This window comes from Lepeophtheirus salmonis, chromosome 4 (assembly GCF_016086655.4).
Source record: "Lepeophtheirus salmonis chromosome 4, UVic_Lsal_1.4, whole genome shotgun sequence".
NCBI lineage: Eukaryota > Metazoa > Arthropoda > Copepoda > Siphonostomatoida > Caligidae > Lepeophtheirus > Lepeophtheirus salmonis.
This window is the reverse complement of record NC_052134.2, coordinates 32,395,497-32,462,945: the sequence shown is the minus strand read 5'-3', so window position 1 is coordinate 32,462,945 and position 67,449 is coordinate 32,395,497. Positions and strand designations below refer to the sequence as shown.

Here is a 67,449-nt window from a genome sequence, read left to right as displayed (position 1 = left end):
AAAATATCATTATCGCATATGTGCATTAGCAACATTGCAAGAAATGATCTTTGCATGGTTAAACTAGTGACGTTCAAAAATTTGAACGAATATTGGCAGTTGTGGTATGTCCGTAATATCAATAGATCATCGATATAAATTGATAAGTTTTCAGATTTTTTTAGTTTTTCAGCCCGCCCAAATTATTTTTTTTTCAATTGATTGGCTATGTTGTCATCTGCAAACATTGTCTGTGCAGCTATAATCATACATTCTTCCATTACCTTGCAACTGTTGAGAGGCATCTAACTCTTACTTAGAATAGACACAATGCATAAATAAGCTTTTAACCAGTCATTAATGTTGTCATTAGTTTCACTCCGCGATGGAAAACAGACTGGAGATAATCAAATTTGTTCTTTCCCTCCACAACTTGTATCTGTTTCAAATTATCGATTTGGACACTACTAAGTCTTATTGCTTATCACACAAACAGAATTCGCTTCCTTCTTTCTTGCGTAAACAAAAACTATAATTTCCATTTCTTCATAAACTATTGATTTTTGGCATCGAATTTCTGTTGCTTTGGTCTTGTAGCCATGATAGTATTTTCTAGAGAACAGGGTATTTATTACAGACGTGAAAAAGTATTAAAACTAATAAAAAATCGGTTATTGGGAGATTTCTTTCAAATGCAGTGGTGACGTGGAATTGCTTTACCCTCTCGTAAGATTATTGGGTAGTGCATGTCAGCCATAAAACACAATTTAAGCTAATCATACCAACATCGAATACATAACTTCGGGCAATATTGTAAGTTTTTTTATCTTTATTTACAAACTATCATTCCAATTACATCAAGTAAATAGATCAACCCAAAAAATATTTAAATCCTCAAGACAGTCATTGTACGATTGTTTTAATTCAATGGGCCATGTGCGTTGTTTATTTGTATTGATTAATATACAAAGCGACAGGGAGTGGTGTCATATTGCGGCAAAATTATAAAACTCCCTGAATAATTATATTATTTAATATAAAATATAACTATGTTTTGCACAAAGAAGAAAAATTATGGTTAAATGAGTGAATGTCTAGCAAGCACTTCTTTTATTACTTTTACACTACATTTTTTACAATTTATCTAAGCAAAGTTCCCAATGACGTCACCAGGAGTTGAAAGGGAGAGAAAGAGAGTTATTTAATAAATCTGCTGTGTTTACCGCAGGGCTGTGAAGTCGGAGTCAGTGCCTTTTTATTGGTGGAGTCGAATCAGGAGTCAGAAAATTTGTACCTCCTCCGACTACAAAAAATTTGATAATTTATATATATAAACTTATTTATAATCTAAGGGATTACCTTGAGTGTTTGTAAAGGTTTTTTTTTTTTTTATAAATTGTTATAAATTAAAGGTATTAAGTACTACTAATTTATTAAACTTGAAAGTTAATTTATTAGTCTACTTCACAAATTTAAAACGTTCTTTATAGTATATACAAGGGTTCACCAAGCTGAGGCTCGTGGGACAGACCCGGCCCGTCGACGGTACTTGAATTTGCATGATAAAAGGTATGGAGTACAAAGCTTTGTGATAAAATTTAAATTTGAATATTATTTTTAAAATACTAAAAGATCCTGATTGCTAATTACCTTAAATTTACTATTGGTGTAGTATATTTTATGCGTATTATCTTGTAAATAACTATGGAGTACTTTTATCCTATTCCATCCATTTTAAGAAATATATATTGAGTATAAATGTAACACCTCCAGGAGCAACATTCATTTTTTCCATCTACATTAGGGTATCTATTACGTACTTTAATTTTTGGATCCCGTTATTTTCACCCTACATTATGGGTACTAAAATAAAAAAGATAAGTGGACACCGAGTGTGACGTTTTCAATTGATACTAGGAGGTAAAGTATTTCTTTGTGGAAACAAAAGGACAAGAAAGCTAGTTGCGTAATATTTAGCGAAAGTCCTGCAGTTTTGAAAGAGTACAATCTTCGGCATCACTATGAAACAAAACATCTATCAACATATTTAAAGTTTTCTGGAAAATTTCGCTCTGAGAAATATGAGTTCATGAGATGTGGTTTAGACACTCAAATAAACTTTTTGACGAGAAAGTTTGCTGACAATGAATCTTTCAGTGTAACAATTTACAAAACAAAATGATTATGCGGCTAGCCCTCGTCATTTTTTCAGTTATCGGGCCCACACTGAAAAAACTTTGGCGACCCCAGGTCTATACAATCACAATTCCAGAACGTCTCTAAAGTCTAAATTATTATGTTGCCAGAGCATAGCAACTAGCCATGCTTGTTCATTGCTTAGTCTTTTTAATAGGCAATGTCATCAGTCTAAAGTTTAATGTTGCAGTAAGAAGTTGTTTGTATTGTTTTTCATCGGTTCGGAGTGTATAAACTATGTTCAGAAACTTATGAATGCATTATCAATAGATAGATTTTGATCCATTTCATTTGTTGTTCATCGTGTTAAATATATTATATCCCAAATATAATTGTTATACCTTTCACAATTACTTACTACAGTAAACTAATAACTACCTATAGCTATAAATTAGCTCTATACTAATAGTCTCTTGACTCAAATGGACTTCTTTGGCCAAGAAAATATATTATTAAAAAATTATGTCATGGAGTCGGAGTCGGGGATATTCAAAATACTGGAATTTAGTGATGGCAATCATCTGTAAAATGAGCGAGTTAAAAAATAGAAACCAAAAAATCAACCTGGTAACCCTGGCAATTTCAAAAATGTTTTGGAGGAGGAGAGGAAGAATAATTTTCGTGACGTTTCTTTAGATCAGTTACAATGGAGGGAGGAGAGAAGGAAATAAACAATGGCATTTGCTAAAAATACTCGATAGCGGTCCTTAATTCTACTATGAGTCCAAAAGGACTTACAATTATAACTCTGCAACAAATCTGCAGGGTAATAAATTACTTTTAACGGTCTCGATACCCACAAAAGCTATGCATCCAGTACACAACAATCAAAAATAGTAAAGCCTTAAAAAGGCATGAAAAATGAAATGCCTGAAAGCCAGTTCAACTCGCCCAAATCTTGTAATTCTTAATATAATACCCAAATGCCTTAAGGTAGATAAGGCTAAAAAAAAAATTATGTCTCGCTCAAATATTGGCTCTAAAGTGGCCAACCCTCTAGCTGAAATCCTAACACGATAATTAAATCGAATTAATAAATAAATTCTCGATGTAACTAAAGTTAAAGAATGAACCAAAGAAGATATAGGAGTAGGAGCAGCTATCGCCGCGAGGAACCAGGAACTGAAAGACAGTTGGCCCCTTTTAGTACAAGCTACAAATAATAATAAGACACCAACTTCCCGCAAAATTATCATATACCTAATCATAAAATGCCTAGAGTTGACTATTATATAAATTAATAGTAGTAACCCCACATCCCCCAATCGGTTTAACATTAAAGTCAACCCCTTTTGATGTCTTTTATGTGCACACAGAAATATTCAATCACGTTTTGAATATAATTTAATCTATTTAGGAAAGGATGTTCACTACTCAGGGAATAAATAATAATGACTACTGCTAAGGAAAAGAAAATTCATTCTTCAGATTACCAATTCCAAAAAACGGGCCAGCTAAAAAATGATCAGGATTTACATCACTGCATATAATACTAGAAACCTGTATGCGAAGGCTCAAGTGCACCCGCTACAAATAGGGTGGAAGAACTGAGAAATTACTACAATAACATACAAACATTTTTTTATGAAAAAAATACCTATTTATTAGCTTCAAATAATCAAAAAATACACCTTTATCTCATTTATATCTTGATATTAAAATTAAGTAATTTAATAAAAACTGTGATTTATGAACTTTGCAGACCTGATTTTTTATATAGGTAAATGTTTGACTATTTAAATCTAATAAATACTTTTTTTCCATAAAAATATGACAAATCATAGACAAATGGACTTACAAACTTATGTTATGTCATTATAATAATTGATCAGTTCTTCTACCACATTTGTAGTGGGCGCGCTGAAGCATCCGCTTACAGGTTTCTAGTATTATATGTATAGAGTATTCCATGGATTTAGTGTTGAAGTATATATAGAATCCTAGTTTGTTGCGTAAGTAAAAATATTAAAAGTTTTAAGGATTAGTTATTTTTTATTTTCTTGAGGAAAAAAAAACTATATCCAGACATAACACTCCACTAGACAGTCTCTAAAGGCAAATACATCATAATTTAGGTCCTCAGAATGCAAAGCATGAAAGAAGTAATGTCGTATAGAATGGGCAATTGTAAAAATCAGCATAGCCCACATACCTACGTATGTGTATAATCATTAATCACATTCAAATGACGTTTTTCTTACGAAGACTTCTATCACACTTGGATGTAGAAGCAAGGATTATTATTATTGGATCAAAGTTGTACTTTTATGAGAAGAGTATCTAGTCATCTATGTATGTTCTTCATCACCTTACATCAAATAGAGTCGTAGAATTAAAGCAAAAAATACAGAAACAATAATGAAAAGTATTAAGTTCAATTCTATGTAGAAAGTCAAGGCGTTTGACAGGATGTTGCTAAGTCAATCTTCAATGCCATCCCACATATCAAACCCATTTCAAGGAAGGATATTCCTAGTCATAATACAACTTTGTAATGTACATATGTACAGGGAAAAGTACGAGGAGAGGACAAGACCGAGACTAATGGTACTACTGAATTAAGACAAAATACATTTAAATAATTATGTTATTATACTATTTTTTTAAAGTAACATAAAAAGTAGACTGGAATTCATTATTTTAACAGCACGACAATCTTTTAAAGAATGGAACATGGAGAAAAAATAATCCTAGCACTATCTATTTCCCCTTTTTCTAACCTTGAAACTGGTGTTTATATCTACATTTTGCCCATCTCTATTTATGAGTAAGGAAGGGATCCGTGTAAAGAAAAAACTAAGTATAACAATTTAAAAAAGGAAAAACAGTTGATACGTGTGCTCTTTCTTCTTTTTTGTTTATTATTTAATCAGTCTTGGGGGTGTAACATCTCCCTCTTAATTGGTGACCGGATGTTACCCACTATGCAGTTTAGCCTTGGGCAGTTTCGCCCTGCAAAAGTTATGCCCTTATATATATATTATAGCATAAATGTATCTTAAGGTCTTCCTTTACTTAAAGTCCTTTGTAATTAATTATGAAACTATGGCATTTTAATTCAATTTGGATCTAGTAATTCTTTTATTGGTTTTATTGGGGAGTGTGACAAGAATTAATACTCCCTTAAGGGTTTAATGGTTATACCAGGACTATTCCTCATATTAGTATTAGAGTTAGGAGTGAGGTTAGTTCAGAGTTATGTTTTCATATAATTAAGGTCCTTATACGTTTTTAAAACCTACGCTGGTTTTATAAAGTAGTTTAAGAAAAACCTTAAATTGTAAATTTAAAAATATAATTTATCTTAATTATTTTGATGTTGTTTTAATCTTACCTAGGCTTGGGGTTAAGGACAAAGCAAATGAAATACAATTGCAAATAAAACTATTGCAACATTCACGCTTGATATTTTCTATTTTAAAATATATTAAAATTGAATTAAATGCGATCATTTTACACTAACGAATGCAAAAATGTATTAAATATGGCTTCAAGTGGGTGGGGGAGATTCATTTTAAAGCTTAAATTATATGTCGAAGATAAATTTATATTAAAAAATATGTATGAAGGCAAAACTTCCGAGGGTTAAACTGCCTGGGGTGTAACATCCTAGAACCCACTAAATGTCCCTCATTAGTGAAAATTGTTTTAAAAATGCATATTAAAATAAATATATATGTGAATTTAAATATAATTACAATATTTTTTATGCAACAATGCTATTTTAAATGGTGAAGGTTCTCCTCTCTTCACTCAAGTAATTCATTTTCTCCCTCCAAAATCATGTACTACGCAACTGATATTGACATAGGTCTTATTCATAATTCAGTAATATCGTACGTCATGCTCCCGCCTTTCCCTCGCACTCACACACAAATCCCATATCTATATATGAGATACAGGAGTGGAAAAGGGGTCCAAGTACACCCTCCTCTCTGCAAAGTTATAGAGGGTGCCAATTTATATTTAAAAAAATTATGTTCTTTCTTTTTCTACCAAAACAAAAATCTTTTTTTTTTTTTTTTTTTTTTTTAAATGAGACTATCAACAAAAAAAATTACATTAAGATGTATTTAATAGTAGCCGGAGTACTCGTCATTGCTTGAATAATATAAAATCTAAATGTACTCCGCTTCTCTTTTCTTTTTTAATATGACGCGTAGAGCTTTGCTGCCCAGTTTATTTATTATATTGTTTCATCTGATGAACTAAGTTTCGGCTTCACACACTCGTTGTTTTCTTGATGTTTCTTGGATAAAAAATGACTTTAAGAAAAAACAAGACAAACTTTCACGTTAATGAAGATATAAGATTCTCAATTTCTTATCTAAAAAAAACAAGATTAGAAAAAATTGAATTATTCTTTTCAAAAAAAAAAAAAAATTAGTTGTCTAAGCGCGTTTAAACACGAGTATATTCTGTAAGGGGTGCCTAGTCGAAACTAAATTATAAAAATGAAATCATTCATTTAAAAATTCAGTCCCCCAGAGGCTGTTAAATGCGAATATATACAGCGAAACAAGATCTGATATTTATTATTACCTCCTTCATGAAATTCGTGCCATTACAGTATATAATGTGTATTTAGTTATCAGAACTAAGGATGACTATTTAGACTAGAATGGTACTTAAATTTCAAGATTAAGCTGTGACTTCAGACTCGGACGAATAATATAAAAGATTCAAACTTAACTATTAAGACTCAAAGTTTTTGAATTATATTTCATTAACATCCTTTATTTCAAATTAACGCTATTACTTAACGTCAATTAAGTATCTTTTAAGGACTATGACTAAGTGTTTACATTGATGATGACAGAATATGACAGAATCAGAGCCGAAGAGTTCTGAGAACTCATGCAATTTAATTGTGGATTCAAACCTCAAAGTTGAAAGATTCAGACTCGAATAATGAGATTATAAAAATAGCTAATAAGTAATTTATCAAGACCAATTATATGGATGATCATGATGCTATCTCAGTTTGAATTGTTCAAATTCTTGTCTTGTCTCTAGTAAGATGGTGTTCACCACAATATCAACTTAAAGTCCAATAATTGAACTGCAAATTTAGACTCGACTCAGAGTACACAAAATGAAATAATTACGACTCGACTTGGTCAACAAATAAGTATATAAGTTACAAGATTTAAAATAAGAAGACTGAAGGCTTGAGATTCGGACACACCCTTTATTTAAATTCATTATTATGTATTTAACACGGCGTTTCTTCACTAACACGAAATTTACACGGTATTTTGTTGTCAACTGTCAGTTTCTCTGCTTATTTCCTCTAATTCATGTTATGAATGTTGATTGATTGAATTGGAATTCACTCTTGTTAAGCTGTGAAATTATTCCCAGCGGCTATTATGAAACAATAGTTCTATAGTTGGGAAGAATTGGCTAACTACCAATTGATTTTGAGCCTTTATTTCATTTTCTTTTTGGAGAAAATGTTGCAAGATACAAAAGTGGAAACGACGTGTTAAGTGTCTTTAATATTTTTATATATAATAATTCGAATATCCATGATGACAACTAAATTATCCAAGCTATGAAAGGAGGCTTTAAATCTACTTGGGCTCAACTTATTCAAAGCCATGACTCTCGATGTATTTTCCTACAAATATCAAAGCAGATTTTGGATGAACAAGACTGAGTACATTTGTTATCTTGCATATAGAGACATATTATGTATATTTATACCTATGACGATTAGATTTTGCATATTTCTGTCCTTTCAAATCATATTATGCTTCATATATTAAAAGACATATATGCCCATATTTTTTCTACTTCAATTAGTACATAGGTGTGTGAATGAAAATTTTGCTCAAAAGTCATCTCATGTGAAAGCAGGATCCTGAGCTACATAGTTTAAGAGTGCGCTGCTCCTACTTGGGTCGTATTTTTTGTGTGTTTTTTTGGATTGCTAAAAAGATATAGAAAGGCAAAAAATAAATATATATACAATCCTTGTTTTGTCAACATGTAAAGTGTCTAACTCAAAAAATATGAAGAAACTATTCGTTTATTTTGTGATTCTATTTGGATTGGTGTGGAGGAGTGCAGTGTCCGAGTCAGGAGATGAAGTCAACTCTACTGAAGACGACTATGAAATTGACTTTAGAGTTAATCGAATAGACCCACTCGAGTCGGAAGCCTCTCTCCCTATCGATGAAGTAAAAGACTATTATTACTTTGACTACTATGGTGATCCACGAAATGAAATCCCTTATTTAAACTACAAAAAATGGATCAAAGGATGGAGGAAATATCCACTATTTCTCATCATTATAGGAGGGTATGTACCTTTTTTTGCAAATTTTGAATTTAATTACGGAACTTTTACAAATATTAAAAGTTAACTCAACTTCTCACTATTTTGATTAGTTTTCGTTGGGATTTGTTAACTCAGGAGAGATTAAAGTCTCTTAAATCCTTTGCCTATTTAAGTCAACATGGAACCACTATTCCTAAAGTTACTCCAAGTTTTCCAGCAGAAGATTTTTCTGTATGGTCGTCCATTGCTTCAGGTTTCTCACCCAAGCATTTTATAAAAGAAAATATAATCATTATGTATATATATTTTCAGGTCTATATTCTGAGGATCATGGGGTGGTGGGTGATTTTATGTATGATTTAAGTCATCGAAAATTATTTAATCGATCAGATTCTAAATCGATGTCTGATCCACATTGGTGGAAACACTTTAATCCTATTTGGGAAGAAGCGAAGAGGTACGAAAGAAAAGTTGCAATTTTTAATTGGCACCACTGTGATAGATTGGGTAAAACAACCAACGGTACAACAAAGAAATGTTCCCCTTATAAACACCTTAAGGAAGCTAATTCTCAGGAGAAAATGGCTCTGCATTTCAATGAAGCATTTAATAAAATCCATCGCAACAAATACGATCTTTCAATTGTAATTAAATCCTTGAATCCCTCTCATCTTTATCACTCTCATAATCCCTTTAGGTCTACACGGATACAATCAAAAGAGCCATGGAGAAACATGGTGCCCGTTCTCCAGCCTTGGATAAGGCACTAAAAGATGTTGATGATATTTTACAAGCCAAACTTACTGATATTAGATCCAAAACGAAATTGGGGCTTAAAATGAATATGGTTGTCATCTCAGACTATGGAATGACGGATATTCAAGGAACAGAGACGCTTTATCTTGATGAAATTTTCGATTTGAACATAGTTCAATTTATCATCTATTCATCTGGATATGCCACCATAGCCCCATATTCCTTGAAGCAGTCACATGTAAATAAGATAGCTGATTACAAGAATGGGATTTATAAATCTAAAACAACGTTTTATTCAATTAGTTTCAATGATTCCCCATTGTCTTTATTTTCTTTCCTACCTCAGTCACAGTGTTATCTCACACTTAGCAATTATTATTTTTTTTTTTTTTGTGTTTCTCAACCTTTCTTCCTCAAAGTGAGAGCTAGAAAAGGTCCAAAATCAATTGATTGGGTACTAATTATTCTTCTCAACTCTGAAAAGTTTCTTTATTTGATGGAAAACAAACTGTTCAAAGCTTAACAACACCTCATTCGAACTCAACCTATCAACATGCAATAAGGAGCATTAAAGGACTCTAGGCGAAGAGTGTACTACACTCAAGGCAATGACGGTAGGGTTTAGTAGTTCTCAATTCTGATTGCCTTAAAATGAGAAACTGCTACATGATCCTCCAGGCACGCAGCCAGTTTGAACAGGCCGTCTCCCCCTAGTGAAAAGAGAAGAATAAGGGCTACTACGTCACAACAATAACACGATATTATAGGTCGGTGTTAGGTACATAGTCTTCCTTGTTTTTAGATTACATTGTTCCTCTTTCTCTTAACCACTCTTTCCCTAGAGTCCTTAAAGGAGCATACGAAAAAGAAAATCGACAGCTGAAAAATAAAAAATATATAGTAGCATTGATGTTTTGAAGATACCATTATGTTCAAAAAAATTGTTTGTCAACTATTGATTTTTCTATTTCATATACCTCTAATTAGAGTTTAAATATCGATTGGTTGAATACGATGTTACCTTTTGTTAAGGTATATTGTGAATTTGTAAGATGAATTATCGACTGATTTGGATCCCTTTTTTTATTTCACATTTACGAGCAAAGGTTTGAGAGATACAACACAGATAATGTCAGACATGCAGTCTGAAAAGATATTGATGTAGATGGATGATTGTAAAACTATAAAAACAGCAACCCATCGGAAAAAGATGAGCGTATTTTAGGTTTATAACTCCCAGTTCTATTGACTATTGCACTTTACATCATACAAAAAGTAATGTATTTATTGATTGTAGTTACTTGAAGTATGTGAAGGTACTAAAGGCATTCAATGTTATTTGACTGCTCATATTCAGCATCCTCCCGTTCCTTCATCCAAAATCCTACCAGAAAATCTACATTATCGCTTCGGAGAATATGTTCAAGACATTGTCGTCCTCGCAGACTTGGGTTAGCTTACACAACATACCATAACTAGAGTGCTCACTCTGAAACACATATAACTATTATATTTCAGCATATGACTTCAAAGCTCGCAAGGTATCAAATAAATTAATCCCTGTGAATCGCTACGTGCAAGGAAATCGAAAAGCTGGAAGTGGTTGGACAACGAGACCTGTGGAGCCTTACTTCAAAAAACTTCCACGTGGTAAAAAAATGAAAGATGCATCTGAGGAATTTAATATAAGCTACACTCTTCATCAAAACTATATGAAGTATAAAGACGACATGAAAACTATGGCGTTTGCTATGGGGCCAGGTAGAATTGAAAAATCTCAATAAGTTTCAATATATTTGTTTTTCCTCTCTTATAGATTTCAAAGCCAATTATGTGCTTCCTAATCCTATAGAAACGGTTGATATCTATCAAGTCCTTTGCTTCCTCTTACAGATTCCACCAGAGGCACATAGTGGGAATTGGAAAAGAATTGAGTCCATGCTAAGAATCTCTGGAGTCTCATGCACCCTCCCTTCATATTTAATACTAATATTATGCGTCTATTTTCTCTATAAATTCAAGTAGTCATCACATCATTTTTGTTCGTTGCTTATTTTCCAACAAGAGCATTAGAATTGCTTTTTATACGCACATATTTATTTGATATTATAAGTACTCGTATATATAATTTACTAACTGAATCCACGGGCTCCACTTCAATTTTAAATGAATAAATTAAATTTTCAAAAACTTTTTGTTATACCTATATATAAATAGAACTTTTTTTTCTGCCTTCATGCCAGGGTGTCTAAAAATACAGTTATAGCCTTGGCATTCCTGTATAAAATGTCTTTTAATTTAATTCTTGGCCATATCTACCCTTGGATTGTAAAAATCAGGACCTTATGCTGTACGAGATTATAGACTAGACAACATTCATTTGTTGATGGAATCATCTAAGTACCTTGCTTTATTATGTTTAAATATCTGCCCCAAAAAAATGAATACCATATCGATCAGTGCCCCCCCCCCCACGCTAAAAAAAAAGGATTCTTCCCCGTAAATTATGCAGAAGAACCAAAAATTTAATATTGGATTTTTTTTCCAAAAAGTTTAATTTTTGGGAATAGCTGTGGATTTTTGAAAAGTTTTATTAAAATAATTTAATTGTGTTGTTTTATATTAAGCACAATTATAATATTATATTGACAAATCAGAGTTTTAGAAAGGTTTTCTTTGGTTATTTTTTGCACTCGATCAGTATTGCTAGTAATTAAATATACTTAAAGAACAATCAACGTCCACATTAGTAGTTGGAGCAAATTTGAAATTGGCGAGATATTCAGAAGTCCTGTTAGACGGAAACATCTCATTATCACCAAGACTGATTATACGTCAATCATTTTACCTAATTGGAAGATCAGGATTTCTGTGAATGAAGGAAGTTATTTTTCTCTGAAGTATTTTCCCATTTTTTTCCAGAAATTGATTTCAATCTTTTTTTTTTTTGGCTTAGAAAGCCTATTCAGAGAATTATAAATGAGTAGTCCTTCTGTTTTAAGATTTTTAATACTTTCCACTAAAAATTACAAATTAGCTTTGATGGAAAACAAATGGCTTCCAAGGACTGGATGATCAAGAACTTGTAGGAGATTTTCAATGGCGTCTTTTTGATTATATTCATTTTCTTAATCTCTTCAAAATATGTAGTCTAGCATATGGCATCCTTAGCCTATGGCATAACAGATTCAAGTTAAATTGCACAACATCCAATCAGTATGTATTTAGGAGAAATTGGTGCAAAACTATTTTTCCTTTGTTGCAAGATTCATAGGAGATTATTCAACAGTAATTTTGCCTCCGATTTCCCCTTTCTCTCATTAGCTGTTGTCGGAATTTGGCTCCCTCATATATTTTTTTTCTATTGTTTTCCCTCATAATGAAGGAGGTTTTTTGTAGGTGGATTTTTCCTTTTAAAATATTACCAAGGAATCATCAAATAACTTAATTTAATCCAACTAGAATCCAAATTTTATCTGTTGAATTCATACCAAACTAGAAAAATGAGCTATTTTAACGGAAAAAAAGACAAAAGGATTTTTTTTTGTTGGAGCGATTGAGTGATCGCTCATAAATCTTTAGTCTAATAATCATGCTAGATAGCTTAAAACAGATTCAGTCTCATTTTAGAATTTTAATTGATGGAGTTTGTACAAATTGGGTTTTTGGAACCGTATTTATTCTGGTAAAACTAACATTTTGAAGATATCTATGTTTTGAACAAAGGAAATGTGGCCTCTCAGTTTTCCAGAAAGTCTAATAAACGTGCAAATAACAGTGTTGACTCTATTATTGAGGCAGTGGCACATATCAAGGTCTTTGCCAGATTCAGGGCCAAGTTAGAGGCTGTAGTTGAAGCTGGAAGGGGTTGGTTTGAGTAATTGACTTCACTTGGGACCCCGTCATGTAACAGGAAAAGATTTGTGAATTGCTGAATTAATATTGGGAAATAAATTGTTACACACATTATCCTTAAATTTTCTGGATTCAAAATCCCAACCCTGTATATGATTTATTTGGAACATAGATATTTTGAGATTAAACTTGAACTCAAACTGTATGTGTACAAGTTGTAAATTGAAGAAGCAAACTAAACAACTTATCACAACAAAATGAGATAAAGAGTTTTAATTGAATAATTTAGAGTACTTCTGGTTAGGATAATACAAAAATTGACTGTTATATTGATGGTAAATATATGTATTAACTATGGAGTTGATTTTTTTTACTATTTTAATGAAAATTACTAGAGCATAAAGTATAGTATGTCCCACATTATAAAGTTTAAAAGCCCACACTTAAAGCGTCCGACCGTTGTTAAACAACGAATTCTGAGTGGCTACGAACATGCTCAGGTAGGGGGCTGAATTTTATTTTGGCAGCTAGCCAGAAGTATTTGGTGATAATTAAAAACATGGCAACGATCAAGGAAGCATTTATTGCATAATCGTAGGAAAGTGTCCTTGTTTACAATCCCTGCCGGAAGAGACAATGTTGAAATTGAAAACTTCTTTAACATAGACAAGTCCTTTGTCTGGATAGTCAGGAAAGAACTAGACGGATCTGGAGATGACAGCAAGAATGTAATCCATGAAAAGAAAACGAACGTTGACTTGGTTGTGGACATAGTGTTTGGCCTCTAAGGTCACCGGACCTCCCCCCCAAGGATTTGTTTGTGTGGAGTGCAGTTGAGACACAGATCGATAGATCCTCCTGCAGCAGAAAATCTGACGTTCATGATCCGGGATTAATTCTGGAATCTGTCAGTAAAACCTGCTCCCGTTTGGGAGGTCAAATTGAGACCGTTATTGACGCCAAAACACTTTTTTGATATAGCTTTCCTTTAACGTTGGTTTTTATCAAAATTGGATGATTACAAAGGCGATGAAGGCTGGAGGGGCTGTAGCCCCCCTGAATCAAGGAGTTTTTGTCTTGATACTGAAAAAATTAATGGGGAAATCTAGACTAAAAATTTTTGGACCCCCCCTGGATTCGTTTTGGAGAAAATTATTTTTAAAAATATTGTGTTGTTTGTTAAAACCCTATATCTTACTCCTAAACACATTATAAATATGTTATTTTAATCAATCTAAATGAAACGATGGCATAATCATTTAGTAGTTTGTAATTAAAATAACTAATAATAATGGAATTAAATATAACGTAATGAGACTTTGTAAATTGTATAATCCGCATATACCAGTTCTTCGATTTGTATAGAACCTACGTTTTAGTAGACCTGTAAAATTTACCTGCCTAGGAAAATTTATGAAAGGGTGCATTCGAAATTACTGTTTTAAAGTTATTCTCTTAACTCCACTAGTTATACAGAAAGGTCTTACTCACGTCTTTAGCCCTTCAAATGTCCTTGTATTCGTGGTCATTGGGCAAAACAGCTGGGACAGTGGGACAAGTTAACTGTTTATTTCCATTTTTTTCGGAACTTAGCTAAAAGAACTCCAATTTTGACGTAAACCATCTCGTTTCAATGCCTTGCTGGTATTATTTTTGATCAACTAGGAGTTTATTAATTATATTCAACCCACCCTTTCATAAAAATTGTGTTTTGCATATTTTGATCAAAAAATACCTTTTGGATCTTAGTGTCATCGGGGTCAGAGACCAGGGGCTAAAAATGGTGCAATTAGTAGCGTCTGGCAACTTCATTTCTCTACCTAAAGGTTCAGTCATATTTATTCAATTATATGCTCACAGCATGCAATTGAATTTTGAATCCGTTAATAATACAAAATCAACTTCCTCCTGATCTCAAGGCATAATTAATGTGGCATCATTTGAAAAATCTATTTCAGTTCTTTTGAATAATAGGGGCGACCGCAATGGATGGGCTGGAGAGTCTGTAGTCCCCCCCAAGTTGAGGAATTTTTGCTATTTATATTTAATATTTGAGATTAAATCTAATTTTTCAAAAAAAATTCCAAAATTTTTATTTTCTGTGACCAAGTATGGAATTTTGAAATTTTTCTCCCTAAAATTTAATTTTTTCAATTTTTTTTTCCAAATAATTTAATTTTTTGAGAATAACTATGGATTTTTTGTAGTGTTGTGCAGAAAAAATTAACATTTGAATTTTTTTGCAAAATTTAATTGCTCAGAAAAGCTGTGTAATTTTTTAAAAAAAATCCAAAAAAGTTACTTTTTTTGTAAATAGCTGGTGGTTTTTGAATTTTTTTCAAAAAATTTAATATTTTTATGAATTTTTTTAAGAATAACTTTGGATTTTTTTAATTGAAAATTTAATATTTGAAATTTTTTTCCAAAAATTTTTAGTTTGTTGGATTTTTTTAAAATCCAAAAACCAAACCCAAAAATATGTATGTATATATATTCCTGCGGACGCTCTTGAATAAAGTATGAATTGGTCTTCTACGTTTCTAGGGTTTTTAAGAAATTACCAATTTTCATGGACAGCTCTATTTTCTTGCATTTTTATAAAACCCACTGTATATATGATATATACAACAATTGTAATCCTAATTGAATTGATGATATTGAATCTTCAATATCAAATTTGTGATGTAGAGTGTATTTTTATTAATGTACCTATGTATCTATGAGTGTTTACGAATATAAATACATAAAATATAACTGATTAAACGAAATTTAAGCATTCAAAGGAAACGATAAAAACAAAACAAAAAAATCAAATACATTATGAAACTAGGACTCTTCCAATAATTAATGTACCTAGGTAAGGCAATTGCATTAAAATGCATATTATGTGTCTACAACATACATATATTTTTAGCTGACCCAGTAGTATCAATATAAATTTATTTCTTTTCTAATAAAGATACCTACTAAAATTGGAGATGTGTCGACTGTCGGTCTCAACAAAGAAGAAAAATGGATAGGTACTACATCATGATATCGTAGTTAGTTCAAGCGATAATTTTACTAAATTTGAAATATTATATTTCGAAGACTTACGACTCGAACTCATTGCACAATAAAAGAATCGAGACTTGACTTGAACTAGCGTTACCGGAATGTATTTGCAAGTGGGGGGTGCTAAGTTATAATTTCGTATATTGATAGTCACGCAACCTAACAAATGTAATATATAAATATTAGACTTAACCTATGGTCAGGGGCCAATGGTAGGTTGGCTCCTATAGTTCTGGGGCCACTTACTTGGACTTCAAGGCTAAGACTTTCGATTTAAAGTACTCTTTAAAGTAGTTTTTATTTTCTGTGGACTCGATAAAAATATTCAAGGGTTTAGATTTGACTTGGACCTTTGAGTAAATGTATGAGACTCGACTTGAACTTGCAGTAAAAGTACAGTTCCCCGCCTATTATAATATTACTATGATCGTTTTTTATGGATTTTGATTTTTGTTAATAACAAAGGTGGCAAGAAAAGAACAACCTTCCAAAATTGTTTCTTAATACCCTTACTACTTAGAGCAAAAGTCTGGTTATTATAAATATTTACAATTTACAATGAAATTTATTTCCTTTTAAGATATAACAAAAACTTACAACCTATTTTTCTACTAAACGTCCCAACTTTCGGCTCCAAGTCAAATCTTTGATTCTGAAATCAATTCGACTCAAAAGTTTTGATTCCAAGTACTCACTTCTGCTCTTTGGTTCCATGCACTGTTTGAATTAAGAAATGTTGCAAGATGTTGTTATCAACTAATATTTTATAATTTTCCCTTAGTTTTATATTGATGGATTTTATTAATAAAAGTGTCGTTATATGAAAAAAAACCTTTCTATTCTAAACATGGACAGATTTAATCTGAACTATATGGAAACTGATATATCAATAGTATAACATTTGAGAGGGCTCTCACCACAGGGGGTCATTGTGATTATTTTGTTATGAAAAAACGTCATTAAGTTCCATATTGACACAGTCTAGGAACAGGACCCCAAAATCATTTAAAAAAAGAAATAAGACATTACTTTATCAGAAAAATGGCAAAATAACTGATTAAGAAAACTGAAAAAATGTGTCTTTGATTAGTGCATGGAGCTCAAATAACTCTTTACTTTAAACATCTTACAAACTGGGTTCTGAATCACTACTTTATAATTTATTTTAAAAGAGTGAATTGCCAACTTTCAGTGAAAGGGCCAGAATAAGAAAATTGTCTTTTAGAGGTCTGCATTTTAAAAAGTTCATTTTAAATTTATTACATATGTAAAAAAAAAAAAAACCAAAATAGAATACTTAATTATAAGAAAAAAAACAATAAGAAGAAGCAAAATATGGAAACATTCAAAGTAGAGAAATAACACAGGGATCCTAAGTCTATTAAACAAACAATGAAGTTAATAACTTGTTGCTATCCCAGAACATTTCATACTTCTCCGCCCTTAATTGATTGAACTCAAATTAACTGGGGTTAAACTGTATACTCCTATTATATAACGAATAGTCCCAGACTTGGAGATAATTGACTAACTACCAATGGGCTATGAGTGTTTTTTAGTTATATTAATTTTTAAGCAAAGCGTCAGAGATTGGCGCCGTCTTGCGGCAAAATAATACAACTCCTGCAATGATAATATTATTTAACATAAAATAAAGGTGTATTTAACTCACACTGAGGGCGCTGTAAAAATTATTCTTAGCATACGCCATTTTTTTTAAAACAAATAGCTATGGACTGTCAAACCATCTTGCAGACAATATATTTTGTTAAGTTTGAATTTGGGGTATTTTTATAACTCACATTGAAAGAAAGGTTGAGAGAGTCAATAAAAATTGCTGTAACCTGTTCATGAATTAACCAAGAAACAGATTTGACTTGATCACACAATCAAAATCTTAGAACTTGGACTCAATAGTAGAGACTACCGACTCAACTTGGACTCGAAATCATTTCAACTTTTCCGCTGTTTATTTACTACTCTTTAAAGTGCATTGTAATATATTCTGAAATATTTAACTGGACTCGATGAAAATATTCAAGGACTCAGGACTTGTAAGTGGCACTACTTTTAATTGGCTTGCTCCAAAAACCACTCTTTTTTGTAATAGACTGAAAATTTTGGGACAAACATAGCTCTAACACAGATCAGTCCCGGGTTTTTTGTTGTTTTTTTTTTTTGGGGGGGGAGGGGATTGAGGTAGAAGAGCGGCACTGCAAACAAGGGATTCACGTTTCAATATAATAGTAAGTATTTTAAATATTTAGAAGAACACATTGTAAATAATACGACCAAAAGGGCTTTCAGAGTCTTCTTTGACTGGGTCCCGCATATTCTGAAAGCTACACTACCTTACATCCAGGTTTGCAACAACAACAAAAAATATGCAATCAATGTACATAAACTTAAATCATATTTTAATTTAGGGTGACCATATTTTTAGTGTCCATAAAGAGGGAGAGGGAATGGATTAATATTTTGAAATTAATAAATTAGCCAAATTATTGACCAGTATTTACAATTTGTAGGATATTTTTGGAGGACTTCCGGGATATAAAATCCACTTTCAGTCAGACTGCTGTATTAATCAAGCCAAATATAATCAAATCAACAAATTATAAAAATAATTATTCATCATTTAAACCTTATATATGAGCAACAAAAGACACTCATTCCCCAAAAAAATTATATTTTTTGTGAGACACCATTTAATAATTTGACCAATCAAGAGTTCATTCCTGATTTTTTTTTTATCTAAAGATATTTTGGATTTAAACAAATTATTATTTAAGACCGGACATTTTCTGAATTTATAAAAAAACACCTGGTTTAAATAGAGGAGATCTTCAGTGGAAAGAGTACGGTTGGTTTAAATATTTTGTTTAACACTCATCAATATTCCTACTGGGTCTCGTTCCTAATGTAATGAGATATGTTCACTGTACATCCACCTATGTAGCACACTCTCCTTCAAATCAACTAATTAATCGACAATATAAAAAAAAGTTGTTATATACATTTGGAATAGTATTAATCAACATGCATTCATATTTAAAGCCAGTAAGGGAATAGACGTCGACGACCTGCCATCATCCTCCACTTTTGTTTCCTTCAGTACTTCCTCTTTTGTGATGTGAATATGGGTAAAAAATTGAAATATTAAATTATTCAAAAATATAGCCTAAGTTGAAGTAACAATGTTCCCATCTGTTGTTCATTACAATGGTGTATACCAGGCGCCCATTATCACATCACCATAAGAGGATACTGCTTTGATCATCAAACAACCGAGTATTATGTAATTAAGTATCCATTTATTCGTTTTTATTATTCCATTTATAAGATCAAATACATTTTTATTGAAATTACATTAAGTATAGTCTAGTAATTGCAATAATTATTAATTGATACACAAAAGTAATCATTCAGTTTTGAAATGACAAGGGTTTTCCTGATACAAAAATATTTTTTATAATAATTAAATCATATTTTGACAAATATAATATCACCATTTTTTGTAGTAACATACGGAATTGATTTTGAATACTGTTTCATTTGACATCAATAGATCATTCTAGGCCATTATTTTTTTTGGTTGAATAGAGAATTATTAATCAGGATTCGTGAAAGTACTAATTCCACTCTAGTCTTGAATTCTTGATATCTACAAGACTTATTTCCATTTGATAAATATTTGATTTCCTTTTTTAAAGCACGAGCTATTGAAATATTTGCTTGATGAGAAGAAACATTCGCATATTCCTCATGAAGTTCCTCTAATGTGAAGCCCTCTGTATGCCCCACCATTTTGCATGCTTCCACATATGCGTCAAAGTATAGGCTAATATAATCATTAATGTCATTGGAATCCATCACACGTGTTCCAAGAAGAAAAGCCAAGTCAAAGACCCCTGAGCCGAGTCTAGCATGCTTCCAATCTAATATTTGCATCCCATTTAACTCATCAAACATTAGATTAGGCTCCCAGTACTCTCCGTGAATTATTGTCAGAAACTTATCATTAAAATACTCTTTGTGAGGTACAGACACGATATCTTCGAATTTGGATTCAAGTTCCGGATCTATATTTGTCGATTCCTCCTTACGGAATTGCTTATTCACATTTAGATTCAGATTTAAGAAATCGTATCTCTCCATTACAGCCTCAGGTGTAGCATCCTCTGAAAATGGATGGAATTCATAATAGAATTGAATCGATTTTAATTATTAAATGAAGAACAAGGAATACCTATGAATTTACTCGCAAAAGCATGTAATTTGGCCAATGATTTTATTGTTAATATTAGCTGCTGAGGATTTAATCCATTTGGATCCTCACAAGTGGTGAATCCATCCATAACACACGATTTGAAGACTATGACTCCAGCTCCAGTTTGATTATGTGAGGCATAGATGACCTCTGGGAGGAGATTCACAATGGATTTACTAACGTGACATTTGATGGCTGAAACAAAACATTGGTACATGAATACTCATCAACGTCCCTATGAAATACAATTAATTACCAGGTAATAAATCGAAATAAATTGATATCTCTTTTTCAAAGACATTGTTTGAACAGGCCTCCAGAATAGAAACATCATCCGGGGGAAGGAACTTGGCCACGAAATGAAAATAAGAGTCAGATATTTGAATGGTCAAAAGATAGACCGAGCTCAATTTCCCTGCATTATGCTTACAGTCCACACCTTTTAGAATCTGCAAATCTTCATTTTCTTCAAAGGGCTCTAATCCTCTTCGGATTTGAAATTGATTCACGACCATTCGTATCCATGAGGAAGTTATTTCTGAAAAGCAGGTTGGGATATTGGATTTGTCCTGTGTTTTTATATTGTTGAGAATGCTGTCCTTTCGTTTGTGAGTCCTGCTTAGTGAAGTTAGGGAAATGGGTGTTAGTTCGCACATGGTAGGTAGTTACTATTTATCCAATGATTTAGTGAATGAATGAAACAATGTTATTCAATACAACAACTAATACTAGAATGCGAGAGAAATGATGATGCAATTCAAAGACGATGAAAGTCGGAGCTAAGGAAAGCCACTTTATTGTACATATAACGGGTATTCTCCTCGCATCTTCTCGTATACTACATAAAACTAATCATTTTCACCTCCTCAGCTTCATAAAACTTTTTAAACTTCTAAACTTAGTGTTCAGTACCTTCCCCCCTCTTATATCGATTAAATGATCTTATAAATATCATAAAAATAATCGTATCCTGGAAACCAAATAGCCGGCCATACATTTTATTAAAAATCCTGTCCAAATGAGAGTACTGTATTTCATAGATAATTTATTCCTTTCTCCTTCTCTTCTTGTCCCTCTTTCTTTATGTCTCTATATGTATGCTCCTCTTTCACTCTCTCAATTCCCTTTCACATAATTTTTTAACTGTTGTACAAGGAACAAACATAATGTAATAAAAACGCGTACCACGAAAGAATTGTTGACTTTCTATCTTTATAAAAATAATATATTATAGACAAACACTAAGGTATGCGTCAATTAACTAGAAACAAAAATCATAGTGACTATTTTAGTGTCTTTATCTCGTTATACATGTATTAATATCATTATGGTATTCATTCAGTAGAATTGAATATAGTTAGTAAAAGGGAAGGTAAGCCTTGAACAAATTATTACTCCTAATAATTATTATCAACTAGTTAGATGGATAGATATTATAAGTACAGTTCAATAAAGCCTTATCTCTCTAAAGTATAAGCAATTGATATATTCGATAATAATAAATAAATGAATGGTTTGAGAGGTTGCTGTATATCAAATTTAATAAATGTTCCGATGATTTTTTTTAAATGATATAAATTTTAAGGCCTACCTTTTTATATCTTAATTTAAATGTTAGTTTGATAAATAAATAAATTATCCCCTCTCATTGAGAACGAAATATGAAAAAGTGTGTTCGAAAATAATTCACAAATAAAGTATAAATATTCTGAGTACATAGTACAAATATTATATTAATTCTGAAATGCCCTTCTTATCGCAAATGTTCATCACTGGACACAAAAAACTTAATTATATTAGGAGAGCTTTTCCAAGTCATAGAAACAACTTAATTGACCCTGTATATTTCCACTTTCTGAAATAAATATTTTTGCGTAAAAAAGGTATATTTTTTGTTACTGAACTAAACATTTCATGCAGTAAATACTTCTAAATAAACTCGTCATACTTTGATTTTTACAAATATCGTGTGTTTACATACAAATGTTTATGTACATACAAATTCCTGTGATCCAAGGAAAGGATAAATGAATAAATTATGAAGAGGATTGATTTTAGTATTTACCCATACCTTTGACGAGTTTATTGATTTATTACTTTATTGCAGATTTAAACAATAAACTGATTTGAATAAATCACATTGATTGTTATTTTAGTTAAGGATGATGCTTTATTGATATTTAATCATGGATTTTTACAGATCCTTATGTCAGAAATATAAACATCCCTTCTCGAACAACTAAAATTTTGAGTGATTTTATCTCAAAGGTGTTATTCTTCACAATACAGCAATACAGTGAACAGTTAGGATAATTGGGGATATATTGGCATATTTTAATCCGGAATTTTCTATACTGTTACTGCTACAAAATATTATTATTTTATAAATAGTGGATTGTATTAAAAAGGGCCCTGGAAATGAAAATTCATACTATTATAGCGAAACACAGACTAAAAGAACCTGGATTGTAATATGTATTTAAATCTGTCTAAGAGTGAAGGGGCTCATTTGAAGCGTGAGGTATTCATCTTTCATTATCAAAATAGTATATGCTTCCGGTGCCATAATTGTTGGGAGGTGTGCCCCCCCCCCCTGCCCTCTTCAACGGAAATATTGATATAAATATAATTTTTATTTGACTTGAACTGCAGAATTGTGACTCAGTGCCGTAATCACAATTTTGTTATTGAGCCCTGATTTTTTAGTATCTTATGACTACTGGGTGACCGGTAATAAACTTTAAAAAAATTAAGGAATGGTTTAACGTACATTATTTATTAGACTTCTGAATTGAAAATTGGTAAATTGACAGTTCAATAACTACTACAGTCTTAAGAACGGTCCTTCAGAAAGTCGTTCCTTCAGACTTTCAGTACTAGAACTGATTAAAAAAAGATAAATGAAGTTAATTGACGTCATCAATCACCGAACTTAATAAGTTTATAGGACTGATATGCAGGACTTAGCTGGACCGGACGGGACTGCAGCCTTCAGTCATAAATAAGGACTGACACAACACTACCAACAATAATACTTCTGAGGTTGAGGTCGGAGATGAAAAAAAACCAGGCCTTTCTTAAGCCTAGACATTTGCAAATTCCAATTTGAGAAAGAGTGGCAATGATGTTCGATTTCGTTCTTGTGAATTTATTAAAAGCAATGCAAGATAAATTAACTAATTAAATGGAGGTCAAAGAATTCTAAAATTTTAGATTCTTGAGTTTTTATGTAATTTTAAACTATACCTATGTAAAATTATAAAAATATCAGAGATAATATAAAGATGATTTTGTGTTAAATGACCCAGTTCCAAAATTTGATAAAACAGATAATGTTGACACATTGTTTCAACTAAATTATCGGAGAACTAACGGCTATCTCAAGAATTTTTAATGACATTGAATGATGAACTATTGATATATTAAACAAGTATGTAAATTAATACAAATATAGGTACACAAATGGGTAAGCTATGGAATGGTTTCTATGTTATCATGTCAACCTCTAAGGAAGGGGATTAATTACTTTGGGTTGAAATGAGTACATTTTACTCTTATAAAGGTGAAACGCAAGTAAAAAAATGATAACATATGTTTTTTTTTAATCTAACGTTTCATTTTGATACTAGAGTTAACTATTATCCTTACCTATTTGTGTAGAAGTCCATTAAAAAAATACAACTATCTATAATCATTTTTTAAATATGCGGAATTTCACGTTTTTATTATTTTAGTACTTGTAACAATATTTTTACATTTATATCACTTATTACTATGTAGAAAAATTAACATAATTTATATGGGGCTGTGTTAAGAGGCCATTTTAGAGGGAGTACATAGCCCAGGCCCCTCTCTTGACTAGAGCCCCCGCTTTGGTTATCATTAAATGAAATATTGACTGAATTTATTAAAAAGGGCAAGACAGTGTTTTTCTTTTCTTAAAATAAGGGCACTCTAAAAATATGATAAACATTCTTCTCCAAAGAAAAATAATCGTTCATTTAAAATTATTATTTTTTTTTTTTTTAAAGACCAGCATTTTATTTTGTAAAAAAGTGAAAATATATAGTCAAAAAATTAAATTAAAAAAATGTACTTGTATATTTATCTTTGTCCCAAGCCTAAAACAGCCCCTGACTGTGTTTAGCCTTGATGAACCATAGATCATCCAGGTCATATATTTTCATGTTCAATGAATTTGCCCGGATATACTCCTTCTTCATTACAAAGCCATAAGTAACATTCAGGTTAAGAATGTTGTTAGAATGTTATTTGTTTTGACCACTCCATACAGAGTCTTTCCGCTATTTGCTTCTTCAACATAATCAGATAATTTAATTCTGTCATAAGTTGTCACTGTTTTTCTCACTTTATTTCGAAGAACTTATATATATTATAATAGTTGCAAGGATATTTCCGTCTCTGGTGTAGATAAACGGCCAAATAAAGTAACGGAGGCTTAAATATTTATATTTTATGTACGGAGTAAATATTAGTTGACAATTTTATCCCAGTTATTTTTTATAAAAAGTTTTTATTACGCAACCAAACAACAGATGAAACAGATAAGCAAGTTTTTTTCATCCCATGTCTTCAAGTGTAAAAACGTTAGTCCCAACAACAAAAAAGGCACTGAGGGTTCCTCCGCACCGTTTTCAGTGCCGAGGGACTGCAGAGACCGTTAGCATCCCCATCCGGACTGCCTACAGTATCAAAAAGATCATTACAGCCCCACACAACCAAGAAGAACCAATACTAATGCAGAAACAATATGACCTCAAGTGACCAAACTTAAAAAATAGTAAACTATTGGGTGTCAAAATGGGAGCAACAATTAAAAGGACTTAAATCTTACTCTCTATCAAAAGTATATCCTGTATTACCATGTTTGTTATATATCTCTCTGACCCAAAAAGGTATTAAAAATATGAAATTGTTTTACAATCTTATTTTCTTGTAGATAAAAATTAACCATTATAATGGGGAAAATAAGATATTTTTCTTAAGATGTCCTACTTTTCTCGTCCTAATCGATCAACAACCAAAAATTGTACAAATCTAGCAATTTTTAGGGATTTTCCGAACATATCACTTTGATATAATTCAAATATCAGGTTGCACCAATGGCATAAAGTAGTATTCAGTCCAGATAATAAGTCTTTATTTATTCTTAAAGGCATTTGATGAAGTTTCATCAAGGTTTATTTTTAATGAAAACCCATTTTATGTAATAAGTCAATATGTCAACTATGAGACCCTAAGAGGGCCTCGCTTTCAATTATGACGTCAGTGAAACCCCCCTTGATGATATAAATGTGCTTTGTGAAAGCACATTAAAGGGCTTAGGATTCATACAGCTTATTATTCCTAAGTTCTATAATTAGTTAATTTAAAGTTCTCTCTTTTGGATATTATAATTAATATATTTTTATGCAGTTTGTTTAGTTATATAAATATGTGGTTCGAAGTAATTTTGCTGCATACATTTTTGGATCGAGTAATTTCGCTATTAGAGATTTTACCACATAATATATTCCCCGACTTTTTATGTTTATATACTATAGCTTCGAACTTTACCAACAGTCTGGACAGTTGAAACATTTTTTATCTTTCTATCGATAGAGTTTCTTACATTTATTTAGGTATCCACTCAGATCATGACCATAGATGAAAATAATATTATAATAGAAGAGGGTTCGAATTTTGTAGTTACTACCTGAATATATGTTTTTATGTTCTTTCATCTTTAAAATCTGAATTTATTTTCAAATTTTCCTTTGTTTTTGATAAAAAAAGAAATTTCCAACCTTTCTTTAACTTTTTAAATACTAGACAATTTAATACATTTATAACAATGTCTGGCTTCAATGGGTCTTTATATAGTCTTCAGATTTTTTTTTACGTCTTCATCGTGAAATATGGTTTTTTAACAAGATGTCCTCCTTAGCAAATCATAGTTCATAATGAATTGTATATATGGATTAACCTATTCGTATCACGCTTGTTTCCTGTTAGTAGATATTTCCATTAGCAAAGAAGCAACATTGAAATGATCTTTTGTAGCATAAACCTACAAAAGTTTTAATTAGTTAAACTTTTTCTTTGTAAATATAGGAATTTATATAACTTTACTTACTCTATAATATTTTTAAGTTTGGTGAATAAGTGTTATAGCATATATTGGATCTATAGTACCACTTTATGCTTTTTTTGTTTATATATATATTTATATAGCGTGCGGTTGTTGTTTAACAGTGAACTTTTAGCTCTTAGTTAAGCACAGGTAAGACTTTGTTTCTTGTTTTGGTTGGTAGACAGATGTGTTTGACGTGATTTAAAAAAATAACATCGATCAATGACAATCGTTAAAAAAGCAGAGTGTCCTTGTTGCGATCTGCGCCGTACGAGACAATGAAGAGATTGCAAACTTCTTAAAGCTGGACAAGTCCTTTCTCTGGAGAGTCAGGAAGGACCTGAAAGTTTCTGGAGGTAATTACAGGAAAAATATACTGATAAAAGAACGTTGACCTGGTTGTCAGAAATTTGTGTTACTTTGTTGGAGACATTTTTTGGTCTCGAAGTTCACCGGACCTCAACCCCATGTACTTCTTTATGTGGGGTACAGTTAAGCGACACACCACCAGATCCTCCTTCAACGCTAAAGATAAGCTGATCTCCAGGATCTGGGCAGAATTCTGGGATTTGCCAAAGGATACTGTCATCAATACCTGCTCCCGTTTCCTATGTTGAGTCGAGGCCGTTATTGAAGCCAAACGCAATTATATGGATTTTTTTATTCAGCTTTCGTTTGGTATTAGTTTTCTTTTAAAAAAGGATAATTAATTAGATGGTAAGAAGAATAATTTCGAATCCTTGATTTTTTTTAGAAAATAAAATACAAGGAGCTTTTTTTATTGACAAGATTACATTTATGTTAGTCTTTTTTTAAATATAGCTAATATTTGTTCAGAAAATGCTGTACGTTAATAACTTTTTATTTAAAAAAGACATTTTTATCTTTTCAAATGAACTTTTTTTTAAATAGAATTTTTTTTAATGAACATTTGTTTTGAAAATCCGTTTTCTATTTTCTATAATCAATAAATGGGGCCCTCGATGCCCCAATAAAACAGCACTGATACGAATGCTAAATTATTAAATGATTTTTAAAGAATATTGTCAAATTCCCTTTAACTCCGATGTCGAACGGTCGTTTCTTTTGAAGTTTAAGTTACTATTGAAAATATTTAGAGCAAATAAATTCGTCCAAGGTACAAGTTGCGTCATTTCTGTAATAGTATGAGACGTCTTTTGTATTTTTCACTTATGTATCATTAACTCCTTATAAAATATATCAATATTTTCTTTTGAAATGATAAGTATTTAAAATGTTCACTTAGTAACTCAGACATGAAAAACGCGTGCTTGCTAGAATTTTCAATTTGATGTACTGTAATGACTCCTGGGCAAGACAAACAGATTTTTACGTCATAAAGAATAATAACGGTGTATTAATACCATATAATACTATAAATTATATTATTAATAGTATCTCACTATTAAAAAGTGTAGGGGAAGTCAAACAGAAGTGGGAAATGCATTATGGGATAACCTTGAAGGAGACTAGATAAATCAAAACGGACTGGCGGCTCAAAAAACAACTACAAAAATAAGGAAATTTTCTAAATTTATTCAAAACCAAAAAAGTTATGAGCAAAAAAAAAAATCGGTGAAAATTGCAGCAGTATTCTTTTTTCTTTTCTTTTTTTCAGGTGCAAAAAAATGGATTTCCAAAAGAATATTAGATTCGTAGATAAAATAAAGGTTCTAAAAATTTGTCTGGAGATTGGTTTGCATACAAATTCGACAATGAAAATTGATGTTTAACTGAAATATCTGTTATTATCTCAATTATTTTTCTATATTTTTCATCCAACGTCAATTTTTAAGAAGAAATGTCACATAACGATGCATTTTGGACATAAAGTTATAAGCTTAAAAAGTAGAACATTAAATAGTTTTTTTCAATTTACAGAACATTTTATTAGATGTTTTTTTGTAATATTTGCAAAAATGAACCAGTTAATGAGGGTAATTTTTCGACAACATCATTCTCCATAAATTTTTTCTTTTTTTTTCCAAGTACGAAACAAATCTTGATAGGTATGTGTTTCTCTTTACAATATCAATAAATGTTATTAACAACTTTCTTTTTTTTTTTGCAAAATAACTGCAAAAAAGTTTTTTTTAATTTTCTTTGAGAATTTCGATTTGGCAATTTTTTGACGAAAATAAAAGATGGACTTCTCATCTAGACAAATTTTTTCATTCATATATATTGATATCATATTTGAGTTTTATTGCATTTTTTTAAAATTCATAATAATATATTTCAAATAATATGGGGTCCAAAAATTAAGAAGAAGACCATTGTCAATCTGATTTACCGGTCCCTTTTTGTCCTGTGCAACGCTGGGTAAACCTTTCCTAGTTGACATATAATTTTAGATAATTTGCCAAATTTCATTTTTGTGAGTCAGCTTAAAGGTAAAAAAATAATTACGTCAATGAAAGAATACTCTTTATTTTCCCTTTTCGTTTTTTGACCAACTAACGATTTCTCAATCCATCACTTGCTAAAGTTTGATTTTATTATATATAAAACAATGGCCGGTTTATTGTACACATAAATCCTTATGTTTGAAAAGGCGAGGGGATATGGCTTCCTGTAGCGTGGGCATATTCAATGTATAGAGTAGTCGCTATTAATCTGTGGGCCCTACAGCTTTGTCAGGTGCGTTCCGTAGCACTCCTAAAATATATTTTCTGTCCCGACAAAATATGAAAAACCCACCTCTCAAACACAAATTTCAAAAATCACAGATTTTGCTTGTTCCCCTAAAACCTGCAATAAGCGGGGACTCCCTGTTCCAATAATTCAGGGATTCTCGACCTTTTGTTAGTCATGTACCACTTGTAAAATCTTGTATTTAACCCAAGCAGCCCCTTACCAGCACAAATCATGTTTAGCTTCAGTGACAAGGGAGTCCACAGGATTACATTTTGGAACGGGGGTTGGCTTTGATTTTTTTTTTTTTTTAAATCCAAAAATTAAATTTTTGAAAAAAATTACAAATATATATTTTTTTAAATTTCAAATATTCATTGCTTTTCTTAAAAATAAATTTTTTTGAAAAAATTTCAAAAATCCTTAGCTATTCACAACAAATTATATTTTTTGGAGATAAATTTCAATTATTTAATTTTTTCGAGAAAAATTTAAAAATTCATAGCTATTCACAGAAGTTTAAATTAAATTTGACTATTAATTTTTGGAAAAAAATTAAAATATTAAATTTTCTAGTAAAAAAAAACAAAAATTTTTTTTTTTTTTTTTTTTGGGGGGGTACAGCTCTTTCAGCCTTCTCCCTGTGGATACCCCTGAGTTAGGTACAACTTGCAAAATATTTTTTCAAAATCTCAATTGCCTCTTGAAGTGCCTCCAAGTACCCCATGGGTACGTGTACCCCATTGGAGAACCACTGCAATAATTGACTAGATTTATTTAGACATTGCTATGTTATTTTATATTTATCTATGTTATTTAACTTGATTATAAGATATTAGTCTTATTTTGTAGATAGTGAACCTGCAAGTATCTGATGTACTGTAAGTGCCCTCAGACTCTATAAAGTTTGAGAACCACTGGTATAGAGTATTCATTGTCTTAATGCATAACAGCTCATACATTTTTAATCATTGTATGTACATTTTGCAACCATTAGCTCAATTCTAAAAGTTACTTATAAAGTGCATACCTGTATTTGCTATATTTTGTATGAATATTTTAGGATTGTAATCATTTATTTAAAAGACGGTGCTAAAATAATAATTTAAAATATAATCGTTATGAATTAATATTCGAATGTATTAATATCAGTATAATGTAGTCAATGAACTGTTAAGAGATTCAATGAATATCATATCATATTGTATAGGGAGGCTATTTGGTGCATTGGGAGTAGAAACATCATGAAAAAAAAGCTTTCATCCCTCTATTATGGGATCAGTTTAGTTGAATGAATGACGTCATCGCCAATGTATGTCCTTTCATAGACAAGAAGTATTTTTTGATACTCCAAATGATTTCTCAGGTTTTATTTATCATCATACTTTTTACATGATATTATTTCATTGTAACTAAAATTACTATTCAAAGGATAATTAAAAGGTACCAAAAATCATATGATTGGTATCCAACTACTTATTGCCAACTGTTGGACTATTCTTTATTTCAGAAGAAGGAATCGTTCACAGCTAGACAAGAGCTTTTTCGATTATTTTTTTTAATATTCTAAACACTAATAACAGACAAGTGGAGCAGAAAATCAGCAGTAAAAAAAATCCATGATGATGTTTTGGTTTGCTATTTTTATTTTTCAGAAAATAATATCTCTCAACTGTTCCTTCAAAAATTGAAAGATAAGAGACTTGAAATTTTATGTCTTGCCAATTCCTAGACTAGAAAGTTCAACAATAAATAAATAGAAAAGTAAAAACTAACAATCAAAACCCTGATAATAACAGCTATAGTCACTACAAATCCAGAGTTGTCAAAAAATCAAAAGAAAAATTCAATGAAGAAATTGACAGGGTGCTGACAACAGAAGTTTGTTAAGAGAGGGTATATACCCTCCTCCATAGGATTTTGAATCTTTTTATGTACTCAATAATTGTAGCAAGTCTACAAGGTGTACAAATCCGTGATTCTATTTTTGAAGTTCATGTGAATATTTGGTTCTACAATTGTGTATTATAATTATATTACTTACATATGTTTATAAATATTTTTTAAGTAAATGTAATCCTTACTCAGGAATGTCTCATATTTCATTTTTGCTGTGCATGTAACTAAGTATATTTTTGGTGAAAATACCACAAGAGTCGTTGCCGTCACTTCTGAGTAGGCATTTCCTGGTTAAAATTAATGATAATTATCAAGGAGTTTTGTGTTACTAACATAAACAAATTATTCCTCATTTGAGCCTACTAAACATGTTGAACACTCAATAGATTAATTGTACACAAGTCAACAAATCCTTCAAATTTAAATTAATTAATCAATTCTAGTTGTTTCTAAAGGGACGTCCTTTTTTAGTAAGACTGGTGAACAAACAAATTGGGGGGAAAAACTTAACCTCCGTTCAACTTCGTTGTCGGAGATGATTAATGCACTGATTAAAAATCAAATATCATACATATCTGGTTTTTAGTTTATTTTGGAGTATTTTTACCCTTTTTATAGATGTGAGTCAATTTTGAGTGAGGAAAAAATTAGTAATACTTATTATAATAATTTTAAACTGTGGCTAATTTCAAATATGTACTTATATTTTATGTGCAATTATATAGTTATTAGAAAATGCAGTTTAAAGGTTAACCTGCAACCTTAATAAATAGTGTTGTGTTCATCCTTATTTAGGATTGAAGAATGCAGTCCCTTCCAGTCCAGTCTTGGTGGGGTCCAGTTCAGTCTTTGCATATCTGTCCTAAGAACTTATAAAGTTCCGTCCTTGATGACGTCAATCAACTTTATTTATTCTTTGTCTGAAAAAACTGATTCCGTCCTAAAATTGAACTGAACTGGACCGAATAAATAAGGACCGGCAAAACACTAACTTTAAGGGTTATATTGGAAAATAAATAAGACATTGGCTTTTCAATTGTTTTTATACCGAATGAGTTAATTTTAAGCTTAAAAAATTAGGGATGTTTTCCTTTTTGAACAAATTAAGATACATGACTCAAATCAATGTTAATTTCTAGGGAAAACTATTTTAAGTGGAATAAATTGAAGGTATCATTATGTTGAGGAGTAGGTTGTGAATTCGTCTCTTATGGAGTCTTAGGAAGGGGAGAGACTTGAAGTCGATCCGTAGACTGAAGAATGAGCCCGAGGGTTGAGTGGATCACTCCTCATTTGATTGTACTCAACATGTAATCTCACTCACGGCTGTATCTCGTATCTATCATTATTCTGGATATTGTAGTTACTTCCAAGAATACCTAGTATGGGATTTGCACCGTGCAAATCCGTCTCATTCAGTCTCCAATAATGTATCATTCGTGTTGTTTCGCTCAGCGAAGTCCTTTCCTTTATTTTTCCTGTAGATCGGGGTATATTATAGTATGTTGGAAGGGTGCCTTGATACTTATAAACACGGCAGCTGTAGAGTTTAAACTGCCTTGGGGCCCAGCAATTCACCTGTACAACCTATGGGCCAGGGTGTATTTTGGGATATTAGAAGGGTACCTTGATACTCATTGAAGCGGCGGTGGATAAATTCAACATGCCTCGGGGCCCAGCACTTCACCAACACAACCTTTGGGCCAGGGTGTATTATTGATTAGAAGTGTTCTATCTTGGCATGATTCTTCATCATTCTATAGTTTTATCTTCCAAATATAATATAAATTGCAACGAAATTGCACATGATATTATTGTCTTCCAATGAAATTACTCATAATCATATTGTTTCACGATGATATTACTCACAAAGTTTTTGTCACACAATGATAATGTACACAACGATATTTAATTTGATAAACCCCCACGTACATGACCAAAGTATGCAAGCAAGTTTATGGTATTTCCTCCCTCCCCACCTGTTTTGGTTTGGTAATTATAGATCATGTACATCCTTCATTATAGGTAGGGTGTGTAAAGAAAAAGCTAAGTATAGCAATGGGAAAAAGAAAAACGGTTGATGCGTGTGCTCTTTCTTCTCTTTAGTTCATTATTTAAACAGTAAACATCTCCCTCTAAAAGAAGAATTATCGCCTATCTTGGGTGTAAATTGATTTAAAAATACATAATAGACTAAATATATATGAATTTGAATACAATTACAATATTTTCCCTGTAATTATATTATTTTAAATGTAGAAGGCTTTCCTCTTTATACAAGTAATTCATTTTCTCCCGACAAAATCATAAAACAGGCAGCTGATATTGACAAGGGTTTAAATTCAGGTGTAACCTATGTCTCACTCCGACCTTCTCCTTACGATCTTACAAAAGAACCATCTCTAATTATAGCTTGTGTTCGTAAACCTCGAACCCTCCCTACTTGTGTACATGTTTTTTATAAAGCCTCAAAGTGTATTTGTCCTAAAAGGTATATTTTTGTAACGTATTGATTTTTATCATATCAACCTCTTATTTATTCCCCCTAAAAAAAAGGGAAAACAAAACCATTATTGCAACTTAATTAGACCTCTTAGAACTATGTAAAAACTCTTTTTTATTGAAAACAGATTGGTTTACACTTGCAAAAACACCTTTGGTGTGAAAACAATTGAAATATCACCTTCTAAAATAAAACTTTAAAAACAAGGAGCTTTCTTAACCTTTAAACACCATTTTTTTCATTTTTACCTCCGCCGACGAAGTTCAACGGAGGTTATGTTTTTGCACCTGTTTGTTTGTCACAAGGGTTATGGCAAAAGTTATGGATCAATTTTAATAAAAACTTCAAACTAACATTATATATGATGACAATAAGAGGCCATAAAACTTGTAGAGGTCAATGTCCAATGTCAGGCTAACACAAAACCTAAAAAATGCAGACTTAGCAACAAATTAAAATACATGACTCAATTTAATTTTAAGCGGTGGTTTTGCACTCTACAGAGTGCCCATTCCAGTTTTAATTGCATTTATGAAACTACTGAGATAATTTTTTCACAACAATATATTTATGAGACTCATTAAATAGAAAAAAAAATCGAATTTTCTCACATACGATTTTCCTGTTTTGCAAAAGTGTTTCCTCATCAAAAAAGTGCTAAAATCACGTATTTTCCAAAAAAAATATCAATCTAATTTTAGGGGTGTTATATGCAGAATTCATTTTTATTAATGCATCCTGTGGCAGTACTATGTATTGTGTGTTTAAGGGGGAAACATAACTTTTCACAGAAAATAAGGAATTGAATCTAATTGATATTTTAGTTTCCATTTTATTCATACATCATTGATCAACCACAAAGAGAGTGTCTGGGAAGTGGAAAAAGTTTCGACTACAAAACTCACCCTCACTATTTTGTGATCTGCCAGTGGTTCAGAGTGATAGATGGCATACTTAGTATTTTTACCTATATATCAATTTTAATACAATTGCTAAATCAATTCTTGACGTTCATCGGCCCCTTCTCAATAGGACACAATCACTGGAGCTAAAATAGGCTGTTAAGTCAATCAAATTTAATTGACAAATAAGTTTCTCCAGATATTTTTTATTCTGATATGAGTTGCTGACATTATGTAGGTCAACGTTAAGGTCTCCTACGAGTAATATTGGTAATCATTACCTTTGCAAGTGTTAATAATGACCTGGAAGAATGATTGACTATTTACGTTTGGACCATAAGCATTAATTAATTCAAATTTAGCCTGTTCTGTAGATATAAAAATTGTATGCCACTAACTCGCACTTGAGTAAGATTTAGTACATGTAGAACCCCCTAGAGATTCATAAATCGAGGACAGAACTACTCGATTTGAACCAGCCCCGGTAAAAAAATAATTAAACTGTCTTGGAAGATAGAAGGTGCAAACATCCTTACATGACGAGGATACTTTAGCTTTGATGTCCTGAAGATATACAACATTGTAAGTAATAATCATTTTTTCACTAAAGCATGGCGTGATAAGCGATTCTTGCCCCCTCTCGTACTTAACGACAGGATCTTTCCAATTTCATATTTTTTTTAAATATCGCTATGATTAAAAATCCTATTAGCCGTCATGGTATATATTTAGAAAATCCTCAAACTTTCTGAGAATTATCATGAAACACTCTAAAAATTGATTTCGGATTTGTAATGACTTCATTATTGATGACAATTTTTTCTTGACTTGACTAAATATGAAGTTTATTATAATGTATCATGCTATAAAAAGAAATAATAAAATAAACAACAAAACTAGCTCTTACGAACTTTTAAGGGTTTTTTTTAAAGTACTCCAAAATTAGGGGTTGCATTGATCTTTTAGGATCCATTTAGTGTATATATCTAAGAAATTAGATATATTTAACAGTTGCAAGGTTTTTCGACTTCTTTAGTTTTGTCGATATTTCTGTAGTCACTTCCTCTATTTCTGAAGAAGACTTTTCTGGAAACAGGTTGAGAGCATCTATTTGATATGACTCTGTCCCTCTTTGAGTCAGATTATCTTCACTTATAGGATTCATATTTTACTCTCTTAAAATAAGTTTATTTCATGTACTCTTATCAGAAGAGGACATTACTGCTTTTAATTAATTATTTTTCTTCATTAGGTCTTGTCCTTCTCCATTAATGTTCTCAGTTATTTCAACTAAATGAGCTCAACAGCTCTCTCCTTCCTTTACTTCTTCCACAAATTCTCCGAAACAATCTTCACATCGTTTTCCTCAAAATTAATGCCAGTTGCTGCTTTTGAACTTCGGTTTGCACAGTCCCTTGCAAAGTGTCCTGTCTTATAACATTTAACAAATGTAATATCTTCCCCTGTATAATATATTCTGGTTTTGAAACCCTTAATCGGAATAAAACCAGGTATTTCACTTCTTAAAGTAGCCTTTATCATTAAATTACCGTTCCTCAAAACTTTAAGTCTCCCGTCTTGGAAGTAACATTCGTACCTCCGTTTCTAAGCCTCAAATGATATATTTGACATTAGAATGGGTCACCCAGAGTAGGTTTTGCAGATAATGTAACTCTCAAAACTTGGCAGAAAAACTTGTGTCTATTTTCAGATATATATAAATACGTAGTGGATATTCTTCAACAGGATCACTAATGCTTTAGTCATATTCAAATTAAATTTCAAACCAAGATGAACAAAAGACACTGATAGTAAATAACGCTCGGCTGATGTTTATAGGTATTTTCACTAATTTTTCTTATAGAAAATATCAATTATAGAGGGAGGGGCATTTCCTCCACTTTCAATGATCCTAGGTTATGTAATGTATTGTGTGCCTGTGTGCAAATTCTTCTTGCCCTAATATAGATTTAGGTATATTTTATTTTTATACAATTCACAGGCATCAGGGAGTATCCGGCACAACTTGTCTGCAGATAGAGTATCGTGACAAAGTGACATAGGAATTTAAACGATAAATATGTTTGAAAACATTATGAAATCGGAAAAATCAAGCTCAAAGCAAAATTTATATCACAAGAAAATGATGCCACAAAGTAATTTGAATTTTTTGACAGACATTTGACTTCTCTTCGTATGGTCCTGTCAGGTCTTGTACATCAAACAGCCTCTATAACATTATTTTTGGAATACATATTTAAAATAACTATTTGTTGTCTAGAAAAAGGAAGCCGAGCCGATTCTACTTCACATAAATTTTCCTATACTTGGAATATTGTGAATATTATGAAAATCTACTTAAAAGACTCTATTAATTGAAGTATGATGACTCACAAGGCAGATTTTAGATGTTGATATCAATATATATATTTTGTTGAGAAATAGTTTTGTATATATATTGTATATTAAGGTTGTACGTATATACACAATACCTTACTTGTTAGCATGCATGGATTCATAAGGGGAAATTGGATTTCACTCCTTAGCCTCTCTCCCTCTCTCCATTATTTCTCTCAATCTTGTAGGCCTTTTTCTCATGCTTAAATACATTCTCATAACCTGTGTGAAATCTTTTTTTTTTTTTTTAAATTAGTCTCCTCGTTTCTCGCATAGTATTCATATCTCAACTCTATAGAATGTAAGTCCCCAATTTAATTTTTTTTATTCATTTGGCGGTCATTGGAAGCAGTGCGGCCATAATTAATGATACCTACGTGTAGGACTTGAAACTAATATCTACATATTTATATACATACAAAATTCATTTCGTGACCTCTTTATTGGACAATTAATCATTAATTAAGTTGAATATCGGTTTTTAACATTGGATATTCACATACATTGTAAATAAGTTTCATTCATATTTTATGTCCTTCTATTTTCATCCAATATTATTTCTCTTAATTCCATTTTACTTTCAATAACTAATCATAACTATATTTGTATCTATATATACCTATAGATACCAAGATAGTATTTTTTCAACTCAGATTAAAGCTTCAAGTCTTTGAGCTGATTCCAAGATAAGTCAAGCATTGATTCACGTCGAATCCTAACTGAAATTGCTCTTAGATAATGATACTTATGTACGGCAATTGACCAAGTCCTGATTACAAATAGACTCCAGCTCTCATACAATTAGAAAAGGAGAAAGCCCCTATTTTGCAGCTACAAGTAGAGTTCAAAGACATGGGTATCGAGTCTCGAGTTAATATCAAGTCTTTGTTTAGAAATCCAACGCCTTATATACTTTTATTGCGTCTAGTTCGAGACCTCATATTGCTTTTGAGTTAATTTCAAGTTTATGGATAATTATATATTTTTAATTTGAGTCTGAAGGCTTCTGTTGAGTCAAGTATATTATTCTGACTCAAATAAAAGATAGTAAATTATTATTAAGGGGTTATTTTAGAAAATAATTTCAGTTATTTTAATAGATATCCCATTTGTTTTCGGTACTTTTTTTAAATCTGATTATTAGAACCAGATTTATTGACGATTTTCAGTGAAGAAAAAAAAAATGATTTTGAGAATGTTTGTTAAAAAAAGATCCAATATACAGTTAAATCTTGAGTCGTTTCTTTCGAGTCCAAATCAATTCTCAAGTCTTTGAACATGAATTCAAGTCAAGTTTCAAGTTCTCAAAATAATAAAGCAACGAAGTTCAGTGAAAAACATACTCGAAGAAAAATTAGTCTCTCGAACTGAATGTGCGAAGGTTCGCTCCCCAATCATTCCTAGAGAAGGAGATATAAATTCTGTATATGGACTTCAAAGGCAGTTTCTAGGTCAGATGGACTAATTCTATTACTTTAATATTTATTTATACTTAATCAGTGCAACTCCATCTGACGAATTAAAGGAATATTTAAAAAAATGGAATACCCACATCTGGTTATCGTCACTATTAAACGTAAATAATATTTTGATGTAAGGAGTGTATATGAGCCTCAAGCCTTATCAAGTCTACTTATTCAAGTCTGAATCTTTAAACTTTGATGCCAAATCGCGTCTGACGTTGCAATTTAATTGATGGTACATTAATACAACTCGGGATTACGTGTTCCAAGCAGTAAATAAACATAATATTAAGCTATTTATGTCTTGTCCAAAAAAATTACTTTTTATTCTTTTGAATAATTTAATGAAATGATTACAGATTAGTGAAAATAGCCCTGGTAATTATGTACTATTCAAGATGTTGCTCTACTTATGTGTGGAACATAATAATGTATTTATGCATAAAATATATGCTTATAGAGGGCATTGCACTTATTATTTTCCATGATAATAATCTAATAAGTATGCCTTCACCACTATGTGAGGTCGATGTCTTGTTCTTTGTTGAAAATTAAATTAATTTACTTTATGTCAACGTATGTAGTAGGTACACAGTGAATTTGTATTGGTATTTAACTTGAGCTTATCTCTCTATTACAGGTTATATCTATTCCAAATAGGGCATGGGTGTTGATTACATATATTAGTTTGCTTACAATATGATCGAGAGGGGCGCCGTATTGTGGCAGAATAATACAACTCCCTGAATTCAGATAATAAGTATTTTTTTAATTTGCTTATTCCCCATTGATTTGTGTTCCATGTAACTTGCAGTTGACAGAGCCATTTACTTGAGTGTGTTTCGTTCTTGTTTTGATTTTCATAAAGATTCATTACCGCCTATTTAAGTGTTGCATTCTATTTTTCCCTCAGGACAACATTTTAAGGACAACCTCTTGAAAAAAAAAAAGAAGAAGATGTTTTGTGATAACAAGAAGTTTATCGAAATATATTGCTACAAAATGAAAATTTTGAAACATGATTATCCTATCACTAACATATGAAAGTACATTGTACTTTTTTATATAGTCAATTTATAGATTTTTTTTCTCCATATTAGAATTTCAAATGCTGATTAATGGACACACATTAACTTTTGTTAGGTTGTTAACAATTCCCTACTTTTAAATGAAAATAATTCCACAATTGGGAAGGATTGGTTTACTCAGTTTATCTTTTTATATATGTATCTCTCTCTCTCTTTGGGAGAAAAGGTTGCAAGATATCATTTAGATAACTTTGTAGATAATGACTCTAGTATTTTCCAAATGTAGTTCTTTTTATACTTCACTTACAGAAACAACTTTCTCTTGTTCTCACCCAACCTTTCATCTTTTAAAAAGAAGGATTTTGTGGATCAAAAAAGAGAGTGTTCCTAAATTTTGGTTTCTTGGATGTATCCAAACATTTTGATGTGAGCTATAAGAAACAGAAAATAGCTTTAATCATTGGTTTTTTTGTTGTAAAACTCATGTTTACCAATATTTAAATGCCGCATAGTAACTATGTAGACCTATTTTGATTTTACAAAAACAGCAGTTGTAACGATATATTCGACTAAATATTTGGCTGTTATTCCGAAGGGAACTCCAAATTTATTTATCTCTAAATTTTGAAGGGACTTTTTATAAGGACAAAAGTTAAAATGTTATTTAAAAATAATGCTCCAAGATGCGAATTTTAGAATCCCATGAGATATTTTTTTAATTAAAAGTAGAATTATCCGTGAATAAAGAAATTATGTCTGAAGCAATGAGAAAATACTCTAAATATCAGCATATTTGCTGACAGATTACCAAATGACAAGATTTTTGAACGATCTGCTGCTGAGAATCCCTCTTTTTCCAACAAATATATTCATTAGTGACCGATGCGTTGGCAAAATTTCCTTTAAATACCAAAATTCATTTTATCACCCAAACTTTCACCCAAAAAGAGAGAGGAAAAAGCCCAAAACTGTTTGAAAGTTAGTTAACCGACTCTTCTCAACTCTGGGACTTTTTTTAATTTAATAGTAGAAAACTGTTACAATTAAAAAGAACTAATTCGATTTCCGTCAATCCTCGCTTAGAATAACTGCAAGGTTGGCAAAAAATGAAGCTTTTAGATTAGAAAAAGAAAAATCGTTTGCACGTTTGTCCTTTTTAAAGTTTATTTTCATTTTTAGCCAAATTATTTTTGTAATAACATCACACTCTAATAAAGAATCAATAGATTAAGGCTTACCTTTGTCCAACGTAATATTATTAATGAAATGCCAAAAAAATTAGAGATAACTAAATTGGGAGTTCCCTTTAACAAAATATTTCGTCGAATTTGTCATTATAAGTGCCCATACACCATCCTGACTAAACTGACACTCAATGATATTTTCCACATCAGAACATGAATGTATATAAAGAACATTTAGAAAGAAATTTTTTCTTGAGGTTCACAAAGTGAATCAAGTATTCCTGACATTTAAAATTTAAACTATTTGTATATTAACTCTCCTCCAATGGTATTTAAAATATAGAAGATTATCATTTCTAGAGGAGAAACAGGTCATATTATATCCTCCAAAATTAAAACATATGCAGATTTGTAAAAATAAACTTTAATCAATAGTATCCTATGTTTCCCTCCTGCTTTCTCCTCGCAATCACCAATATGCCACCCCTACTGGTAATACAAGACGAGAAGTAATTAAAAGTAACATGTCAGTTTGTATACTTTGTTGTCACAAAATCTCAAATTTAATTTTTTTAAAGAATCATTTTGTTCATCAAAATATTGAAAGTATTTGTTTAATTCTACAAATTTGTATGACCTATTAAAATATAATTATGGGTAGAAAGGGAGCAATATTTTTTCTATTGTTTTAAAATGTCCAAATTTTAGCTCCAAAATACGTAGGTAACACTGTTTATTCACTTGGAACCCTTGTTTTGTGACTGAAAAATTCCCAATTGTTGGTTGTTGAAATTTTTTATTGAACAACTCATTTGCATTTCAAACTTTTTATATATTTTTTTTACTTTGTTATAACAGTTATTTCCCTTAAACTAACCAATTAGATATTTAAAACTCCAGCATAAACATAATTTTTTCTAAGAAGCAAAATATTCGTTGCTTTCTAGTGGCTAAATTAAAAAAAAAAAAAAAAGGAATGTAAAAGCATACAAGGACGAATTTTCGTTAGGTAAGTGAACACAATTGATCTTTATAATTAGTTACTAATTACATGTTAATAATAAAAAAACTGTGAATAGATCTTAGGGTTGTAACAATAATGGTTTTGATAAAAAAAATTGTATTTTGGTATCAGTTCAATTGAATAAATAAAAGACAATGTCTTTTCAGAAAAAGAATAAGCTTTTCAAATGTTATAAAAAAATTTTAGGCAAAAGAATAAAATCTAAAACTTTATTAAAGCTTTTAGAACAAAAAATAACTATTTGACAGTACTTGTATATAAAATGAATAAAGTTTTATACAATTTATATCAGCGGTTATTTAAGATTCTTAGGCTTTTTTCCAGATATGATGTCATTAAATCCAGAATTAAAAATTAATTACCTTCATCGATATCCACTATTGAAAAAAAACAAAAAAACGAAGAAGCGATTTCAAAAAAATTAGTTAAATATTTTATTACATCCGTTAATATCCCATTAATATTATAGTCAGGGCTGGTTTTAATTGGCCATAGGAGTTCCAGAACAAGAAAAAAAAATTACAATTTTGGATATTTGGTCCAAAAAATGATATTTGATACATTGATATACGTAAATACATATTTTAATTCAATTTAAAATGATATTGCGATAAATAGATATTGTTCATATAGTTACGTTAATAAGTATTATTTTGCAGGAAAATATTTTTTATGCATAATGATCATTATATTAACACAATACAGTATCATGTTATAATGTGGTTCGAATCTTTACCGTAGTAGTACTTTTTAAAAAAACCACACGACAGCGATTCGAATTGAGTAAGTTCAAATCACTTCTCCTTTATCAATTACTCATCAATTTGACATGATGGATTGTTCGTATTGGAAAAGACTCACGCATCAGGGAAGAAGAATTATTTCCACTTTGTTATGATCCAGAATACGTCAAAAGAAGAGGCAGTTGCCTGTGGTGAGGTAAACTACTGAGAAGATTCGGAGAGGCACTCAAAGATCGTTTACATAATCGTCATTAATGAATTTAATTCATCTCTTCTTAAAAAATATTTCTCAAATTTGGCATTCATATGACGTGTTTTCTCCCCAAGGATGAAAAAATAGTAAGAGTGAGTGAAAAAAATTAATCAATTGGGGTGACTGATGAGTACTTTAGTCTCTAGATCGCTCATTAATAAAATAAAATTACGAATACGCATTTCATCTATATAACTCTAAAACACTTTTTTTATCAGATATCTCATATATTTGCTCATAGCTTCTATAAATCTATTATTGTGAAACTATGAGTGGAATTTGAAGCTTGTTCTAAACATAGAAATATTTATTTGATAAAAAGTACTCATATCGGAGGGAAGGAGGTAGAATTATGTAATTACTCTTGTTAAGGCTTTAAAAAGATTATATGTAAGGCTAAATGTAACTTATTTGTGCTTTCAAGAGTCAATACTTGATAGAAAATTATTAGATTTGGATTCGAGTAATAACTAGATAGTTCGTTTGAGTTTGAGTAATGTAATATTGAGTCGATTCTAATTCAATTTCGAAAAAAAATGTATATATTTATCTACATATCACCATAGATTTAATATGGGATCAGAAGACCCGAGCTTAACAAAGAAAACACGTTTATTTGTTCAAAATTGTTATTAATAATATTAGGAAACGGAGTACCTATAACACTTTTCAAGTCATTGCTTAACTTAAAAAGTATTTTTGAATATCAAGGAGTAGCGTAAAATTAAAACACGAAATGTTTTTGATCCATTGTTTTGAAAATAGCAAAAGTAGAGTTACACTTAGGGCAATAACTCTCTTTTGAAAGTCAGTACTAACTGAAAATCAGGGGAATTTAAAAAAAAAGTTGCCCCATTTATGTGTGAAGCCCGAGAATTTTCAATCCAAAGGGCATGAAAATCAAATGAACTTATTTTCTTGACAACCGTCTAATCTCCTTTTTTTTAAATTCCAAAACATTTTCACACAACCTTAGACTGGTTATTTATTATATATTCTATAAGAAAATAAAAAGTTAAACTGAAAAAAATCGATCAAAATCAAACTTTTTTTGAGGGCAATTATTTTTAAGTAGGGATATTTTGTTTATTCTTTTGTTTGAAGGTATAATACAAAAAACAATTCAAAAAGTAATAGGGACACCATAATGTGCTAAATAAGATTTTGTATGATTAGTCCTAATATTCAAAATAACTTCTTTTTTTTTTTTTTCTATATTTCATCCAATGTCCACTACAATGTAAAATTTAAGAAACAAATAAAAACAACAAGACAAGGAGCACGGACATAAATTGAGGTGTTAACACTTCCTCGATTAGGATGATCAAAAAATACAATTGGTTCCCTATCACCAATCTTAATGGTGTCTATAGGTGTTATTTAAAAGTTCATTTCTCAAAATTTTCCACAGTTCGGCTCCTGCTTCCCTACTACCATTAAATGTATATAGTTAAATAATATTTTAAGCTATCCATACTTCCATACAAAGCCGGGATAATAGGGATTTCCCTGTAAACTTGTTCTAAGCTAGTGTTGTTCTGCTATTTATATGATTTTGCAAATTTCTACATGCGATATTCTTTATGCTCTTTAGTGAGGAAAAAATTAACTTGAACTTTTTTTCTCCTTCATCCTGCTCTAGTTTCCCACAATGGATTTTAAACCCTGGACATTGTTCTATATTATTTCTGTAACATCCCAATTTAAAACCTAATATCTCTCTGCCTCTTTTAATTGCCGGGGGTAACTCTGGATTAAAAGAAGGCACCACGCTTAATTGGTTGTCCAAGTGCATTTAACATATTAGTGAGCCGGTAGCATGTAAATTTTACCACTCCTTCTCCAGCTAATCCATCCAACACATGCCAATCTCTTAATATGTCGCTGATGATTGTTTGATTTTCTATAGCTACCCTTTCTGTGACTCAAGAGTTCTTCCATTCTGACGCAAATGGGATAGCTGTCATCTCCAATATCCCCTCCCAAATACAAGTTTCTTCCAAAATACCCCATATCATCATCTTTTATTTTGTCGAAATGTATCATATTCTTTGACCTCAAAAGTAAACACTCAAAATCACATCCCTATCTAATGTTCCATCATCCATGGAACATTTTCGTTTAAAATTCTTAAAAGTATTTTCCAAAGATCTTGGAAATTATTTTTTCAATAGAGTTCAATCCAAATCCTCCTATTCTTTGGGCACTTCCAAATTTTTCCATACTGTATTTTGGAAATAGTAGTCTCCTTATAGTTTGTAACCTCTTAGCAAAATTAGTCATCCCCTTCCAATCTCCAGATAAGTAATATATTTGAATATTTGAATTTACATAAAAGTTTCACCAACATACTTTTTTTATGAAACTCAAGTTCGTTTTTTTAACTAATTTTGCACTTTCTTATATTTTCTTCATTTTATCCAGCATGTACACTATACCCGACTTTTTCCATGTTATTCCCAATTGTTTAATTGAGTTAACAACATTATATCTGACTATAAATTTGCCAGTTCTGTCACCTTCTGTCCCATACTTAGGATCACTGTTTTTTCTTTATTAACAACTCCCAAGCCAGACTTCTTGTTGAAGCAATCCTACATCCTTATGCAAAACCTCACTTTTTTTGTAAGTTCTTCCACATTTGGAGCTTCAAAATAACTTAATAAATGATTTATGCTTCAAGTAATAGACTGTTTTTATCAATTGTAAAATTACCTTTAATTTTCACCAATATAGCTATTTCATTTTGAAGTATGGCTTTTAAAGAAAATTTTATATTCATTTTTTTTGAAAAATAGCAAAAATCTACACCTATTCACAAAAATTTAGATTTTTCGGAAAAAAATTTAAAAAATCAACAGTTATTCAATAATAACTTCAAACATTACATTTTTTTGCAATGGTTCATCATTTGCCCGAATGACGAAAAAAAATTATAGTAAAAAGTAATCATTCCTTACTTTGCTGGAGGGGCTACAGCCCACACACATTCTGCGGACTCACCTAGAAAATGCTATAGCATAGTGTAATAATTTTCTGATGAAAAGAAAAATCATAAAAATTGTAATGTTTTGGTGTCTGCTCAATACCCAGGGAATGACACTGATGGCTTACATGCAAGTGTCAACGTAGATAATTGATTTTCTCCAACTCATATTTTTTATATCTTCGTTTGTCGTTGCATCTGTTGCTTAAATAAATTCTTTTTGGAGAGACTTATTTATCATTATTTAGTTTCAAGAACCTTGGGAGTGTTATATGACTCTTTACTTTGCTATATTATTTGAATCCCACATTACATATGCTTGTATATTTTGGTTTATTTTTAAGCATATATACAGCCTTATACCTAAGCTAGGCTTTCTCTCTAAAACTGATAAAATCTTTCATTATAAAAACAGCAATAAAAATAATTTGACTTTCTAAAGGATATATATGTATGTAACTATTCATAATCGTACGTGCTTTATTCATAGGGTCAATGGAACTCTTATTGAAGAAGGTGGTGTTTTCTTGGATTTAAACCGTTTCAAAGGAATCTTTTAGAATGAGGGAAAAGGAAATATTTTGCGCTCAAGTCATTTGATAATTTTTCAAATTAATTGTTTTGTTTTGTAAATATATTCACATACATATGAATGTGAGGGGATATTAAAGTGCAATGAATCACATGGTATTTAGTTGGGTCCTATTTGAAATGCACACTCACTAGGATTTTGTAATCAACGACTTGTTTTTTTGTTTTAGAAAGCAGATTTTTTTTTTTTTTTTTTTTTTTTTTTTTTTTTTTTTTCATAATCATTCAACACAGAAACCAAAATTCAATTTTCTTTTCCCTCCTCTTGCTATAGCTAAAGGATTGAAAATTAACAGTGAAGCATCATATTCCTTCAAGTCTAAAGTGGCCCTTCCGGCCCTAAGGGCCCATGAATCTTCACATAAATTTGTAAGGAAGTGTTCAATACCCATATCTGAAAGGAAATCCAGCCTTCCCCCTCTAATCAGTTCAAGAAGTGGTAAAAGTCCATCAAATTCATCACGCTCTTTATCCAAAGTTCAAAATAATAAAGACTTAAAATCCTCTGAGAAAATGGCCTCTGTCCTCACTCTTCCATCTCACATGTCGGGATTTCTCCACCAATTAGGAAGTGGGCAGACTGGTGTGTTTTCCTACGTCAGCTATCCTGCTGCCATTCTACCGAATCATCGTCATAGGTACAAACCTCCACCATTTCATCATCATCACCGGAGGTCTCCTCCGGTATCTTTATCCAGTACAATGAATCTTTCGAGAGATAGAAGACAGTTCAAGGGAATACCTCCTCAGTCCTTAAAGGGTAATTTGTAGATAGTCAATGAACTTTTTGAGTCTTTATCTTATTAATCTTAATTGATCTTTCTCTTATTTCATAGCAAACGTATCCCCCACGGAAGAAGCACTCTTTCGGCAAAGGGAAGTTGAAAAAAGAAGTTATCTACGAAAGAAGATTCTACCCGATATCAAAGGTCGCGTGTCCTCACTCAATTCTTCCGGAAGCTCAAGTCAACGCTCTTCTCCCCCCTCCCTCATCAACAGCAACGACGTCAGATCCACTCTGAACCGATCTCGAACTCGAAAGCGAATCACTCGAGATCGACCGCCTATGGGGCGAAAACACTGTGATATTCAAACAGATGCCTGGTTAGAGGAAATAAATGACAAGCCACCAGAGTTTGAGATCGGTATTCAAACTTCAATTGATGATGTATCCCGTCCTCCTACGCCAAAACTGGCTTTCCAACCATCTGGTATTGATAAATCCACACAGATTTTGCCTGATGATCCGGAATTGTTTATTTTTGATGAAGAAGTGACGATTGTGCTAGAAGATCTGGTCGGAAAAACATTGGAACAGTCTTTGATTGAGGTCGTTGAAGAAGAAGAACTCGCTGCCATTACACAACAGAAACTACATTTCCAAACAAAGAAAGTCATTGCTCTAAGCAGTTCATGAATTAAATATTAATGTGAAAATTGGACTATGAAAATATAATGAAAAATTTATGCAAATATAAATATATATATTCTATAACAAAACAGTCTATATTTCCTTCTTCTTAATGTTTAACACAAGTTATTTTATTGTATCTCCATACTTTTCCCGAAAAAAGAAAAATTAAAAGCGGTAAAATCGGTTGTTACTAGTTAAGAGAGTCGAAGGAAAGAGGCGACATGATAGCTGAAATATAATTGAAACAAATAAACATGTACCTCAATTATGTTCACTGTTTCACACAACCTCCATCAAATACTTGAATAAAAATGAAACAAATGGGGATAAATGTTTTTCGCCTTAGAATATCTTTAGTTTGTAGTTAGTCTATTCCAAAGAACTATTCTTCATTTATTGGTTAAGAATTGTTCACACCTTCACAAAATTTAATTTGATTTCAATCAGTCACCGTTTACTACAATAATAAGGGGATATAGAGTTACAAAAAAATAGCCGAAATTGTTTTGATGTAAGTAGTATAACGCCGTATCGAAACAAAAAGAAGGTATGTTTCTCTAATAGTACCTTCAATCAGTATTAAAGTATAGACTCAATCAAAAAAAAAAAAATCCGATCTGAACAGAAAATTGACTAGAACGAAAAAAATATATTATGTTTACTCTCCACTCACTACTAGAGATAGAACGGGCCATGGATACGGATCCAAAGTACTCAGATACGTTATAGGTAAACTACTGTTATCCAAAAAGATCCAAGAACTAAACTGGATTCTGTAACTCGAACTTATTACGTATCTTAAAAAAGATACTTAATCCAATTTTATAAAAAATATCTTATCTAAATTGAAGTTGGCATCTCTATTTATTTTGATTGGTGCTTGACATGACATCAACGTCCACAAAGTTGTATTACTCAACCTTTCCTTTTTAATAAACAGAAAAATGCCCAAAATCAATTGTTAGTTAGCCAATAACTCTTCCCAACTATGAAATTATTATTCAATAGTTGTTAACCGCTTAAAAGGAACGTATTATAATTCAACCAATCAACGTTCAAAACATTGATTAGATTAAGAGAGAAAAAGCGGAAAGATAAACAGCTGACAAAAAAATACACTGTTTAAATTTTTATGTTAACGAGGCAATGCGGTGCCGTGGCTATTCCACACCTCAAAAACACAAAAGTTTGCAATGTATTTGGTTGTCAACTTTTTTCTTTTTTTCTTCTGTATATTTTTGTGTTAATCCAGGTAACGCGGTGCCCATAGTTGTTTTTTAGATACTGCTTTATTAGACTTCCCCTTTTCTTAATTATACAATATCAAACTTCCATCGTCCACTACAATATTAATATCAATATTTTTCTTAAAACATAAAACTGTAAATTTAATTTATATCACAAATCTAAAATATCACCTGGTAAGGGGTTCTCGTACTTCTAAATTTATAAAGAATGCACGCTATTTTTATTATCAATAAATTAATATCCTCTTGATGGGGGCCAATATAGATAAAACAAAAATGATTTGCTTTTTTTTTTATAACTCTGTATCTCTCATACAATATCTCTGACACTCGACTCCTTATCCCTTCAGTACACATACATTTTGATAATGAATTTTCAGGGGTTCTCTTTTTCAATTTTACAAAAAAAATATCGTCTCTCGTCTGGTGTTTTTATCAATATCAGTTCGTCCTTTGAGAAGGATTCCCAAGTACTATGAGTAATTCTCGAAAATTATTTTGAGCAATGAAAAAAGCATAGTTTTCAAGAATGTCCCTCACAAGGACCACCGTATTACTTCAGTGTCCGTAGTTATTTCAGCTTTCGATATTTCTTGTTATTTCCCCCTGTCAGTGTGTTTTTTTTTTTTTTTTTTTTTAATATTGATTGATAGAATTCAAATTAGTTCTTATTAATCTATAGTTGGAAGAATTAGCTAACTACCAACTGATTTTGTGCCTTTTTTCTGTTGTTGTTGTTTTTTGGAGAGGTTGATGAATACAATATATGACGTTTCCAATATTATTATAACAATAATTTTAATAATAACGAATAATTATGTTCCAATAGTAATCATTCAAAGTTATTCATTGTTTTGGAATCAGTAAAAGTGTAATCCTGATCATATATTACTAAGGTACAAACTTCGGGTAAAATGCTTAACTAAGAAAACACAATGTTTTTTTTTTAAATTGAATTTTTTAAATTATTACATTTCTTTTTTCATTGTTATTCCCGTTATGGATTGTTTTTTATCTATTGTTTTGGAAATAACAAAATTAGTTTCATCACACCTAGCATAATAACTCACAAACTAAAGTACAGATTGTTATGAAATTTGGAGGTTTGTCTTTTGATGGTTGCTACTAACTGAAAATGAGGTAATTTTTTTGTAAAATAGCTCCATGGATCTGTGAATCTGGGACTTTTTAGCCCATGTTTTATATAAAGTGAACACATTTCCAATAAACTTTGATAAAACTCCATCAAAAGGCTTTTATTAATAGCAAAATAGTCTCAAAACTTGCATTGAATACTACTTCACGCCAATTATAAACACTGATATTGGAATTTAATCAAAGTACTATGTACCAAAAATTCTTATAAAAATGGCTAGATTTTTTTTTTTTTTTTTTGGTCGATTACGGACAAGAAAAGTTGGATAATTAAAGAAAAATATCTTATTATTTCGATTGTAATAGGTAATTTTTATCTACAACACAAAAAAGGAACATTATATTACATATTTTTTATACATTATATCTATATTAATAAAGCAAAGTCTGTCTTTCTGTTTGTATGAAAATATGACAACAAGTCACCGGGTGCCACTGTATATAGTGCTCCATGATGTATACATAAAAATATTTTGGTCTCAGAAATAAAAATGTAGGCAATTAATGAAATATTACACGCGTGTGCATTAGGGTGAACTGTATATAGTGATGCCTGATGTAAATCATATAAATATTTTTGATATAAAAAAATAATAATGTAGTCGTATTAATGAAATATTGTAGGCGTGTGCTTTATACAAGGAATAATGTTTCTTTTTTTTCTTCTCTTTTTTATTGGTCTCTTATATATGCGATTCATAATTCAGTGGTCACTTTCAGTATACATTAAGATTTGAATTAAATATAAACGCTGGCAAGTATTATTCTTTCATTCTTGAGGAGAGAACACGTGATATAAATCGATGCAAGTATGAGAATTTATTGAAGAATTATCTTCTATATCATTAAAGCAAAATTTGTCTTATAGCCGAACCCTAATTACTCTAGGTACTACCACTAATATATAATACAACAAGACAATTGATCTATAAAAATTTTTATTGACAGTAAAGGTTGCTGTTCATTTATTTGTAGATTCCATTTTGACATCCAATAGTTCACTATTTGCTTTAATATAAATAAAAAAGGGGTTTTGTTGAAATAAAACAAGGTTGTTTAGGCCACCAAAATGGACGATTTCAAAATGGTGACGTCGCGTGAAAATGCTCAATAAATAATAATAGTGCTGGTTGACCTCCTCGGATAAAGCTAGTTATACAAATTGAAGTCGCTTTGGCGTCTGTGACATTTTATAGACATCTATTAGCAGGCGGTGGGGCGAGGCTATACTTCCCAAATTAGGGAATTTTTGTTTTTACTAGAAAGTTTAATATTTGTAATCACAAATATTTGAAAGTAGATTTTCCAAATTTTTGCATTTTTTTCAAAAAAATGGAAAAATTAACCCCCCCCCAAAAAAAAAAAAAAAATCCTGAGGACGCCCCTGATGAGCTAAGACAGGGAGTTCTAGACACATGGAATAATCACCCGTACAGCTTAGTTGTTTTCTTTATTTCCCCTCTTGAAGGAATTGAGTAACAATGACAATGACGCTTTTTTCCTTTTACACAATCAGTCACTCATGTTGGAATAAAAAGTCTGCGTGATTATTCCAGGTCTTTAGAATTCCATGGTTATCCTTAGTGTTGTATTTGTCCTTATTTAGGACTGAAGACTGCAGTTACGTCTCGGTTCGGTACAGTTCAGTCATGCATATCAGTCCTAAAACATTTAAAGTTCGGTCGGACGTCAATCAACTTTATTTCTTCTCTTTTAATCAGTTCTCTTACTGACAGTCCAAAGGAGTGACGGTATTAAGTCCCCCTCCCAAAGACTGATTAGGATCAGTCATAAGACTGGACTGAAACAACATTATCTATGTCCAAGGTTGTGCCCGGTTCAGGTTCAGTGGTTCTATCTGTCCTGGTCTCAATTCTTTTATTTCAACGGCTTAGGTCTCGGTTCAGCTTTATCGGTCACGGTTCTTTTTATACAGGCTCAGTTTGGTAAGAAGAACTAGAAATTTCTGGCCCAGGAAATACAAACAGTACCGCAGAGTGTGTAGTTCCCCAAGTTCCGGCAGGGGCTCCGAAAACTACCATTGCTTAAGACAATGTTTTTCAAAGTGGGGATGTGAGGCCTCGGAGGCTTGGGAGGTTAGGTGCAGGAAGATGGAGAATTGAGGATTGCTTTCATTCTACACATATTTCGTATAAAGGAGCCTCAGCTAAAAAGGTACAAATGTAGGAGGGCATTGGCATAGTAAAGTTTGGGAAACCCTGGCTTAACAAATATTATTGGTCCCCGACAAGATTAGTAGCGGATCTGGATCCATAATCTAAAATTGACAATACTGATTAAAGCTTATTTATTTTTTATGATATATGTAATATTGTATTTTCTTTATATATTCTATACAAGAACTATTTTTGATGATATATTCATTATTAGGCCAGAAATATATATAGCAACCTACGTAGTCTTCCAACACCAAGAATCACTTTCAAATAAGCTATATGAATTGCATCAACAATCTTAAACTTTATTTGAACTCACAATATAAATAAAATTTGACACTGGTTGGATTTTGATAAGGATAAAAAGTAAGCTCTTGCTTTTTATTTTCATATCCATCTAATTTATTACCATAATTATATCAATTTAGAGATATAAATAGGTTAATAAAGTATTTGTAAACAAATCATTTTATAAAGTATATTAATATTTATTTCAATTTTTAAATTTATCAAATTAAAATTAAATTAATTTGACAAATGTTTAGATACGCTTTAACAAAATATGACATTAATACAGTAGACTCAGTTAATTTCTACTATTTTATTTAGTCTTTTAAAATATTTATGATGGATTTGGGAGATTATTCTGACCTGGCACTACATAATGCGTACCTAGAGGAACATCTAGCAGCTTCTATTTTTAAGCCAATCAAAATTGAGAACTACTAAATCCTACCTTCCTTGCCTTGAGTGTCCACTCTTTGCCTAGAGTCCTTTCGTTGACGCTATCAAAAAAAAATAGTAAAACATTTGAATTGCAATAGTAGGGTATATTAAAAACATGGACTTCACTTCGAATATTTTTATATGTTTAAATGGTTATTGTAATAATAATAATTAAGTACCATGATTTGATGAATGTAGAGATGTCAATAGGTTAGTAAAGTAGTTTTTAATAGATTATTTTTTTAAATAATATTTTATTCCAATTTTTAAATTGAAATATAATTTTAGTCTTTCAAAATAATGTTATTGACAGCTAACATACTTTTTTAACATTGATGGAGCATAATACTAGCTGGAAATACTATCTTTTTGATTCTTTTGGTCAATTTTAAGGGAAAATGTTATCTTAATAAAGAATAATGAATATATAGATTAATATTATCATTTAGAAAGTTGTATTATTTTGTGGATCATTTTGTAAAATAAACCATCTAAGTAAACGACCCTCATGCCCTAGTGAAGACCCCTGAAAACATAATTGCTAGTCACAAAGAGGGAGTAAGATCGTGTGATATTCGCAAAAATGCAAAGATAATATTTTGTGAGGGCTATTTCCATGCAAGTTCCCCTATATGCAATCCAAATTACACCTTTTATCGATAAATGTTTACGTAAATGCATAATTTTATCAAATACTTATATTTTTTTTTTTAAATACGTGAAGGCATATTCTTGAGTCCATGACCCAAATACATTTAGATTATTATTTACACTTTAAATGTGTGACATATTTCTACATACGAGTAAATTAAATATCAAATAGACTTTCCGTTTGTGTATTGCATATATATAATTATGTCAAAGTGGGTGAAAAAAGCTATTATGAAGTGGTTATCTAATAATAGAGAAAAAGGAAACAATTAGAGGCTAAAAATTTCTGGAAATTAAATGAAGCCTAGAATATAATCTATGTTTGAGCGCAGAATCAAAAACTGATCTCATTTTTTGTCAGGATCGTTGTGTTTCAGAAAAACCTGAGGTTATAGTATTTTCTAGATTATTATCGTTCAGATTCATTTTTCATCATTATGACAATGATCAAATTGAATTAACATGAATAAAACTGATATTAAAGGGGTTTTTTATGATTATAAAAATGTTTTTACTGATTCTGTATCTAGTTTGGAACTCGACATATTTCCATTTTTAGTCTGAAAATGATGAAAAACCACACTCTTAATTAGACCCTTATAACTTATTCATTATTCATAGTGATAAGAAATATCACTATGAATGATTATTATAGAAGAACATTCCATCTTTAATATAAAAAAAAGGCCTACCATATTTAAAAACTATGCTTATTAAAGGATTTTGGTTCGATTTGGTATTTTTTGAATGATCCTATTTTTATGGGGGGTACTAGCAAATATGCAATACTACCTAAATGATCTTTACGATTTCAACGTCATGATAATGACGTCATACCCCGTAATACATAATAAAAATTAATATCATAAAAATTCTACTAAAGTAATTACGAATTATATTTGAAATATTTAAATTCCGTACTCATCCTGAATGTATTTCGATTTCATTGTTTCTATCTTGGAGTCTACTTCCCAAGGAAGTAGTCCACCCTACTCTTTTATGAAGTCTAGTACCGCGTGGTACATTGAAATCTAAGCACTTACTAGTTCAGGTTGAGTCATTGAAATTAATTCATATTTCGATATTTAATACATAACTAGGCAATTCGGTTTTTTTTATTATTATTATTCATCCTAATGTTCAGCCATTTTTATAACAAAATCTTTAAATATAACAAAAGAAAAAAAAACCAAATGATTATTAATCAATTGGAAATAAGATTGCTTTAAAAATAAAAGAGGCGTTTACACTTCCTCGTTGGGATGATCCTGTGCTTCTTCTGAAATTCTGTGAACGAAATTATTGGTTTGTTAAGAAGCTTTGTAAAATTGAGTTGTCAAGTAGTTGTAATTATATTCTTACATTAAAATATCCAATTGATATGATATAAAACGCCGGGCGACATTTCAGCGGTTCCAAAGGCCTCGTGTATCCATCCATTTTATTAACCATTATTGATTTTTTTAAATTAAAACGAATAAGTTTCTTGATATAGCCGCCTCCCTGCCTCCTTCCATAGGTCTGAAAAGGAAAGTCCATGCCTGTTAACTTAATTTTAATTTCACAAGGATCTTAGATTTAAGATACCTTAAGTCTTTCTTCATTTCATACGACGTATAAATATGAAGTTGCATGTCAATTTCACTAGATTTAAAAGAGCACAGCCTTTTCTTCTCGGGGTTTCCCATAAAATTATTGCATAAATGTGTCTTGCAGTTTATATGAGCTTGTACATAGGTTTCCCCCTACTATGTCTTTAAAACTTTTTAAAGATTGAAAAATATTTAAGATTTTTTCCTTTCCGTCTTTCTCCTCCTGTCCTGTGCAGTGCAATCTAAAGAAAGGATATGAGACAGTCTTATTATGTTAAAATCTTTTAAACTTTAAAAATCTCTCAGCCAAATGGGGGTATCATCTTTTGCGTAATGGTACCTGATATTATTTTGTACAAGACCTCCAACAAGGCTATCGGAAGAAAACTTGTTGGATTGCCTGCTTTACAGTCGGATTTTGGTACTAAAGTTATAATTCCTCGTTTCAGAATGTAAGGCATATCTCCTGTTTTCCTTATTTCCTCAGCTATTTGAGCTGTTATCTTCGCCGTTTGGTTGCAGAGATGTTTAAAAAAAATAGCAGTAATTCCACTAAAGTCTGGTGACTTGTCTTCTTTCAAATGCTTCCTGATGCACAAATTAAAGCCTGATTCTGAAAAAATATGGTTTTTTTTCTTTTACCAATTTCTTTCGTAGTCTATGAAGCCTTTCCAGATAAAATATTGGTGTAGATATATAACCCAGTCCAAATGTTTGGATGCCCTATCAATGATCCTTCGATTTTTCACTTTTTTTTTTTTGGCATTATCCATTTCTTCCTCTCATGACACAGAGAAATTGCTATTACAAGAGATTTATGGACTGATTTGCCATTATTAGCAGTCTTGATATGTTTTAATCTTTTTGACAGCTCCGAATTTATAAGTAAGTAATCTATGCGACCTCTCTTCGATTTAGTCGGCCATGTATCCATAAAACTGTCTCCATTCCAAAATTTAACTGCGTCAACCATTCCCTGATCCTCCATCAGTTCCAAAACCTTCCCAGATTTTACGTTATATTCCCATTCGTAATTACATGAATCCGTTCTTTTGTCAAAGAACAGATTTAAATCCCCAGCCAGCCAGCACTAGTTTGTCATAGTCTACTTGTGCTAATTCTTTATAAATTTCTTCATAGAATTCCACTTTATCTTCATTTGCTCCATGAGTGTTAACTACTACATAAGTAATTATTTACAAAACAAAACAAATTTGAGCTCTCTAGCATACGTATATGTCGAGAAAATTAGACTTGAAGTCTGAAAACGTTGGAGAGGCAGAAAAACTCTTTCAAAAAGGTCAAACTGGATCCGTAGGAGTAAAGAAAACAACCCATACCAACCCCCTCAACTTCATGAGGGCCACTACAAGAGATCTCGGGGTTTCAATGTCCAGAGAGCTATCGAAAAAGTTGGTGGAAAGAGATTTGTAACACCAGCAATGAAAGAAATCTATCTCCTTCGTTGCAAGACTCTTTTGAATTAGTCCTTAGACATTTTTTTTTTACACTTTTGGCCCCTACAGCCCTTTGCTAATGAATAAATTATATCTTGTTGAATTTTAAAATTCAAAGTCTTCAGATTGTAATGGACCTCTCGGTATTTTTCCTCGGTTAAAATGTTTACCTCCTTCCCCCCTCGACGACCATCCTTTTATTTTTTCACATGTCATCTCATTTTTTATAAATAAGCAGTAAAGAGATAGTGAAGAGTTGATGGGTTCCCTAAGCCGCGTTCATTGATGGCTTACTTAAGTAGATATGCCCACTGCATATCTTTGGATAGATCTTAGCAGAAAAATGATCCATGGCCAAGAAACGATTCAAGTCCCTTTTAATATTTTGCCTGAGCCTCTCTAACGAAAGGCCTCTCTCAGACCTAGAGACGAATGAATTCGCCTTAACATGAAAATAGTTATTCATCATTTTTGTGTCTCCTAATTAGTAGTGTTGGATCAGTCCCAGAACTGATCGTCTTATCAGTCTTTTTTCCCCGTCCCTTTCAGTTTTTTTTATCAGTCCAACCTTCTTTCAAAAAAAAAAGTACAAAATAGAATTTATTGGCATTGTAAAGAGAAGCAAAAAAGAATCATTTTTTTTTGCTCATAACTTTTTCGATTTTGAATAAATTTATTCGTTCTTATTCGCATATTTGGTTTTTGAGACATCACTAAAATTTTTGTTCTTAACTCACCCCGCTATCTTGTCTCCTTAAGCTCCAAAGAACAGTTAATATCCTTTTAGAGGGTTTAGAATAAACCCTCTAAAAATCCCCAAAAATCAGCACCCCGTCTTAGCATGAACAGGTTCAACAGAGGCACTCATGCAAAATTTCAGCCTCCAAGGTTAACGGTGTGGGCACTCATAAAGTACTCACAGACACAAACTCTGTTTTATATTGCTCGGTGTTACTCGGGATAAGGTGGGAGAGGGAAATCATAATGAAAATGGTCAAATTAATTGAGAAAATTCTTCTATATACTAATAATTATACTATGAATGTTTCGTTGTTGTCGAACAATATCTTGAAAAATCTCCATAATTCTAATTCTCTTGGATTCTTCACACTATATCAATAACATACCAACATATACACATCTAAAAAATTGTCTAGGTGAGAAGTCCATTTTTTGTTTACTTCAAAAAAATTTCAAATCAAAATTCGCAAAGAAAATTGTAAAAGAAACACGAAACTACCAATATTTTTTTCGTACTTACAAAAACAAAAAAGTTATGAAGAATAATGCTGTCGAAAAAATAACACTCGATAACTAGTTCATTTTTGCAAATATTGTAAAAGTTATGTAATAAAATATTCCCGAAATTAAAAATAATCCCATAAAATTCAGCGTTGGCATTTTGGTATGCAAAAAGTATCGTCTTGTGGCATTTTTTCTTAAAAAACGGAAAATTGACGTGATGAAAAAATGGAGAAAAAATTATTCAGAAAATGAATAATTTTCATTTCAGTTAACCGTTAATTTTTATTTGGTAAATTTATATGCAAAAGAATCTCCAGACAAATTTCGACAAACTTTGTTCCATTAACTAATCCCATATTCCATTGGAAGTTCATTTTTTTGCACCTAAAATAAACGAAATTGTAATTTTCAACGATTTCTTTTTTTAGCCCATAACTTTTTTGATTTTTAATAAATTTAGAAAACGTATTTATTCGAATAGTTGTTTTTGAAACGCCAATCACTTATTGATGAATAACTCAACCCCCTCTTTCTATTCTCCTTGAGCTACAAAAAACGGTTTTTGGGTATAGCGTAAGCCCCCCTTATATAGCCTCTACAAAAGTAGACACCCCGTTTTAGCCTGTCAAAAAAGTTCAAAAGAGGGACCCATGCAAAATTTCAGCCTCCTGGGAACGTATAAAGGACATCTATACACACACACAATCTCTCTTTTACATATATTAAGATAACTAAATAAATAATATTTAATAGTTGACAACTTTTTTTCTCAAAACTTCCATTCTCTTTTGGGAGTCGAGGTTACATACACATAGAGATTGAGAAAATAATATGTCCAATGTACTCTCTAAAACTTATTTACACGTGATGTCAATATCTTTATTATTACATGTACTATCATTTTCGATCATAAACCATCCATAAGTCTATATAGGTAATTATATTAATTTTTGACTATTAATTATGTATAAATAAGTAAACAGCCTTGTTCAAAAGCAAAACAAAACGAGGTTTGTAAAATAATTTTTAAAAAAACTACACTAAATCTCAGTAAAAAAATTGATAAACACCACTTTATTAAATGGTAAAGCAGAATTTTTAGTTAATCCTTTCCAAATCGTAAGAAATAGTCTGGTTTGTAGCCAAATAATTCATGATCAGGTCGATACTTTTCATAAAGAGCTTGTATGTCCTTTTTTTTTAATTGAGAATAGTAGAATTCAATTATATCAAGCTCAGATGAAGAATGATTTCCCGATTCATCTTCCTTGATATTTAGGATCTTATCAATATTTTGATTACTATTCATTACATCTATATTCAAAACCTGAAATAAAGTAATTGATGTCAGTTTGGTGTATTACAAATATGCATTTCCTTACCTTAAAGTCTTCTTTAAAAGTCTCTAAATGAATTATATACTCGGGATCAAATAAAGGATGACAAAGTCCACATTGATTCCAATACGAGTTCCAAAGAGAACTGAGTCCTTTGCCATCAATTAATCCCATATCGGCTGCAAGAGATTGGCCTTTTTTCGCCATTTGTTGCTTATACTCCATCATAAGCTCTGGACCTTTAACGACTAGTTCTATGAAATCAGGGAAGGACATCCGAGCCGGAGTTTTCTCTTTAGTGACGACATTTATATTCTCTTCAAACTCTGCTCTAAAATATGCTATATATATAATTGAACATTTAAAGTAATTGTTCTTGCTAATGAAAATAGAATCTACCTATAGACTGAAATAATTCTCTCCAAAGGATGCCGAACTAATACAGTATGATATTGAACAAATTTGAGGGATTGAGGGAAGTCTTTATTGAAAAAATTCTTAACATGGCTATTAATAGACGGAGAAACAATTGACTGCTCGCTCATTATTTTGATTTTTTTTAATCCAACACGTTTACCCGTGCATAATATCATACCATGATCAAAAAATCCAAAAATAACATCTTTTTTGGGCTCATTGGATCTCGATTCTGGACGCATTGGATCCGAATATTTATTACAAACACTTTTATATCCTTCACGTCTTTTCACTAAGGATCTGGATGCGGAATAGTAAGGATCATATACGTTGAATAATGAGTCTTTCTTAAAATTAATACTCGCTTTAGATGACTTGTCTAATCTACCTGCTATATAGCGAAGGCCTTGACTTAGGCCAGATATCACTGTTGCATTATGAACAAGAGTCTCCATGAAGTAAGATAAGAGGCAGCTCAGTGTTACCAAAATGATGGATGACAAGTACTTGTTCATTTTTTGTTATGACGAAATGAGCCTATGAGTGGAAGAATCAATTCATTACATATTCTATAAGAAATTGATTATATTATAATCAGGTTCTATTGAAATAAAGTATAACAATCAGAAGTTGATATTGATAGCTGCTATGGTAAGTAGGTATTTGAAAAATTGATACTCACTTGACCATGAAGATAAGAGGTGTATTTATTCAAATACACTTTTGATACATAAATTCATGGAATTCTAAATACTAGAAGCCTCACGCATTTTTTGTTATTCCACCTTGAAAGTTAAATTTTTCTTCTTCTCTTTTACAGAATTGAAGTAAACCGACTAATATTATTTTTCTCCTACTGTCTAAAACGTTAAAGTACTTTAACGCTTTACTACTGTCTACTTCTTTCCCTCTGTTTATTGTTTATTATTTTATAGATAATTTTGGTAAGAATAGAAAAGCGTGCGAGGAGAAGAGAAGAAATACTTATGGCATCATTGATTAAATAATATACATCTTCTTCTATCAATCAAGAACGTTATCATTCCCGCCTTTATTTTTCAATATTAATACAATATTAGATGGTGATATTCGATAGAGAACTGAATAAAATTCCTAAAATAACGTATCCTTCTGTCTGGATTTCTGGAAATGGAGGCTCAGGGATTTGGAAAATACTTACCGGATGAAAAACAGATGGCTTGTCGGATTTATCGATATAAATGTGTCTTTAGTCCCCTGTCTAGAGTTACACGCCACTTATTATCCTTATCTCATAAACAGAGTATGGATATTCATCTATAAGATCAAGTTAACGATGAATACATCAAGTCAGACATTAACTCTGATCTAACAAAGATGCTTATTGCATGTATATACCCTTATCCATTTCTAATCATCCTACGTTCAAAAAATTTATGGAAAAATACACGGGTAAACCTATCCCTTTCCGAGGAACCATCATTAAATAAATTGAGGATGTTGGTACTGATGTCATTTATAGAAATACATATAAAATGTTTTGAGTCATCCACACCAAATGACGATCAAGTTATCAGTAAAAAGTATAAAATATTTACTAATTTAGAAATGGAACTCTGAATTTTCTACTATCTAACAGTAAGTATTCAATTTTTTTTTAAATCTAACCATAAAATATGATTCTACTTTAGCTAAACATATCAAGAATTATGATACACAACTCATTAAATGGCAAAAACAACTGCTTAAATGGTCACAACAACGGGGTAGTAGCTTTGGATGGTTCGCAACTAGTTTGTCTGAGACTAGTTTCTTCACTTAAAGACTTGGGTATGATCATTAGGTTTTCCAATATTACATAGTCAATAAATATTACTTTTTTATCACTTAAGGCTTAGCTATGGTTGATAGGCTCCAAGACATGGTGTTGAGAAAACTCATAAAAGGCAAAAACAACTGCTTAAATGGTCACAACAACGGGGGTAGTTACATTGGGTGTAGCATTATAATTAGAAATTGTGTATATCCTTCATAATAATAGTATGTTGTTATATAAGCATAAATAACGGGGAAAATATCTTTTTTGATGCTCTTAATAAGGAGTAATATCGCCGGACATTACTACATAATTAGCTTTTGCTCTAAATCTTTAAGATGGATTTATTTGTAACATGTTTTTTATTAGTGTATTTATTGTCTAATTTTATGATTTTGACATTTACTTTATTATTAATAATTATTTGTTACTTATATGATTCCAATTGTTTAATTTTGTATATTTAACATAAATGTATGATGGTATATTTTTTAGTATGTTGATTATATTTAATGAAAGCCTTCTTTTTTAAACTTGGAACTTCAAATATATTTCGAAATACTCTACTTTGTCGTTTCATTAGCTATTATTCTGGGAATATCGGTCATAATGAATTACAATTTCGTAGAGTGTGACGTTTTCAAATCTACTGTAACGGTTAAAAAGCGTCGAAGTCAATTATACGTAATATATCTTCATTAAACATTTTGCTAATAAATACTTTCTTTATACTCTCAAAAATCATAATAAAGCAGGCAGCTGATAATCATATCGGTATTTTAAACAATGATATGTCTTTCTCCTTGCACGCGTTTTTCTCTACAATATTATCAACTTTAGATATATCTCACTAAAGACTTCTTGCAAAAAAACGCTGGGAACTTTTTACTTAACCTAACAATTATAAATATATGAGGAACTAAAAAGTTAAATTTTTTTAGCACAATGATGGAATGATGATGAAGTTCAAACTTAGATGATATCAACTTGTTCGGTTTAAATTATTATTGGCTCTTGTGGACACGCTCATAAAAGAGTAGATATTAGTTGGCTATTGTCCTTTTCTTTACTTGTCCCTGCTTGAACACGCACACAATATTTACTTTGAAAGTATAACGTATATATAAGTTGCGTGATACGAAATAAATAATTCATTCCGTAATTAGAGATAAAAAGTAATCAAAAGGACTTGATAACTAATTAGTAATTAGTAACTGAATACATTCAGAATGAAATGCATCGTTATAATGTAATACTCTAACTATTTATTAGCATTTTTAATTATGTGTGTATTTTCGTATTAATGAAGAAGAAATAAGAAAACATATAGAATCCGGTTCGAATATTTGAAGCACCTCTACAAATCATAGTTTGTTTCGTTCTCCTTTTATTTTGTTAAGAGTCAGGATATATAATAATTCGTTTCAGATTGGGATCCGATTTACTCATGGATCAGGACATGGAAGATGAAACGAAGACTAAGGAAGATGAAACAAAAACTAAAGAGGATGAAATTGCAATCCTGAATGAGTATCTCGATGATTGGAAGAAAAAGAAAGAATGGAAGGAGGGACTAAGGGCTCAAAATACAGATTGTAAATCCAGACCCGAGGAAAATGATCTCAGGAAATTGGATTCATCGCTTAAGAAGAACACGGCGTTCATTCGAAAATTGGTAAAACGAGAGAGAGGAGGAATCTAGAGAAATGATTAATAATATATTTGTTTTATTAGAAAAACTACACGGATAGCCAAAGACCTGGTATTTGTAAGGAGATCAAGACGTTGAATCTCACAAAGTACATTGGGGAAGTGACTTCCGCCCTATTGGAAGCCAAATACAAGATGAATGATCTTCCAGGAGTCGTGGAAGTCTCAAGTCTCTTACATCAAACCTATAGTGACTTTAGTTCGAGTTTCCTTGAGGCATGGACCCGCATTCTCTCTTTCAGTAAAAAAGACACTTCCTTTCCAAATCCTAATAAGCTTAGAGTTGATATAAGACTCTATGCTGAACTTATCTCTACGGGAGTTTTTACTCTGAAGGAAGGTCTTCCTCTCCTTGGAAACATTTTGACTTCCCTTGTCCACATGGATAAAGAGACTCATGCACATATTTCTATTATTTTATCCTTTTGTAAGCATTGTGGATCTGACTATGCTGATCTTGTACCGCGTAAAATTCGTATTTTATCTGATAAATATACATATGAGCTCCCCACAAGCAATCTTCTTCCACTGGGGAAACAAAAAAATGTGAAGCAGATGCTTAAAGATTATTTCAGTTCAGTTTGTCAGCATTTGATCAAGGATCAGGTGGAACTTAGGTCATTGGAAAATACCAATAAAAGAATTATGATGACGAAAGGGGAAGTTCATACTGAAAGAATCGAAAAAGCCGAAAAAGCATCCTCAAATTTTAATAAGCTTTTATTAAACGCAGAGAGTTTAGCTGACATTTTAGATGAGGATCTACCAATCTTTGAAGTTTCCGACGATAAAGATTTAAACGAAGACTATGAAGAAGGAAAGATTGTAGATGGTGAAATATTTAATATGATTGGCTCTAAAGGAGATGGGAATGATTTATGGGAAGATGAAGACACTCGTAGTTTTTATGAAGATCTTATGGATTTAAAGTCACTGATACCTGCTATACTCTATAAAGATAGCTCTTCTGCTAATGTTGAAGCTCCCAAAGATGTGATTGAGGACGTTGAGGACGATATTAGTGCAATTGATGAGATTGAAGTGGAGGCACCTGTTGAAATCGAAGAAGAACCTGATGAAGACGGTTCAGTTCAAAATATTTCAAATAAAATGATGTTGAACTCATTTTTAGCAAACATACCCACGTGCATAAATAGGGAAATGATCGACAATGCAGCAGTGGAGTTTTGTATGAGTTTAAATACGAAAAAGAATCGATTGAAGCTTGTTAAGACTTTGTTTGGTGTACATCGTAATCGGCAGGATTTATTTCCATTTTATGCTCGTCTTGTCGCTACACTCTCACCTTGTATGCCGGAAGTTTCTATTGGCTTGGGCCAATATTTGAAACAGGAATTCCGATGGCAATTGCGTAAAAAAGATCAAATGAAGATAGAATCAAAACTTAAAGTAGTTCGCTTCATCGGGGAATTAGTCAAATTTAAAATGTTTCCAAAGTGTGAGGCTCTTTTCTGTATGAAGCAACTTATATTTGACTTTTCTCATCATCATATTGAAATGGCATGCACTCTGATGGAGACTGCTGGACGATATCTTTATAGAATGCCTGAATCTCATCAGAGGACTAAAATATATCTTGAGCAGATGATGCGTAAAAAACAAGCAGTTATGTCCTCGGATTCCCGCTACAGGTAAAACTTTAACACATTTTATCCTTGGTTTATATAATATATTTTTCATACATAGTATGATGATTGAAAATGCTTTTTATACGGTTTGTCCTCCTGAGAATACGGCATCCAACACTCAAGTCAAATTACCTCCCCTCCATGCATACATCAGGAAACTTATTTTCAACGATTTCAATGAGACCAATGCGTCACGTATCCTTAAGCAAATACGAAAAATCAATTGGAACTCAGAAGAAGAGGCTGACTACGCAATACAGTGTTTAAGTCAAGTCTGGAATTTAAAATTCTATAATATACGTAACTTTGCTGGTCTTCTTGCTGGACTCGTTTCCTATCATGTATGTAACTTGTATTTTACTCCTCCATTTTGATTTTTATATCTACTAATTAAAGTAATCCTTTTTGAATTAACTTTCCTGCACTTTTAAACATATAAATATTATTGTTGTACTGTTTTGATTTTAGGATTGGATTGCTCCAAGAATCATTGATGGTGTTTTGGAAAACATTCGTGTGGGAATGGAAATCAATGATTCCAAGTATAATCAAAGACGTCTTGCAGTTATAACATTCCTTGGTGAGCTCTACGTATTTCATTTGGTAGATTCGTCCGTAGTATTTAAGGTTCTGTACTCACTTATCACATTTGGATGTGATGATCCTCTCTTAGATCCCCCGGATCATATGTTTAGAATTAGATTGGTTTGCACTTTACTTGATACTTGTGGTCCTTATTTCACAAGTTTAAGTAGTAAGAAAAAATTGGATTACTTCTTTTCCTATTTTCAAGTATGCTATGCCACAAAAATCTATATTCATATTTGAACCCCAATTTCATTTTACATTTTCCAGCGATATTACTGGAAGAAAAGGTCATATTATGAGGATGATCTTGCTTTTCCTTTTTTCATTAAAAATCTGATCATTGAGACTCTTCCATCTGTCCGACCAGATACTAAACTGTATCAAAACTACGAAGAAGCATGTGCAGCTGTGGATAAAATAGAGAAGGATATGGTTAATTTTGTGAAAGAAAAGGCTCCTGACTTTGCAAAGGAATATCTTGGTGTAGTTGTTGAGGAAACAAGTGTTGGTCCAACTGGCCTTGTCTCTATCTCAGAAGAACAGGAGTATGAAGATAAAGCTAAAGATACCAAACACAATAGAGGTGAAAATTCCGTTATTGATGATGATGATTTAGATGACATGATTGACGAAGAGGAGGATGATACAGGAAGTCGAGATTCTCAAGACGAGGAAGAAGAGGACTTTTCGCAGTTGCCTGAAGAAATGAGTCAAGAAGAGGAAGACGATGAGGAGGATATTGATGACGAAGATTTCGACGATGATGAAGACAATGAAGAGAAATTCATCAAGGATGAGGTAAAGAGTTTGGCTTTTTGAGGTATTTATTTTTATTGTCTTTTACAGGAAATTATTCCAATCAATGGGAAGCCTGAACTTGTTAAATGTGAAGATGATGATGATTTTGTAAACATGTTTGATAGAATGTTGAATGAAAATCTCAATGAGAACCGCAGTAATCGAGTGCAACAATGCAATCTCACTGTCCCATTACAAATGAAACAAAATCGCTTCAAGTCTTTTGGTTCGTCTTTAAATTCTTATACATTCATGCATCCTTATTTTCTTGATTTAGATCCATCTAAACCCGTTGAAGTTGAAGAGGAAGAAAAAACTGTTCAATTTTCAGTACTTCTTCGTAAATCCCAAGGAGGAAATAAGCACTTTTATCGTCAGTTGGATATACCTGTAGACTCTGATTTGGCTAGGAACCTACAACGTCAAGAAGAGGCTGCTAGAAGGGAAAAGGAAAAAGTGAAGCAGTTAACACTACAAATTAATGAACGACAAGAGGAAGAAGACATGAATGAGCTCATCGATTCTGTAAGTCATCTGTATGAATATTTCTGCCACCTAAATGTAATTGAATATATGTATTTTTGTAATAGATGCCACGACCAATGGTGCCTGGGTTTCTGAAAGATAATAATTCCAATCGTCGTGGAGGAAAATTTTCCCATCAAAAAGGCGCCCCTGACGCATTGAGTATTTTTGGATTCAAAAGATGAAGCTAGCCAAGAATATTTATTTCAACAGGGTGGATTATTATGCAGATCGAAAAAGCTCTAGTAAATTATTCACAACTAAAAATATTGCAAAGGATTTGGAAAAAACATAATATCACAGTAAAATGCAACTTTCCACCTCAGATCGTCGAATGAAAACTTCTGGAAATCTGGTCACCGCAACAACTACAAGGCAGTCAGCGTATTGTAATTAGTTTTTTTTGTTACAATACAACTCTTAATTTAGTGTATATATACATTTATATACATTTTCCTGAACGTTACTTCGAACAATGGCTTTAATTAAATAGAAAAAAAGCCTTCTTCATTCGAGATTGAAACGTGGACCGAGTTTTAATTGGGTTGAATTTATCATTGTAATAACATTTTTATATTTTGCATAGGAATAAAATCTAATTTGATACTACTCTTCGTTTTATTGAAAATTTTAATTCTAAATAAAATAATAGTAACTAAATTAATCCAAAAATAATCTAATAAATCCATTTTTATTAGATTGTATCGGATAACTTCGGAATAAAGTATTTCCGAAATCCGTACTTGTTCTGAGAATCGCATTAAACAAAAAACAGAGCTCAATTTCATATGACTGCCATAACTCTTGTA

General features: G+C 31.4%; 5 protein-coding genes and 1 long non-coding RNA gene across 7 annotated transcripts; 4 read left to right on the top strand and 2 right to left on the bottom strand.

The window, feature by feature from the left end:
* The first annotated feature begins 7,615 nt into the window (after positions 1–7,615).
* Positions 7,616–11,407, top strand: LOC121115732 (glycerophosphocholine cholinephosphodiesterase ENPP6). Its single transcript, XM_040709848.2, has 8 exons — positions 7,616–7,837; positions 7,984–8,482; positions 8,572–8,714; positions 8,774–9,105; positions 9,159–9,455; positions 10,515–10,668; positions 10,736–10,978; positions 11,034–11,407. Exons 2-8 carry the CDS (start codon positions 8,193–8,195, stop codon positions 11,240–11,242), a joined length of 1,668 nt encoding a protein of 555 aa, XP_040565782.1. The 5' UTR covers positions 7,616–7,837; positions 7,984–8,192; the 3' UTR covers positions 11,243–11,407.
* Positions 11,408–19,420: 8,013 nt separating this feature from the next.
* On the bottom strand, positions 19,421–21,453 carry LOC121115728 (uncharacterized). Its single transcript, XM_040709845.2, has 3 exons — positions 20,653–21,453; positions 20,376–20,591; positions 19,421–20,307 (listed from the first exon to the last, which is right to left on the bottom strand). The coding sequence occupies exons 1-3, from the start codon at positions 21,050–21,052 to the stop codon at positions 19,709–19,711; spliced, it is 1,215 nt and encodes a 404-aa protein (XP_040565779.1). The 5' UTR covers positions 21,053–21,453; the 3' UTR covers positions 19,421–19,708.
* Positions 21,454–30,172: 8,719 nt separating this feature from the next.
* Positions 30,173–39,320, top strand: LOC121115730 (uncharacterized). Its single transcript, XR_005863654.2, has 3 exons — positions 30,173–38,620; positions 38,708–38,931; positions 38,989–39,320. It is a non-coding gene; the product is annotated as an uncharacterized lncRNA (long non-coding RNA).
* A 7,047-nt stretch (positions 39,321–46,367) lies between these two features.
* On the top strand, positions 46,368–47,657 carry Rsph3 (Radial spoke head protein 3). The gene is made up of 2 exons (XM_040709846.2): positions 46,368–46,917; positions 46,994–47,657. The coding sequence occupies exons 1-2, from the start codon at positions 46,671–46,673 to the stop codon at positions 47,572–47,574; spliced, it is 828 nt and encodes a 275-aa protein (XP_040565780.2). The 5' UTR covers positions 46,368–46,670; the 3' UTR covers positions 47,575–47,657.
* An 11,018-nt stretch (positions 47,658–58,675) lies between these two features.
* Positions 58,676–60,481, bottom strand: LOC121115727 (carbohydrate sulfotransferase 10). 2 transcript variants are annotated; one of them, XM_040709844.2, is made up of 5 exons: positions 60,258–60,469; positions 59,964–60,112; positions 59,558–59,875; positions 59,204–59,489; positions 58,676–59,148 (listed from the first exon to the last, which is right to left on the bottom strand). In XM_040709844.2, exons 3-5 carry the CDS (start codon positions 59,815–59,817, stop codon positions 58,924–58,926), a joined length of 771 nt encoding a protein of 256 aa, XP_040565778.1. In that variant the 5' UTR covers positions 59,818–59,875; positions 59,964–60,112; positions 60,258–60,469; the 3' UTR covers positions 58,676–58,923. The 2 variants fall into 2 exon arrangements, with proteins under 2 accessions (XP_040565778.1, XP_040565777.1); XM_040709843.2 differs by having other exon boundaries at positions 59,558–60,112; positions 60,258–60,481.
* A 135-nt stretch (positions 60,482–60,616) lies between these two features.
* On the top strand, positions 60,617–67,249 carry Upf2 (UPF2 regulator of nonsense mediated mRNA decay). Its single transcript, XM_040709842.2, has 10 exons — positions 60,617–61,192; positions 61,246–61,384; positions 61,447–63,045; positions 63,105–64,732; positions 64,788–65,070; positions 65,198–65,521; positions 65,585–66,115; positions 66,164–66,341; positions 66,393–66,640; positions 66,706–67,249. The coding sequence occupies exons 3-10, from the start codon at positions 62,818–62,820 to the stop codon at positions 66,823–66,825; spliced, it is 3,540 nt and encodes a 1,179-aa protein (XP_040565776.1). The 5' UTR covers positions 60,617–61,192; positions 61,246–61,384; positions 61,447–62,817; the 3' UTR covers positions 66,826–67,249.
* The last annotated feature ends 200 nt before the right edge of the window (positions 67,250–67,449 follow it).

Excerpts from the sequence above, each read along its gene's own strand:
- LOC121115732 (XM_040709848.2), top strand. The coding sequence starts at position 8,193 with ATGAAGAAACTATTCGTTTATTTTGTGATTCTATTTGGATTGGTGTGG. Across the intron at positions 10,669-10,735 it reads TGTCGTCCTCGCAGACTTGG|CATATGACTTCAAAGCTCGC; the intron begins GTTAGCTTACAC and ends ATTATATTTCAG. Across the intron at positions 10,979-11,033 it reads GGCGTTTGCTATGGGGCCAG|ATTTCAAAGCCAATTATGTG; the intron begins GTAGAATTGAAA and ends CCTCTCTTATAG.
- LOC121115728 (XM_040709845.2), bottom strand. The coding sequence starts at position 21,052 with ATGTGCGAACTAACACCCATTTCCCTAACTTCACTAAGCAGGACTCAC. Across the intron at positions 20,592-20,652 it reads TTATTTCGATTTATTACCTG|CCATCAAATGTCACGTTAGT; the intron begins GTAATTAATTGT and ends GTTTTGTTTCAG. Across the intron at positions 20,308-20,375 it reads TTTTGCGAGTAAATTCATAG|AGGATGCTACACCTGAGGCT; the intron begins GTATTCCTTGTT and ends ATCCATTTTCAG.
- Rsph3 (XM_040709846.2), top strand. The coding sequence starts at position 46,671 with ATGGCCTCTGTCCTCACTCTTCCATCTCACATGTCGGGATTTCTCCAC. Across the intron at positions 46,918-46,993 it reads ACCTCCTCAGTCCTTAAAGG|CAAACGTATCCCCCACGGAA; the intron begins GTAATTTGTAGA and ends CTTATTTCATAG.
- LOC121115727 (XM_040709843.2), bottom strand. The coding sequence starts at position 60,090 with ATGAACAAGTACTTGTCATCCATCATTTTGGTAACACTGAGCTGCCTC. Across the intron at positions 59,490-59,557 it reads AGAATTATTTCAGTCTATAG|AGCAGAGTTTGAAGAGAATA; the intron begins GTAGATTCTATT and ends AGCATATTTTAG. Across the intron at positions 59,149-59,203 it reads CTTTTAAAGAAGACTTTAAG|GTTTTGAATATAGATGTAAT; the intron begins GTAAGGAAATGC and ends ACTTTATTTCAG.
- Upf2 (XM_040709842.2), top strand. The coding sequence starts at position 62,818 with ATGGATCAGGACATGGAAGATGAAACGAAGACTAAGGAAGATGAAACA. Across the intron at positions 63,046-63,104 it reads CGGCGTTCATTCGAAAATTG|AAAAACTACACGGATAGCCA; the intron begins GTAAAACGAGAG and ends TTGTTTTATTAG. Across the intron at positions 65,071-65,197 it reads CTGGACTCGTTTCCTATCAT|GATTGGATTGCTCCAAGAAT; the intron begins GTATGTAACTTG and ends TTTTGATTTTAG.